The sequence below is a fragment of the Neocloeon triangulifer genome, unplaced genomic scaffold, assembly GCF_031216515.1.
Source record: "Neocloeon triangulifer isolate White Clay Creek 2 clone unplaced genomic scaffold, ASM3121651v1 ptg000012l, whole genome shotgun sequence".
In the NCBI taxonomy this organism is placed as follows: Eukaryota; Metazoa; Arthropoda; class Insecta; order Ephemeroptera; family Baetidae; genus Neocloeon; species Neocloeon triangulifer.
This window is the reverse complement of record NW_026775554.1, coordinates 16,750,710-16,818,531: the sequence shown is the minus strand read 5'-3', so window position 1 is coordinate 16,818,531 and position 67,822 is coordinate 16,750,710. Positions and strand designations below refer to the sequence as shown.

Here is a 67,822-nt window from a genome sequence, read left to right as displayed (position 1 = left end):
CACATGAGGGAATTACGAGAGAGTTAAATACGCCCTAAAAATAAAAAATAAAATAAAATTGTAGCATTTAACTTCTTCAAAACAAATTAATCACTGTTATTATTTTCCAATGAAATAATAGGTATCACATAATTAGTTTTGAGTCAACCTCCCTGTAGTAAGATATATGTAATAAATAAATTATTAACGAGAAAATGTTGCATTGCCAAATAAAAATATGGGTTTGACGAAATTTAGAGAAATAAGTCATATTATGAATTTTAAAATAAAATTTTTGTTACTTCATTATGACGAATTTCGTTTTCTTTTAGTGTCCATTGGCTAACTTCATAATTTTTATATAAAGTCATCTCCTCAGAGTAAGCTTCCCTTTTTTACTGTCTGCTTGTTTTTCAAATAAATATATGTATATTTTTATACTTTGGAAGACTAAACGACGCAAAATCTAGTGTAGAAAAGAAAAATCAATTTCAATTTTAAACTGTTTTATGATATTTATAAAAAAAAAGCTGAACAAAACTCAGTTGTTCTTAACAATATAAGTAGAATACTATAATAATATTTTTGCAAATATCAATTCATCCGTCTGAAAAGGAAATTTTCTGCTCTCTTCACAAGTAATCACTCATATCTTTTATTTTTTCAAAGTAATTACACAACGAGTTTTAGCACATCCATGTGGAAACGGCCCTGCACTTTGTAAAAACACATTTTCATTAAAATGCTTTCTGTTGGTAGCAGACAAGGCACGAAACCCGCATTTCATCTCTCTTCAGGTAACATCTTGGTTTCTCTTGACACAACATATGTTCCTCCGCCAAAAAGCAGCCTTTAATCATGGCGATGAGTACTTTTATATGTATGAACACAAATGTAACATGGAGAGAGAAGTTTTAAGGCTTACTCTACTGACAATTCCTTCTGATATTATACGCGTATACATCGTCAACCGAGTTTTGTTTCTGCCCAAATAAAGCACCAAGAATGATAATAATACAATGGCAAAGCAGACGAAAAAGCTTTTTCTGCAAATGAATTCTCAGTGAAATGAAAATGTTGTGCAGACCGGAGTGTGCGAGTCACGGTCTGGAAGTTTTGTAATCATTTTCGAGCTCTTACTTTCAATGTACATCTTGTTTGTTTGAGCAAAAAGCAGGTTGGAAGCTTGTTTAAGTATAAATGCGTTTATCCTTTGACATTTGAGAATAAAAACATCTTTTGCTACTACAAATTCATTTTTCTTCAGTCTCTATTTCAATGATTTGTTTACAAAATAAATAAATTCGATTCAAAACTGTTTATTTATACATTTTCTTTGCTTGTTTATAGGTAAAATTGATAAAAAAAATAGGGTTTTTTTTAATTTGAGATAGTAAAAAATTATCGATTCTCAACTTATTTGTTGATTTAATTAAAAAGAAAGATAAACAAGATTAGCAGATTAGTACGACAAAGAACAAAAAAAAATTTTTTTAATAATGTGAGCACTTAATACGATTCTCTGCAATGCGTACTTTTGAATATTATCACTATTAGTAAAATTACTAATATTCAGAAGAATTTTTCATGCAAAAAGGTATGAGTTTGCTGATAGTTTATTTATTTGCAGCTGATTTTAATTATCAGAAAAGTCTATAAAGAGCAAGAACATAATGTAAGTACAAAACTTCAAGCTCATTTTCACGTTCAGGTAAGGAAAGCGCTCTTTTTATAAATTCATAAATTTTATTTAATCACAGATTTAAAGTACATTATTGGTAAATTTAATTTTAATGAGCTGAGCATTACAAGTTTTGTTTTGATGTTAAAAGTCATATTAAATTGAATGCAATTTTTTTTTTTTGTAAATAATTATTTAGTTATAAAATTTCAAAGAAGTAAAATACAAATTATGTTGATCCACGTAGCTCGCTCTCTGCATAGTACATAATTCTCCAGGCCATATAATAAATTCGAACGCGAAAACCGGCGCTGCGAGGCCAACCAAAGGCGGCGCGAGGAACAAATACTGCCTGCAAGTGATCGGGCTTATAAATGCGAGAAATAGGAAAGCACCGCTTAGGGGGGCCAACAACAAACAAGGATCAAAGCGATTCGCATATTATATTGGAGACGAGGAAACTCGCCGAGAGAGCATAATGTCTCTCTCGCGTACGCTTTTCTTCATTCCTTCGGTCTTTGGCCGACGGATTTATCCGTATTTGTCCATGGAAGAGAAAGAGAGAGATGCAGACAGGCCTTTCATCTAGCAACGGCAAAGGGTTGGTCAATATCGCCACTGATTATCCTAAGTGCCCCGGGGAACGTGATTCCGATGCCAGCAGAGCCTCTCTCGCTCTTTCCGCTCTCTTATTTTCCTCCACGCGCGCTCAATATACATTAGGAGCGAAATCTGATTCCTCCCGCCTAATGCTTCTTTATTATTGGAGGACGCAGCCGCCTTTAGATCCCGGGCTTAAATAAATCTCTCGCACTCGCGGCTCTGCATCAAGAGAACCACTTTGATCTTATCGTGTTGAATCGCACTTTGCTTTTTCCATCGTTGCGGGGAAACGATGAAAGATTTTTATTTCATCTATTGTGAGTGATTTATAAAACCGATCTATAATCGAGAAGTTTTTATCACAGATTGTCATTTCCTTTGTGGTGCAGGTGAATCTGAGGTGAATATTTCAACCTTTGATAACTTAATGGGCTTATATTTTACTAAAAGTGCAATTATATTCGAAAAATAATGAGAAGCGAAATTTCTTATTTTTCCAACCCCTGAGGCATTAATCAGTTTTGTTTTCAATTTATTTATAGTCAGAATTTACAAATGAGTAACACGCTATTAATTCATTTTCATAAAATTCCAAATTATATAATTCCTCACTCGATGTAATGAAAATATTAAGAATAGAAGGTAAATTTTACATACCAAAAAATTGGTAGCAATTCCATGAAATAGTTTAAAATACCTATCTAATAATAGCAATAACTTTAAGAAATCATTTTCCAGTCTCTTATTTTTATATCAGAATAATGACAAAACAAAGCACACGGTAAAAACACCCATTTTTTCACCACTCAAAATAACATGAATCCTACTAAAAAATTAATTCTGCTAGATAAATTAGAATAACTCACTTCTTTACCACATTTGCGACATATTCAGGCAAATGCATAAAAGCAGACTGCAAATTGAATTCAGTCAGAGAGACGGACTAATTATCCACTTCCATTAGTAAATTGAAATTTTGCTCTCGCGCGCGCAGAACAATCTCTCGCGGCTTAGCTAACTAGGACGAAAGTTTTTGTCGCGCACACGGCGCTCTAAATTCTGAAAGTTCTCTCTGTCGCACCTAAAATATAGCTCAACTTTTTATGACGCAGCGAGTGTGAAGGAATAAAGGAACGTGCACGCCAGCTAATTTTCCGAGACGAGCAAGTTACGCGCATTTGCGTGGTGACGATTCCGTCGAGCGTGACGAAATGCAATTTTCCCTACTTTGCCACCACGCACCGGCATTAATCAATTTTTAACGAACCTCAACGCGCGCGTTGATGATGGAGAACTGAGAGGACAAAGGGTTATGTCAGCAGCGAGGACTTTGTTCATCAGCCTCCGCAAGAGTCTAATCGAATTATTCAACGAGTAAAATACAAAATTCCATTCAATCTAATTTTATATTCCAGTCACGCATACAGTTCACGGTTATATGCGGACTAATTATTCAGCTTGTTAGCTACTACAGCTAATTGATATGTTTGAAAAATAAAATCGATCAAAATTTTAAAATCTCTCTGATAATTTTTATGCACCAGCTGACTCTTTTTTTTAAGTTGTAACTTATAACCTAAAATTATTTTCAATTAATTTTCTGAGCTAAAATTGAATTTAAAAAGAAAAAATAAATAAATAAGAATGTGAAATAATTTTAAAGATATTTCCCATATTTTCCTACAATTCCAAAAAAGATTATACAATAATTCTAATCAAATTGTTTAATTGAAGATATTTATTTTGATGACTAAATTATTACAATTACTCACGGACAATTGAAAATTTAATTTTCCAGAATTCTTGATTTTTGCGATATGAAGAGTTCAATTATTTGCAATGTATAGCGAATACTTACCTCACTATTGTAAGGAAAATTACATGAGTTTTTTTATTGCAAAATTAATTCTTCTATCTTGGTTTTGATTTGAACCAAAACTTTCATACTTTTTAAAGATGCAACCAACACGTTTCCCCCCTTTTTTTGTTATAATCTAGAGAAAAATCTGGACGAAAAAGCGTCTGCATAACTTCTGCTCTTCCTGCGAAAGTGAATTTAACTAGCAATTTGAAACTTTTTGTGACCAAGATACTCGTAAAGATAAAAAGGCGACGCGTGTAATGAGAGCCGGCTGGAAATTAAAAAGAAACCTCACTACTTTCTTTCTCGCGCGGCACCGACTGATTATTTTTCAGCACGTTTGCGCCAAGAGCCCAAGCAAGTTTTATCATCTCGCGCTGATGTAATTAAGGTGTAAAAATTTTATTAGTCTTTAAAGACGAGGTCGTGCCTCGCTTCGAATGTTGGTGTAATCAAATTTGCAGCGTTCGCCTTCTAAACGTGTTCGTTTATGTTGTGGTGCGTGCGAAATTAGTTTTGCGGGCTGGAACGCTATTTATATGTTGCCCAAAGTTTTGGAGCTAACGGCGTGTGAGATCATAAAGGTTGACTTGAAGGAGCAGCTCATGATAAAAATCAAAGTGCCTTCGCATCTTTGCGTTTATTCCATTTAATTTCCTGTATATTGTTTTTTCTTTTCTTATTTTTTTATTTTTACTTCATTGAAAAAGATCGCAATCGCAAGGAATTAAAAAATGCTGATCATAGTTATATCATAATTCATGTAATATTTAAATCAGGATCATCAGAGATCAGTTCAAAATTAATTTTAAATAAACAAGACAAATAAAGCATCATTCGACAATCTAGAAAAATATAACTGTTCAATATATCTCTATATTAATCGGTTGAGCTTGAGAGGGTTGATCAAGCTTGTAAAATATGCATTTAATTGCCCAAGTAAAGTAAACAATTAAATTTTTCCACAAAACCTTCTTAAAATAGTTGATCGTATTATTTCTTCCTAATGTATTTAATTTAATATTTGATGAGACGCAACCGGCGTCCGTCGCAAGTCTTACAGGTTGCATACATCGCACGGCGTCTATCGCGTTTCTCTTCCCATCTGACGCCAGCAGGCCACGTGAACCAACTGCAGATAGCGACGCCTGATAAAACTATTGAAATGGCATATCCGTTTGGGCCACGCAAGGCGAACGTCTTATTGATTATATCCATCCCCTTTGCAATATCCCCGAGAAATATTAAAATGAGAACCCCTTTATCTCCGAGGGCGGAACACACGCGCCTCCCAGCACACAGAGAGAAATCAGTTTGGCTGCTTTTTGCAGCACCATGCCGGAATCATAACTGCAATATCCGGCGTGTATTAATGCCATAAATTTCAATAATATTTGAACCTTGCGGCTTTTAGGGGCTGCAGCCGGCAGAACATAATAGGCAATATTCACGGGCCAGCGTGCGCCAAATGGCCCCATACGGCACCTGATGCTGTTGTCGGATATGAAGCCGGGCCCTTAGTCTCAATCAACTCGACACCCAATGACCAATTTAAGGCTGGACCCGGAGCCGTTGTGCGGCTCTTTTACAACTTTTATGTGTCGTACGCTTTTTAATGTCCGCCGGGGACTGCTTTGATTAAACTCTCGCTTTTTCCGCTTTGTTTGCGAGAAAATAATGCACGCGTGTTGTCATGTGCAAATGTAAGCTGAGCCTTTATGGCCCTGAGCGATGATAAACAAAAATTAGAGGCAGCACACAACAGTATAATATTTCAGCAGAAATGTGCAACATGGTGAATATACCCAACCCTTTAACAAAAAAACTAACATTTATAATATAAAATGCAATAAAATATGCTGACAAAGAGAAAAATAGCCAGCCTGACTTGTAAACAGAAATGGTAGGTTTAATATTTGGAATTTTGTGTTTAACAAAAAAAAAATCAATTTACAAAACAGAAATTGTAGAAACTTAATGGGACAAGCGTATTGTAATTATTTATTTAAGTAAAATAAGTTACGAATATTTTTCATCTCGTTTTTAATTCACTTTCATTTTCTATTAATTTTGGATAGTGTAAACCAATGTCTTTATAAATTCTCTTATTTCCGTAACTTAAAAGGTTAAATAAAATAATAGAATTAAAGGGTTAAAATTTAAAATTTCAAGTCGCTTTTCTTCATTTTCTGACAATCATTGACTTTTCATGAAACAATTAAAAAGAACAAAAAACTTCGAAATTATGAGTGACATCATTTATATCCTTAATCAAAATAAATGCGTTAGTGGTAGTTCATTTTATAATATTTTTTCAAATCGTAAAAAATAATTCTATCACATTTAATTAAAGCAGCATTATATAAGTGAATTGAAAAATTTAATTAAATCGTTAAAAATTATAAAAAAAATATTTATATCTAATTAGCAGTTTTAAGATTTAAATTTTTTTATTGTAATAAAACTTCTAATAAATTTTAAATTAACGTAATATGACAAATAAAGATTGACTTGTTGTATATTATTCTCTTTGACAAATGAGAGTTTCGTAGCCGTCTTTAAGAAGAATAATATGTTTAAGAAAAGTAAAAGTATTGTTGGGAACTAGGTCTGCAATAGTTCTAAATTTGGAAAATTTTGATACAAAAAAAAATTAAAATCCTGAAAAAAATTGAAAATGTTTCAATAAAATTTATTTTAAAAGTTTCCCATTATTTTCAAAAACTTTGAAATTTTAATTACAAAACTTTTGGAAACTAAAATTTTTTTTTAAATATTTTTAATAAATTATTTATGCACCCCAGGACTTTGTTTTATTAGCCATTTTATTAATATTTTGATCAAAATTTTTATTTCAAAGAATTTGGCAAGTGCTCATTTACCAAGGTGAAAGACCTGTGCAAAGTTAAACAGGGACGAGTGTACAATTTGTTTTATATTGTGGAGACTGAGCTGTGATGGTCTCATTTTCAGCGCATGGAATCTGCAATTCCAAGTGCGGTTTCAACTACTTTTGCATGCATGCCTCGTTTGATGATGCAAAATGTTAAAAAGGAAGAAAAAATAAAGCACTTATTGAATTTGAGAATCTACAGGCGCTCTACCTATTTTTAATGAGCGTTGATTTGCAAAAGTTTTGTTTCTTGTTGGGCGAGAGAATCCCTCTTATTCAAGTATTTCTCTTTTTCTCTTAATTGTTTCAAATTAAAATGATTTTCATACCTGAATTAAAGTATACCAGAAATAAAGGAAAAAGCAATCCAATTATATCGTAATAAATATTACAAACAAATTTTTTCCAACTTGTGTATTTAGCATGCAGACGTGAGCAAACTAAAAGCACGCCCCGTGTATTTTATGGTTCACGATTTCACGCTTGCGAATGTGTGCATCTCACACTTTTTGCGCTATTACGTGCTGCCCCTCTCGGGAGTATGTCTTTTGCACGCAAACACAATATTCAGCTCACATCTGAGGTTTATCTCGGTAAATAAAAGCACTGCTCTTTCTCTCAGACATCCATCTCCGCCTTTGTGACAATGTGGGTCACGTGTCTGCATATATGATAAAGCGTGTGTTTAATTTCTCTCTGCATGATATGGCGCGACAGTGAAAAATGATGTGTGCGCCTTTCTGGTATTCAAACAAGGCGGAGAATTGCTTGCTAAAGAGAAATAGTCTCACGCGAGTAACTTTTTTAATTGCGGTGCAGTGAAAATTGCTAGTCCCAAGTAAATTAACGTAGCCATCATATTCAAATTAAAAGCAGCTCCGTCATTGAAATTGTAAAACATAATCCATGAAGTAGAAATGTAATATAGCATCAAAAATTATTTTCTTAATTTAAAATTGAGAAAACAGCTTATCTTATTAAAAACTACGGCAACAAATATCATTGGAAATTTTAAAGGATATCTTACTTAAAAAAAAATTCTTAATTGGGGAAGTTTTTCCATTTCACATTTTACTTCCACGAAAAAGACAGACGCATTCTACTTTCACACAAAATGAGATTTTTGTCACCACACGTTTTGAAGAGATAATCAATACCCCAAGGGCAAAATTCCACCCCTGAAAGTGCGAAGGCAAACAGAAACTTTTGTAATAACTGCCAGGCATAAATCATGATAGGATTCCAATATAATAGTTATTGCAGGGGTGGCCATATGTGTGTAGCACCTTAAGGGTTGTCTTATAATTTGTTAACAAGTGTGAAACTTTCCAAAAAGAGGGGATTTCTATCAATTTTTCTTCCTAATCCAGCTGCATTTCTACGATAAAATAATCCCCGAAAGCCCTTGACGCAGTTTTCTTTTGGTTAGTTTTATTTATCAGGATGAGAGAAAAAAGTTGCATCTCTTGGTCTAAGAAATTGATACTTTTTTGCAACCCATTTTAATTAAAGCACACTTTCAAGAGTGCCTCATTTTGCAAACTTAAGCTCTCCCAAAAGTTTGAGTTATGAGAAACAATTTTTCTCTTGTTTTATATCTCATTACAAAAACCAACCAAAGAAGCAAACAAACAAAGAGACTTTTCCATTCAAACACTCAATGGGGCTCTATCAAATTTTACCTAAAAATACATAATTTTTCCCAAGAACATTACAAAGCCCAAAATTAGCTTTTAGACATAATTATAAATTTTTAAGTAAAAAAAAAAAAAAAATCAGAACATCAGAAACCAGCTCTTTGGACAAGGAAATTCTATGTTAATTAATATTCCTATTTCATTCATTAATATTTAAATATTCAGATATTTAACAAGGAATGCATGGACACGAATATTTATTTACGATTTTATAAAAAGTTACTTTAATGAATAAAAAGGAACCAAAATACTATTAGGTAGATAACCTGTATAGAGGAACTTCAAGTAAGTCTTGAGCCAAAACAACAGAGCACTTGGAATGCTTCAACTCTGCCAACTTTTCTTCAGCTTCCCTCTGTAAGATTTCGAGTCTAGGACCATCCTGGGAAAATAAATAAATTTTGTATAATGCATGTGGAAATTTAAACTATTTAAATTAATTACCTCTTCATTCGATTGTCGATAGCGTTGGCTAAAGTGAGTCAGTAATAAAAGTTTGGCATTTATAGCAAATGCATAACTAGCTGCCATCCCAGGTGTGGAATGGCCTTTCTCCAGAGCGTTTTCAACCATACTATTTTCCAAGGTGGCTTCGTGAACCAAAGCATCACTGTCCCTGCAGAAAAAAATTAAATATTTTAAATTGAACATTTATTTGTAATTATTATACAATAATTACATTGCAATTTGGATCATCTTGTCAGAATTGCAAGTGTCTCCCATAATAGTTATTTTTCTTCCCTTTTTTGGCGGTCCGAGGACTTCATTTGATTTTACCTACAAGACAGTTGAATATTGAACAATGAACAACAATAATTATTAATTAAATACCACTTTTCCATCAGGAGTAACTATGTCCTTGCCATGCTTTAATTGAGAATAGAGAGGGCCAGGTTCAACCCCTAAAGACTTTAGTTTTTCAACATCCAACTTTCCGTTGGCATCCGGCTCTTGAACGACAAAACCATAGCTCGGAATCCGCAAGTGTTCGTTGTGGCCGGCAAGCACACTGGTCTTGGTGTTCTTTTGTTCTATCCTGAGAAATTATAAACATTATAAATATTATGATATTAAAATAGGTGGATTGAATTACATACACAGTCCAAACGTCATTTCTTGCAGAGATTTGTGTCCCCTGCAACTCTTGCGGATGAAGCCGCTCCTCCGAGAGATCAAACCTCCAATTTTCCCAGTCTTCTGGAAGCTGGTAACTTTCTGGCATCAATTCGTGCACCTATAAACAACATATTATAATTTAAGGTCAAAGCTTTAATTAATTTTCAATTTCACAAATTAAAAAAGGTATTCTTGAATTTTATGTAATTTAAATAATTTAAGCTTTCGAACCTGATACTTGAAAGGTAGCTCAGTTCTTGACAAGACCAGGCTCTGTCTTAAAAACTGCCTGAGTCCCTGAGGTCCATAAATTTCCAAAATAAAATCAGGCTTTACTGCACATTGAGTTGAGATTGTTGCTACCAATCCCGGAAGTCCGAAGAGCTAAAATTTCAAATTTTATTTTTGTTACATTTCAGTAAAATACTAACATGATCTCCATGGAGATGAGTAATGAAGATTTTAGTAATTTTTCCTGGCCTAATGCAGCTCTTTTGCAACTGGATCTGCGAGCCTTCGCCACAATCAAAAAGCCAAACAAAGCCATCTGCGGGAAAAAGAAAATTACAATATGTAATGATTTAAATTTGACGACAGAAAAAAATATAATTTTGTGATAAAATTTTTAAACGCTGGAAAATTTTTATTGAAAGACAAATAATACACCAAGAAAATAATAATATAATAAAGATTATTTACGAACCTTCGTGTCTGAGAGCAATGCAAGAAACGCCTCTGTTTGCGGTGGGGAAACACGAAGCGGTGCCCAAAAAGACAACCTGCATAATTAAAAGCGACTTATCTAGTCTTGTGGGTCAGAAAAACGCTTACTTAGGACGAATTGCGTTCTTTTATGGTTATACGGACATGCAAAACTTCAACGAAGGCGAAAGTAAACAATCCCACCTGGCCTCACATCAGCCTCACATGCAGCGAAGCGATTGGCCAATGGGAGCGCAGCTCTGTGTGCTCGACCAATCACAGCGCTCCAGCGAATGTTGACAGCCCGAAATCAGCTGCTGATAATAACTTTGTCAACTTCAGTGGCTTTTCCTGCACCGTGGCACGTCAGGTTCGGTGGGTTAAATGACCATAACATTTTTGGCAACCCAAGCTGCAGTTTGAGCGAAAAATTCTGTCCGAATGGCGTCGCCTTCAAACGGGACAAGCGACCAAAAGGTGGCCCTCATCACGGGCATTACGGGACAGGTTTGCATTCTAAATCATTTTAGCTCATTCCTTACCTTTTTGGCTTTTACTTTCCTCTTTTGAATGGATGGTGCGACTTGAATAATTAATTTGTGTTTGAAATTTTCAGGACGGTTCGTATTTGGCCGAATTTCTGATCGAAAAGGGCTACGAGGTGCACGGAATTATCCGTCGGGCGAGCACCTTCAACACCGGCCGAATCGAGCACCTCTACGCCGACCCCAAGACACACAAAGAAGGCAAAATGATTCTTCATTATGGTGACATGACGGACAGCAGTTGTTTAGGGAAAATTATCAGCATGGTGCGCCCGATGGAAATTTACAATTTGGCAGCGCAGAGCCATGTCAAGGTTTATATTATTTCCTGTTATGTAATTTTGAAGACATTTAATTTTTCAATTCTGTCTCAGGTTTCCTTCGATTTGAGTGAATATACAGCTGAGGTTGATGCTCTTGGTACACTGAGGCTTTTGGATGCCATTCGTACTTGCGGACTCGAACGGAATGTGAAATTTTATCAAGCGTCGACATCCGAGCTTTACGGAAAGGTGCAAGAAACGCCTCAGAAAGAAACAACGCCATTTTATCCAAGATCACCATACGGTTAGGATCATAATAAGCTAAATAAGCTGTAGTTAAACTATTAACAATTTTTATTTTGAAAAAAAAAATGCATAAATTGAAATTCATACAATTAAATAGTTTCAAAGTCACCGTTTATTTGTAAAATAATATTAAAGAAAAAAAATTAGTATATTTTACTTTTTAAAGTAATCTGTGTAAGGAAAATTTATTCTTTAGTTAATTTTAACAATGATGTTCGTTAATATTTTTAATTTTTGAAATGTTTTTAGCCTGCGCAAAACTTTATGCCTACTGGATTGTGGTAAACTACAGAGAGGCGTATAACATGTTTGCCTGCAATGGTATCTTGTTCAACCACGAAAGTCCGAGAAGAGGTGAAAACTTTGTCACAAGAAAAATAACCAGGGGTGTTGCGAAAATATCCCTCGGACAGCTCGAGTGCCTTGAACTTGGTAACTTGGATTCAAAAAGAGACTGGGGACATGCGAAAGACTATGTTGAGGTAAATTTGACACTTATTATGTCACATTAATATCTAAAAATAAAAAATTACAGGCCATGTGGTTAATGCTGCAACAATCTTCCCCGGAGGACTTTGTCGTTGCTACTGGTGAAACTCACAGCGTTCGGGAGTTTGTCGAAGCCTCATTTAAACACATTGGAATTGAAATAGTCTGGGAAGGTGAAGGCGTGAATGAAGTTGGAAAAGAGAAAGTTTCTGGAATAGTGAGAGTTCGAGTCAATCCAAAATACTTCCGTCCGACTGAAGTGGTAAGACTTCGTAGATTTAAAACTTGCAATCTTCTAATTACACTCATGCTGTAGGATCTTCTGCTCGGAGATTCAACCAAGGCAAAAGAAAAGCTAGGATGGATACCGAAAGTTGAATTCCAGGTTAAATCTTCAGATTAAATTATTATTGTCAGAATTTAATTTATTATTATCTGCCAATTTTAGGAACTTGTCACAGATATGATGACTGCTGATATCCTTTTGATGAAGAAAAATTCCTACGCCTGATCAATTTTTAAAATGGGAACGGTGCAATTTTTATGAGAATGAGATGCATTTTTTTTTATCAAATTAAGAGTGCTCACATTTTTTTAATGATTTTGCAACTCTTACAGTTATTCCGTTGGCCTTGCCAATTTTATTGTCTATCAAACGTATTATTTTGAATAAGCAAATCCATCTGTTATTTTACTTCAATATTTGTTCATTTATTTTGCATTCCACATTTCTAAATTTACATGTGCAACCTATTTTTAACTGAATGATTGTTTTTTGTGCACAAATGTGAAACTGTACAGCTAGTCAAATTGGTCATTTCGATTGGAATAAAAGAAACATTCTTCTCGTTTGAAAACATTTTTGCGTTTTCCTGCAGCGCATTTGTGCTTGTGTACATTTGTGTGTTTTGAATTTTGGCAAAGGCTGTTTATTTTCCCGACGCAGCTCTGTTTGAAGTTTTACCAACTTCTGATATTGGAAGGCCGTAAAATCCCGTCGGCAGATGCACATGGCCTTTTTTTATTTCTCTTCTTAAACGATTTCTTTATTTGAGTCTGTTTTTATGCCCTTTGAAGACATGCTTGTTTAACTTGCAGCTTTAAAAGTGCAGCGCAGACTTTGTTTATTTGGGTTAGGTATGACTCTGTGCGCTGCGGCTGGGCCGCTCCTTTGTTTAGCATTGGCTCGTTACCATGTAATTTGTCATTTTATGGTTACTTGGAAACTCCATCCCCTTCTTGAGAAAACGTTAAACAAAAATCCTCCAATCTAGATTTTCATCTGTGCAGGCGGCATGTTCTTTCAAAATAAATTCAAATACAATTCTAAGAATTTTTTATGTCTATAGATCAGAAACATTCTTTAAAAATTGAGTTAATGAAAATGGGAAAAGTTTTATTATTTATTTAAACATTTTATTAATTGGTTTTAAAGTTGATTAGTAGAAAAAATAAATTTTCTTGTAAATTTTTTCAATTAATAACTTCCTTTTTTAAAGGATTGATACAAAAGAAGCTACTTTTCTGGTATATGTGCGACCAAGAGAGCGTGTTTTACGAGAGTTGATTGAGCATATTTTGGGTAAATAAACACGGCGGTCGCAGTGTTAAAATGACACCCCGCTGAGAGAGCGCAGCGTGTCTGTCTTTGGTGTTTCAAAACTCCTTTTTAATAGTCCTGATCTGGCGCTGCGACCATAAAACCCTTTGACCCGCTGTGCGGTTTTGCGGCCGCCATTAACATGTTTTTACGTTTCCTCTATCAGAAGAACACATTAAACTTTTACTGTTTGATTATTTTGAGAGAAAAAGATGTGTGTAACAAGAAGGACCGAGAGTCTCTGAAAAGCTCAGCGCCGCGCGGCATCTGCGTAATTCTGTAAACAGTGGTCCAAACTGAAATCGCGCCGCGTCACGCAAATATTCCCTGATCGCATCACGAGTCTCGCGCTGCGTTGAAAGTTGCCTTTTGACTGAATCCGGGAACCATACAACATCAAAGCTAGACAGGCTAAAATATAATATCTGGTTTGAGTGTCTGGGAACTAAATTTGGGATAGAATAGTAATTAATTAATAATTTTAGGAACGCAATTTTTATTGTTTTGATATTTATTTTACATACAAAACTACTTAATTTGTCGTTTGATATGGATAAAAAAAATAATAATTTTGAATTTTCAATATTTTCATTTCTACATTATTTACTAATTAAATTTAGTGTAACTTTTAGTTAAGTTTACAAGGTAGGCAACTGGTGAAACAGAGGAGACAAGCCAAATGCCTACTTCGAATTTACTAGGGGCACCCTACAAAGCATCATATTTCTATCAGTTTCTTATACGGAAACAAAGATTTGACGAGAGAAATACATGTGAAATATTAATTATTTGATCGTCACCTTTTTACCACTCAGTAGTTTCATTTTTTTCCATCTGATTCCTTGTTTGCTTTGAATAAGTAAATTTAATGTTAGTTCTTTCAAGAACAAAAATTATCAATGGAATCATATGTTGAGACAAACGATAGCGAAATAAACTCATTGCATGGCAAAATTGGGCAAAATCTTAAAAATTTAAATTGCTATCGTAGTCTTCATTACTAAATTTTAAGATTTTCTTTTTAAATTCTACATTTTTAATATTTTTGTCTGCTGTAAATTTAATAAACAAAAAAAAATTTAATTATGGAGATATTGGATATCTATTTTTCTATGTCCAGTGTGCATGCAAAATTAATTTATCGAAGTCTCAGTTCTGTTCATACTGTGGTGTCTGTTATTTTTGACCCTTCATTCATCTGAGCACAAACGCAGCAAGTTCTGGCCGCGTGCCACATTGTTGTAATAATTTATTTCATATAAAACACACACCATCGCTGCAGATGTCATCAGCGCGTATTATTTTCTTCTGCAAGTATCGCGGGTTCTTTTTTGTCGTTGACAGCTTCGGCAAAAGCAACTCCTTCGACCGCCCGGGTGGTCCTTTTTCTCGCGCTCTCTCGCCCTTTCATGTGTTGAATTTCTTCGATATGTTGAATATCCAAACACACATCAGCCGTGGCGCGCGCTTTTCGCCAGACTTTTTGTGCGCCGACTATTTAAACTAGCGTTCCAAGTGATTGGTACAGTGAGAGTTTTATTATCTGGACGTCAGCGGGTCAGCCCTTTCGTCATTGGTGGTCCACTCGCCTCGCCGAATTTCTTATGCATGACGCAATTTTGCACGGCGGGGAAGTTTTTAACAAAGTGCTTTCAACTTATCAACTACGTAAAATTCGATATTCAATTTTATCAATAAGTTTGTAAAATTTTATCCAATTTAATTTATTTTGTATAAATTTCACATAAAATTAGCAATTGGAAAAAACTTTTTTGCTAAAATTTATGAATGTTAGGTTCATATTTAAAAGTAAAGCAACAAATTCCATTGTTAGAGATTTAAAAATTAAATTTTTGAAATTAAATATTAATAAATCTCTGCGTTAATTGCAAAAATAAAGAACATTGAAAGGAGAGCTGGAATTTGCATGAGCAAACAAATCTTGAATTTTTAGCTGCTTTGAAGAAATATATAATATATTTTAGCTTTTAAAAAAATCTATAAATTTAAAAATATTAATAATTAAAAATTAATTTCTAAAAAGATTTCAATAAATAAACTTGGTAAATAAAACAAAATTATTTGAATAAATGGTATGTTAGTATCTAATTTCTATAAAGACCATTTTTAAATAAGTATTTTTTTTAATAATGTAAAAATTTGTTTCTATAAAACTTGTCATAATAATTTGTCTAATAAATAAAATCAGAAAAAAAATTGTGGCAAAGCAACTTTCAATTTTCCGAAGAGCTTTTCCCTGCACGCGATGATCGGAACGCCGACCCCAATTTATGGCGGCTGCGGCCGTCTCTCGCTGCTTCGATGGTTTATGTAGTAAAACTTTTTCACACTTGTCCGAGAAGCTAAACAACAACATTTGAGGGCCGCCACTGAGAGCCGGGGGAGGAACATAAAATATTCAAAGGAGCGTTTGCGCCGCGGCTGCAGTGCCGAAGATGCTGCCGTTGTCGCCGTACCTGTCCTATGGACCCGCGGCAGGGTTCGCCCTGCAACGGGAGCTGCTCTCGTCGCGCCTGCTCTTCCACCACCCGCAGCACCACCAAAAGCCGCCCTACTCGTACATCGCCCTCATCGCCATGGCCATCAACTCGACGCACGACCGCAAAATCACCCTGAACGGAATCTACAACTTCATCATGGACCGCTTTCCCTACTACAGGGACAACCGCCAGGGCTGGCAGAACTCGATTCGCCACAACCTGAGTTTGAACGAGTGCTTTGTCAAAGTGCCCAGGGAGAAGGGTGCGCCTGGAAAAGGGTCGTTCTGGTCGCTTGATCCAAATTGCACGGATATGTTTGAACACGGAAATTACAGGTACAAAAATTAAATTGATTTTTTTTTTCTATTTTGAATTTCCTCTGCATTTGAAAAACTTGTTTGAAAAAATTTCATTTTTCGGAAGTATTATTTTTTAAAGTTTATTAATCGTTTTTGCATCCATTTGCGTCCATGATTGAATCATTTTTATGAAATGAAATTTACCGTTTTAAAATTATCAAAGCACATCTAGCCACGAGAATTTTCAATAAAAGTAATCATCTGTGTATTAAATACAAAAAGTCTCAAATTCGACATCAATTTATTTTATGATAAAAATTCTGTTAATTAGAATTTCTTACAAAGGAAATAAAAATAGACGGTAAACAAAATTTGTAGTTTAAATCATTAAAAATTAAAAGAATAAATAATTATTAAATATTTAAATCAACGTAATAACATTTTTGTGTTGAAATCTATTCAAATATAATATTTATTTAATATAAAATTATTATTATTAAGTGTTATTAAAACACTAATTAATTAATATTGTTTGCTTAAGACGCAGAAAACGGAAGCCTGCTGCCGTTCAGCCGAGAGCCCAGAAATCCGCACCTGCAAACGCCGACAAGGGTAATCTGGCAGGAACTTCAACGAGTGATAAAAGTGAAAGGGTTGCCAACAACGGTGGCGATTCCGAGCCAGAAGCAAAGGAAATTTCCAGCAAAGCCTCGCTATTCACAATCGAGAATCTCATCAAGAAATCACCCTCAGAAATTAAAAACGAAAACCTGGCGCTCCGAAGGTGGAGTTTGGACGACCCTGAAACTTTGAGATTTTATCAGCAACAAATCGCGAGGCAGTGGTGGCCGGTTGTCTGCAGTTCCTCATAAATTTATTGGTAGGAAAATCTAATAATTATTATGATTTAACTTTATTGCCTTTCTCTGTCTGAAGAATTATTATATTACTTATTATTTTTTTTGTATTAAGTAAAATAGTTCCACATTTTCTCATGATTCGGAAAGAAGAAGATTAAAATATTTTCAATATTATTCCTATCCTGCACTTTTATTAAATTATCACAATGAGAAAAAATCTAGAAACAAATAATAAGTTCTTTGACAGACAAAGAGAGATTAAAGTAAGATTGCGAATTTTCCTTCTTGGCGTCTAACATTTACAAAACTAGATCAAACATTTTTATTCTCGTTGCTTCTAAATTGTTCAAAGAACCTTCTTGGGAAATGCAAATATTTAAAAACATCTTCCTGTTTGTTGCAGGTGGTGCACGTGTGTGCCAGCAGAATGCAAATAAAACAATTGCTTTTCGCAGCGTTATTACTTATGCAACGAAGAGCCTGTGTAACTTCCAGTGCTAGAATGGAAATGAGTTTTGCGAGAGAGTGCACGTTATACCGACCGGATGCGATTTACACAAGGCGACAGCGAAGAACACAAACACACGGCGGCAGCTTTTACATAGATTAGATTCTCTCTTCCTTCAACGTGTACGTACTTTTAGGTGTCTCTCCTTATTTTGTTTATTGAAAAGTTTGTGCTTAAAGCTGATTTGTGATGCTCTTTCCCAAAAGAGATCTAGTTACAAAACCAAAGTTTCCTATTCTACATGTTAAGACGACGTGTGAAGTTGTGTTTCCAAAACACAAATGCGTTGACATTTAAATAAAGTACCGAAAGGCGAACAAAAGTTTGAGATGTTTGTTTTTTATGATATTGTCCAATGGAAATTTATAAATTAGGAATTGGTTAAGCTATGAAAATGTTGATTATTGAAGTGCGTTAAATCGAGATATAAGTGGAAAGGAGGCAACTAGATGGCAAATAATTGATTGCATTGGTCATATTTTGGGAATTTTCTAGATTTTTTTGGTTCAAAAATAATGTTATTTTATTCTGTAAATATTTTTTTTATAAATTGATTTTCATAATCCACCATGCCATGAAAACAATTGAGCTTACATTAGTAGAAGTAAATATTCTATGAATATATTTATATAAAAGTTTCAAGAAATCAAACAAAAGAATACCTTATTTGCAGATAAACAAGAAAATCACGAAATTATAGCTTTAAAAATAAAAATTGACACTTAATCAATGAATGAAAACTTTTTGTCTTAAAATTTAAAATATCTAAAAATGCTGAGACCGTTTTATCAGTATTATCATTTACAAATATGCACATATTATTTCGACGTGCTATTTTATAATTCAAGGGTAGAATTATTGAATAGAACAAAAATAAATTCCTTCGTTCATCGGTCCAATTTTTGCTACCATTTATAGATAAATATAATATCACAGCCACGACATGTTTGATCACGTAAATTAAATAAAATGATAGCTTAATTTGTTATTTTTTTATTATTTTCAATGTTTCAAGTAGTCATAAACAATAAACACTAAATCGCAACTGGCACGAATCGGCACATTTTATAATAATTTATATCAAAATAGCTCAACCACAATTTAATGCTCTATTTTGTCTATGTCTATCGAAGTGGTTTACCGCGCGGAGAGTGTAAACTTGGCAAATAATAGATGAGCTGCAGGTACAGGGAGAAAGTTAATTTTGATCAGGAGGCAATAAAACGGCAGGACCAATAAGGCGTGTTGGGCGGCGAAGTGCGTGGGCCAGGGAATTAAGTGCATAAAATATGGCGCTGGCCAGTTTCATTGGCTGGCAGTTAATCAGTGGCGCCTTTGATGGGTTCGCTCGAGCTCTCCGTACGCTCGTATTTCGTACCCTTATTAAAGTTAAAGACAGTTTTACTGTTTCATCCGAGAGTGAAAGAGAGAGTTTGGTGTTCGTCTTGCTTCTTATCAACTACTCTCTCTTAAACGGGCCACACCCTCGGCTTATCGGTCGGCCGCGTTTAGAGACTTGCCTGGCGCGATCCATCACGATAAATCGCGTCTTCCTATTCACATTGCTACAAATTACTCACTTCACTTGCCGGCAAAATGGAAAGACAGAGAGAGACTCCGGTTCGATCCTATCTTGCGTCAAAAAGAGGTTTAGCACCAATCGTGACGGCCCTTGACCTCAATCAGAAAATGAGATAATGCAAGAGGGAATGGATTTTGGCAGTGAAAATTATTGCTTTTGAAATTTTCTTAGAAAATTAAATCTATTTTTGAAACACTTTATTTAAAAAGTCTGCTTAAATTGATTGATATTTGATATTAAAAATTATATTGATTAAATTGAACAAATATTTTTTTCAATGCAGCCAAATACGTCAAACAGATATGAAACGTTTTATCTAGGTTATTATCACTCTACTGTTTTATTTTAATAATTTATCAAACAAAAAATTAGCTTAATATATAATTTTATAATGTAGGTTTGATCCCATTCATTGAAATTATATTTTGCAAACATAAAAATTATCAAAATTCACAAGCAACAAGAGATGAATTTTTTTTAAATTTGTTAATCGATGAATTTTTGTAGAATAACCTTCAAAAGATCAGCCACGTGCGCTTTTCCACCTGGGGTCTAATTCTGTAAGATAGAATCGTCCCATTTCCATTTCTATTTCATTTTCCATTTGCTTACCCATTCCATTTCGTCGCCTTTTTCGATAACGACTTCTATTTCGCTGCCATTCCATTTCCATTTCTATTTCGTCGTCAATTTTAATAATTGAGCCATATTTATATTTATATATATTTATTTATATTTAATTTAATTATTGCATATATTATGCGCTTACAGTAATTTTCAAATGATTTTTAATATACTCAAGTCAATAAAATGTATAAAAAATTATTTCAATAAGGCGTTGAGTCAAAAGTACCTCAGTGTGGGAGCAAATTGTGGTACCACATTGTGGGAGCAAATTGTGGTACCACAGTGTGGAAGCAAATTGTGGTACCACCGTGTGGGCGAAAATTGTGGTACCACAGTGTGGGCGGGAATTGTGGTACCGCAGTGTGGGCGCAAATTGTGGTACCACAGTGTGGGCGGAAATTGTGGTACCACAGTGTGGGCGGAAATTGTGGTACCACAGTGTGGGCGCAAATTGTGGTACCACAGTGTGGGCGGAAATTGTGGTACCACAGTGTGGGCGCAAATTGTGGTACCACAGTGTGGGAGCAAATTGTGGTACCACAGTGTGGGTGGAAATTGTGGTACCACAGTGTGGGCGGAAATTGTGGTACCACAGTGTGGGCGGAAATTGTGGTACCACAGTGTGGGTGCAAATTGTGGTACCACAGTGTGGGCGGAAATTGTGGTACCACAGTGTGGGCGCAAATTGTGGTACCACAGTGTGGGCGCATATTGTGGTACCACAGTGTGGGAGGAAATTGTGGTACCACAGGGTGGGCGCATATTGTGGTACCACAGTGTGGGAGGAAATTGTGGTACCACAGGGTGGGCGCAAATTGTGGTACCACAGTGTGGGCGGAAATTTTGGTACCACAGTGTGGGCGGAAATTGTGGTACCACAGTGTGGGAGGAAATTGTGGTACCACAGTGTGGGAGCAAATTGTGGTACCACAGTGTGGGAGCAAATTGTGGTACCACAGTGTGGGCGGAAATTGTGGTACCACAGTGTGGGAGGGAATTGTGGTACCACAGTGTGGGAGCAAATTGTGGTACCACAGGGTGGGCGCAAATTGTGGTACCACAGTGTGGGCGGAAATTGTGGTACCACAGTGTGGGAGCAAATTGTGGTACCAAAGTGTGGGCGGGAATTGTGGTACCAGTGTTTGCGGGAATTGTGGTACCACAGTGTGGGCGGGAATTGTGGTACCACAGTGTGGGCGGGAATTGTGGTACCACAGTGTGGGCGCAAATTGTGGTACCACAGTGTGGGCGCAAATTGTGGTACCACAGTGTGGGCGGAAATTGTGGTACCACAGTGTGGGCGGAAATTGTGGTACCACAGTGTTTGCGGGAATTGTGGTACCACAGTGTGGGCGGGAATTGTGGTACCACAGTGTGGGCGCAAATTGTGGTACCACAGTGTGGGCGCAAATTGTGGTACCACAGTGTGGGCGGAAATTGTGGTACCACAGTGTGGGCGGAAATTGTGGTACCACAGTGTGGGCGCAAATTGTGGTACCACAGTGTGGGCGCAAATTGTGGTACCACAGTGTGGGCGCAAATTGTGGTACCACAGTGTGGGCGCAAATTGTGGTACCACAGTGTGGGAGCAAATTGTGGTACCACAGTGTGGGCTGAAATTGTGGTACCACAGTGTGGGAGCAAATTGTGGTACCACAGTGTGGGAGCAAATTGTGGTACCACAGTGTGGGAGCAAATTGTGGTACCACAGTGTGGGCGGGAATTGTGGTAGCACAGTGTGGGCGCAAATTGTGGTACCACAGTGTGGGAGCAAATTGTGGTACCACAGTGTGCGAGCAAATTGTGGTACTACAGTGTGGGCGGAAATTGTGGTACCAAACAGTGCACGCGATGAATTAAATAATATAAAATACATGGTTGCTAATTTGCTAAAAAAAAATATTAATTATTATTTGATACATTAATAAATATTTTGAAAAACTAAACAAATAAATTTAATTGAAGAAATTGAAAATTTACACTCAAGGAGATGATCGGGAAATGAAGAATTCCGGCGTGTCCTCGTTGTAAAAAATTATTTTTTTTTCTAAAAGAAATGGCTCTACCAGTTTCGGTCATGGTCTGCGACCCTATTTCATGAGCAAACGCGCTGCTCGCAGAGTAATAAATTTAATTCACCGATCAAAAGACTCACGAGTCAACATCATGTCCTGGGAAACACATGTGATTAATTTAAAACAAATTAATAAATTCGTCTTATGAAAGACTTTTTTGAAAGAAAATTTATAAAATGAAAATTCAAAAAAGCAAATTAATTTGAGTGAAAAAAATTCCACCCATTTGTACACACAGACATTTAATTTTTTTAGTTGTTCTGTATTAAATAAATCATAATGGGTTTACCGCGGCGGCCATGTCTCTTTTGATGTCGGGCGTTTTTGCAGACATCTGCTAGTTGTAAACCCTGTCTTCTCTTTATTTCTCCAATTTAAAAATTTTTGTACAGGCCGAGAAGAATAAATAATAATAAAAATAATAATAATAATCATGTTTATTGCATTCATATTTTAAAACTTTTATGTTAAAATTATCTACTTTTGAAAATTTTTTTATTACGCAAAACAAAATTTTGCAATAAAAAATTATAAAGAATGTATGTATGTGAGATGGGCGCAGAGCGCGGGTGTACAATTACTTAAGCGCACCAAATAAACGATGCAGAAAAAATCTTTCTATGAAAGGGGTACGCTTTTGTTAGTAGACCAATAAATCTATATGTAATTAGAATTAAGATTTTATTAAAAAAAGTGAGATTAGTTGTTCTGCATGAATTGAAAAACTCGAAATCAATGGAAAATATTTTGAGCAATTAGGTATAACATTATATTATAAACAGTCCAATCGATCTGCCAAACAGCGCACGCGATTAATTAAATAATATAAAATACATTGTTGCTCATTTGCTAAATAAAACATTAAAATCGCATTTAAATTCTACCTATTTTTAAGAAATTGATTTAAACAGGATTTCAATTGATTTCATTAAAGAAAAAAATCCCCTTGATCCCCTCTAATTATGAGCCGTAAAAAGATTCGCGCTTAAGGGGGCGCGTCTTTATTTTTTAAGAATAACGCAAACTCTAAATGTTATGTTATACATTTTCTTTCAAAATAAAATAATTCATATAATTTTATAAATTTTATGGACTTGAATATATTGAAAATCACTGTAAGCAGTAAGCATAGGCAATAATTAAATTAAATAATAAATAAATAAATGGCACAACTAAAAAAATTGACAACGAAATAGAAATGGAAATGGAATGGCAGCGAAATAGAAGTCGTTATCAAAAAAGGCGACGAAATAGAATGGGTAAGCAAATGGAAAATGAAATAGAAATGGAAATGGAACGATTCTATCTTACAGAATTAGACCCCTGCTTTTATTTTGCAGTGCAGATCAGGGCAAAAGGCCCTCTTCAGTCGCGAGACGTGAGGAAAGTGACTTTTATTTATCTGCAATCACGATTTTCCGAGACACGTACGGCGCGCTTTGAACCCTTTTTCACTTTTGAAATGATGCTGCGAGAGATTAAAGCAAAAACGTGACGAATGTTCGCAAGCAGGTAAGAAGTCTAGTGCACACGACGAGCACTTAACGAAATAGGCAGTCAGCGCTTCGCGAATTTCACCTGTAACAAGTGAGTAGTACATCGACAAGAGAGAGCGACGGCCGCGTGAGAGGAGCGCATTGGGCTGTTGCGGTGGGATACTTGAGTGCCTCTTTTGAATCTCAACAACTCATTGACATTTGGCTTTTTTTCACATTCAATTCATTTTTTTTTTAAATTTTGTCTTTTAAAAAAGCCTTGGTTTTATTATTCATTGTGTAATTTTTTTTATTAAAATTTCTCTGAAAATGCATTGCGGGTTGCCTACCACTTAGTTCACGCCTCCGTTTAGAGATGGCATCAGATTTCACGCTCGCAGCTTCCGAGCTCCAGAGCTGCAATAGAGGTTGAATCTGTAGCCTGTTTCCCTCTCTCACGCTGGGATTTTCACCGTGTGCCGCCGTTTCGGCGTCGCTTCGTCTCTTAATCCGGGGATCATTGATGGCGATTAATAAAACAGTGTTTGCTGAATGTGAGAGCGAATAATATATACGCTACACCGGGGAGAGAGAAAAAGAGAGGATCGCTCTGTGCTGGCTCTCTCTAATGCAACCGTAATGGTCTCTCGTTGTGGTTAATTAGATTTGCATCGCGTGTGCTGCAATTGGATTATCTTTCTGCGTGTGTGTGTGAGAGAGAGGAGAGAGCGGCAACGTGTGTTTAGTAGCGAGAGAGCACAGGCATTGTCCTTGCTGAGAGCGGAAAGCCAGCGATGTGGAGCCTGCAACTGAAAGCATCGGCAAGCTTTTTTAATGGAATTGCTCTCAATGTGCATCAATGGATGAAAGGGGGAGCTTTTGTGTCTGAGCTGGAAAATTTTGGATGAGTTTTCAAAAAATATACTTTTATTGCAGAAAATTTCAAAAATTACTCCAGCGTGGTCTTGTTTTCATTTTAATCAGTTGGTGTTTTTCTCACATTACAAATTAAAAGTTTTATAGGCAGTTAATGGGATTTAATATATCTTGTAAAAAATTAACCAATACTTTGGAATTATAAGGTAATAAAAATTGTTTGTTACTTAATTCATTCTGGGTTTAATGCTAGTTTAATTTCCTTGTATAAGTTTAATTTTCACTTATTTATTTGAGAAATGAGAGCGTATATTTATTTACTTTTAAGCCCTGTAGTAAATTATTGATATATGAAAATTTTATTTTTGAGAATCTGGTTAACCCTGTTACATTAGAGAACACGATAAACTAAATTAAATTAAATTAATTTTAGAATAATTGATTTTATAGCTAACAATTTGTTTAAAAATATGTTAGTAAAATTTTTCAATAAAATTGTAGTTGATTAATTATAATTTAGCTCAACAATTTGGTAATTATATTATGCAAAAACAAATTCTATGAAACAAAAAATTTATATATATTCATGCAAAAAAATCAGTTTAAATTTGTTATATTTTTTATATAACATTATTTTTAATAATTTATTTTTTTCTTAAATAAATAAATGAAATTTGTATTTCAGTACTTTTATTAATTTAAAAAATTAGGTTCATCAGTAGATTAAATTTAAACCAGGTATGTATTACACGATAATGAATTAATTCGATCGGAGGTGTGCTGTGATAATTTTAATATATGAATTAAAATTACTTAAAATGAGGGCAATCAAAACTTCAAACTTAAATTAGAATTAATTATTATAAAGCTTGGCATGCACGTTGAATTGAATGACAGGTTAAATAATATGTCTACACAAGGTTAGACTTTTGGATCACCCAAAATAACAGTCAATAAGAAATTGATAAAGTATGGGAAAAAATATTTAAAGAGTTTTTGCGAGTTACCTCAAATTTAAGCTAATTAATCTTATTAACAATAAGCTAGTATGAATAAAATAATGAATTAATTCATCTATGAATTAAGGAAGAGAAAACTCTTTTTATTGATTTAATTTGCCTAAATATTTGACTTAAAATTGAATGAGTTCATAGACCTCAGCTCCACTGATTTGACCTCGGCGTGACTCAAAAGGCCGCGCTCGGATCTCGCGATCAGGCACCTTCAGTGCCAGCGGAGACTCAACTTCCGTTCCCAGGTCGAGTGGGTGTTGTGCAAGAATGTCGGCGCGCGTATGAGCGTGAGTGGCGGTTTGTGTGTGGATATGTGTGCACATACGCGTGTGCAAGACAAAAAGAGGTTCTCTCGCTCGCACTTGCAGCAGCCGCACATTTGCGAGCCATAATGGCCGAAGCGGTGGCGGCGGGTTTCACAATTGCATGGCTTTTTGTCCTGCCAGCCGCTCTCGCTCGCTCGCTTGTTTGGTGAATTATTAAAGTCCCGCACAAACACACACACACTACTAGCATGTTTGAGCACGCCGTGTAGTGCAGAGCGGGCCCGAAATAAATTATTTTAATTGAAAGCAGTCATCATAATTGTCGCTCTACACATACACGCTTTCAGCAAACTGCCGTATTCATCTGAGTACAAACACCGAATACGTTCACAAAGCGCTGGCTAAATATTTGTGAATGCAATCAATTTGTCGTCTGGACGTGCCTGCCTGAATGTGGAATTAGCAGGCAGAGTGGGGTTCAGTCTGTTCCGTGATTTTACTGCATGTTTGTGCAATTTGTCCAGCAATTAACATTCTTCTGTTTTAATTGTGAGCAGGTATTTGTAAAGCTATTTAAATTAAACAAAAATGTAAAAAAAGTAACAGGTTTGAACTTAATGGGAATAAATGTTATCCAATAAAACATTTAAACATAAAAATAGTGCTTTTTGGCATAGATAAATTTAAGCTATTATTGCCTTTCTAGATTTTTTTTCTTCATTAAATGAAAGATTTTTTGTCTCTATATATAAAATGCTTTGAAACAAGTGGAAAAATAAACAGCAGTAACAAGAAGAAAATTGTTATACGTTTTCGTAACTGCGAGTTTCCTTCAAAATAAATAGATAGGCCTGGATTTTCTGCCAACACACACTCGCAGTTAGTTATGAAAGCGTCCATAAACAAGTGGGACGGACGATTTAGCCCTTTCTCATGCGTAAAGGCAAACTTTGCGATCGAGTGGCGCTCACTCACTCTGTCTATAAACAGCATAATTAGCTGATTTGCGTCGGACGCGTGATTTATCGTCGTCAGGGTGTGTGCATGTCGACGCAATTTGTCAAACAGCGCGCGGCATCCGCCCCGCTAGCTCGCGATGATAAATATGTGGCGAAATTGACTGGCTGACTCAATCTCTCTGCGTGCGGTGACGTGCAATCATTGAAAAATGATTATCAGCGGCGGCACCTGCCTGCCTGCACGCGGCACAATTTGCCAAGGTGCGATTTATGGAGCAGAACCGAAACCGCCCTTGCTGCCGACGACGACAAAAGCGCGCGTGCTTTCAGCCAAATTGATTGGGGATTATGAAATTATGAGATCGGCCCTCGAGCCCACCTACCTCCGTAGCCATGGTTTTTCGCTCTTATTCGGAGGTAATTGAATTCCGGAAACTCGTTACCAGGGTTATCCACGGCATTAATTAATGGTGACCTGTTGCTAAAGTTGCTTCGACGAGCCGTGTTTGCGCATCACCAAGTGCGTGTCCGAAAATTTTAGACGAAGCTTGGGGATCCACAAACAAATCAATGTTTATAAATGTTAATGTATTCAAAGTTATAGAATAATAAACACGTTATTAAAATCTATATGAAAGGCAAATTTATATTTTCATTGTTATAATTAGGCTTTGATATAAATATTGTTTTAGAGGTAAAATTTTCACTTAAATAATGCTTATTCAAGAGGGACCAACTCATAGTCATGATTAGTGATAGTGCAGTAAAAAAACATACAAATAGCTTTTAGAAGCATTCTTTTTATTAATATCTCCAGAAACGGGCATTTTATTTTGAAAGAGAAATGTGAATTTTAAGATTCAAATTTTAGATGAAATAGTTCTGATTAGAGGTGTTTTAAATCAGCAGTTAGAATAATTCTTTTTAAAACACTTTTTATGCGTTTATATAGCCGTTAAAAATTGAAGTTAAACCAAACAACACGTTATATTATTATTATTATTAAAAGTATTTCAAATTTTTTTTTCTTTTTTATAGCAAAAATGGGGGAGGCACTTAAAAACTTGAAAATAGTTGAGATATTTTGAAGGAAGAAGTTACTGTGATGTTTAATTGCCAGTGCCAAACAGCAATAATAAAAGATTGAACTATTTGCAAGGAATATGTACAAATTTCTATAACATTAAATAATTAAAAAAAAATATTATATAAATTATTTACTATTTGTCCAGAATTTTTGGAAATTTTTATTTTTGTACAATGTCAACAATGTGACGAAAAAATGAGTTTTTAGCCACGCTTTGGGAAAACCAGAATATCAAGCAATCTTCATAAATCCAAGATGCTCAAAATAATTAACTTTGGAGCGAATAAAAAATATATTGGAACTTAATTCAATCGGTATATTATTTCTCATTATTCCTACACATTAAAAATGTCAAAAGCACATTATACTGGTTGAATGAAGTGTGTCAATCAATGAAAATCCAATTTCCAGACTAATACTTCTGCAATTTATCATTGCACCAAGTCAACGGAAGCGGATCGGTAAATAACACACAGGCAAACTGCAACCGGCACGGTAGAAAAGTAGAGCAGGTTGCATAACTGCAAAACTGTCAGGCGCTTGGTTGAACGAGTCGCGCTTGACAGCGTCCAATAACTCAATTGAATAGTGCGTCGGTCTCGTTTCGCTCGAATTATCACGGGCTGCAGCAATTTTTAATTAAAACGGAGTAAGAAGTAAAAAAATATATGAAATAATTAATGAAAGGGGCGTGTCTTCGAGCGATTTCTTGGCGCAGAGCTCTCAAGTTTCAGGCGCTGTGCATACACTTCACGCGTCAAGTGGTTTTGCGACATGTTTATTTTGTCGATTTGCATAATGCGAGGCGAAGAGGTGCAGCCAGAGCAGCAAAACGCAAACCACTCGACCGCCGCACCACCTTCTTGCCAGCGCAGACTTGGTGGTGGTAACGCTGGAGATGGAAGACTTACTTGAACTTAATCAGCAAGACTCTCCCCGCAGTGGCTTTTGTGGTCTCGAATTGATTTTAATGAGAGCGCGTCACCTTTTTGTCACTCCTTCCAAACTGAGATTGGAAGGAACGGTTGATTCGAATGGCATTCAAAGACAATTTCCTTGTAAAATAGTGTCTACTCTAATGCAAAAAGTATGTTAAATATATTTAAAGGTAATATTAGCAGATAGTAGAAGAAATGATGCTTTGTTTAGAATACTGGTTTTCTGAACCAATGTTAAAATAGCTGACTGAATTTATCTTAGGGCTTGGGTCGATTGATTTATTTAAACCACAATTAGAGCTTTTTCCTGAACAATGACCTGACAACTTTTATCAAAAAACATTTTTGGAAATGGAATCCTCAATTTATTGCAAGTAATAAGCAATTCAACTCTATCAAATATAAACAAATTTATAATATTTTCTTCGCAAATTTAGTAGCTGGATAATTTCTTCAAATTGTTTGAATTTATATTCCTTCAGTGTCGTAAATTTGGAAGCTTGGAGAGCAGATTATCGCATATTTTAACACTTAAACCTGGCGCTACAAGAGCTCAAAAGCGGCACCCGAGGCCGTACTTTACAAAAATATCGATCATTTAATTTCGAAGAGTTGCTCATTTGCATAATGAGATTAAGTTGGCGAGCACCGCGTGTATATTAAGAAATTTCCCAACACCTCCGGCGTTGATTTAATTTCAAAATTCCTCCTCCGACGAATGCACTTGGCGCGAAATTAAACTCTTGAAGCTCGACGGCTGCACCTTCTTCGTCTTCTTCTTTGCCAAGAGAGTTTCTCTCGCGCCCCAAATGAACAACAAAAGAAGAAGAGGAGGAGGAGAAGAGAGAACTCCGACAGAAACACACAGGTGAAATCGTCAAACTTTGGCGAATTAAATCATGAGTCGGGCCGGGAAGGAAGCAAAAGTTTCTCTCCTTTATCCAAAAACCATCATTCTGCAGCTGCTGTAATTCGTCTTGCCAACTCCGGGGCGCGCGCATAAACTTTTTTAAACTTGTTCATTTCCAGACGTAGTGTGCCGCCGACTTTTTACACGGGATTGGAACTGTCATGTGAATCCTCCGGTGGGCTTAATCTTTGATTGCCGGAATACGTTTTTGCCGGTGTGCGGCGACGGAGGAAAAAATACGTGTGCGAAACTCGGGGCTTATCAGGGGATGTGTAAAAATTGCGCCCGCCGACGAGTTCTCCCTCGGCTTTTTTCTTCTCTCGCCTGTGCTGGAGCCCGGGGAGTGCTGATGGTGCTCTGTGAGCGGCGAAATTAGATCATTACAGCAGCATCAGCACAAAAACTACAACCTAACACTCGGTGGATGGTGAACGGAAAAATGTATAATTGCATTAATGCCCTTGGAGAGAGACAGAGAGGGAGCGGGCGAGGCGAACCAAGTCGGGGGACGGAACTTGAGGGCAGGCAAGCATGAATTTAAATTAATTAGTGCGTGACGCGCCGGATATTGCTAGATAATGGTCGATAGCAGATTCCATGACCTCAAATGATTTAATTACAATTCTATATTGGATTGATTTGATGCATGAAGCTCCCAATGCAAGATCAAAACCTCAATTACATAATCATATGAAAATATGTTATTAGCTCATAGAGCAAGATGATTTTTCTTTAAATGTCAATCATTTAATCCATTAACTACTTTCTGTTTAAATCTTGAAGAAGAAAAACGCTCTAACTTTTTATACCGATTTCTATTGTATTGAAAAATCTCCTGATTTTATTTTCCAATTTATATTTTTCCATCACTTATAACGCCAAAATTTGGCATTAAAAATTTTGCAAATCCATGGCTTTTTTAAATTAAAAAAAGTTACTAATAAATTAAATTAAACTACCAGTAATTAATTGGATTTTAAAATTTGCTTTCTACTAAAATATTAGAAAACTGTTTTGTTAGTTGGTAATTTGTAATTTTGGCAATTTTTGCTAACTTATGTCTCAAATCAAGTCAGTAAAAAAAAATTATTTAAAAAATAATCACTTCATAATTAAATATTTTATTCAAATTCATGTAACAGTGCAGCGTTTATATGGATTGAATATTTATCTTACCGAACAAAGGAAATTCACAATTAGTTAAAATGGAAAAGTTTGCTAAATGGCCGTCATTCAACAAATTGTAAGGCTATATATATATATGGTTTGCAGAATTTTCTGTAAATAAATATTTAGAGAGTCCTTCAACTAAATGTTTTAGGAATATATTACATCGGTCTTTGTTTTCGTAAGCGCTTTTAAAAGTACAAAAAAAAAAAATTAATAGAGCGTGAAAGAAATTTTGTTCCGCATTCAAAACTGCACAAACTACCTCTCTCAGGTTAGCGCAGTTGGGTGCGGTATAGAAGGGCAGTCGGGTGTTGCTAATAAACGCAGCGGCCGCTTTAGTTCTCTCGGCGCACGCAGCACACAATCAAATCGCCGGCCCACTTGTTATTTCGCGCGCCTTGTGCTCAATTAAAATATTCACGCCGCAGTGAGAGAGCAGAGGGGTGGAAAAAAAATACCGGCAGTGAATTCGGAAACGTGTTATTTTGCGTGCGGCCGAGGCGAGCGAGCGAGAGTGAATATGTAATTATTTCACAAGGCTGATTTCCGTATGCAAAGGCGCTGGTTTCGGCACTGCCGCAAAAAGCCCACACTTTTTGCGCTGAAAAGCAACCGACGGGCTAATTTATTCGCGTGAAATTTCCAGACGACTTTATTCCGGTTTCTAATCTTGTTGCGTTTAAAACGATTGGTCTGTTGTAGGACGGAAGAGGGACGGAGAAAAGAGCGAAAACTTTTAATTTGTGCTGCCGAGTGGAGAGAAACAAAAGGCTCAACATTAAGTGCAACTAAAGTTTGGCCGGCCAGAAGACTGCAAATAAATAAAAGACCCTCGCAAAGTCTCCGAAGCGATCTGTTGCGACTTTAAACGCCGCTCGCTTTCTCTTTCCCGGACAAGTTGGGGTGGGCTTCTCGAAACTATTTTGATTTCGGTCTCCTTCTCTCTCTTTCTCCGTCCCCTCAACCGAGAGATCGAAATCTATTTCTTGCAGTCCTGCTACAGTCTTAGGTCGACCCTTTAAGGCTATAGGACGAGGGGAAGATAAAAGAAAAACGTGCTGGCTATTGGATTTTTAAAGAGTTACGTCCTCGGGACAATTGATTGCTGATAATTTCGTTGCGCTTCAGAACGACCCAAGCAGATAAAGCGGAGCGGCCTAGATCTGAGTGAGCTCTTTATCTGCCCCAATGGCATAGGGTTATTCGAAACATAAAATCTGGAGAGAAAGCAAAATCATAATATGGAACAGAAAGCTGTGGCTGAGAGTTTATCATAAAAAAATAAGAGACTGAATTTGATCCAATGTGCAACAAAAAATATTCAAATTTTTATATTTCTTTCAATAATATATGCAGAAAATAACTATCTTCGTACCAACAAGATACAGCTTAATTGATTTAAATTCTGATACACTCACATAAGAGGGTTAAAAAATTTATACATAATGATACATTGTGTTCAATTATGTAAAAGATGTCACCATAACGTTTTAAGGAAGGTTTTATCAAATAGAAATTCAAAAACGTGTATTTAAAGTTAAAAATAATAAAATAATAATATAAATTACTTGTAACATAATTATTTTTTATATGAAATTTATATTTTAAAAGAGATTGAATAAAAACTCCTATACATTTTTTGCAGCTTTTTTTAATAGGAACAGTTTATAAAACCAGTTGCGAGCGCGCCTCATCAGACGAATCGTCATAATGTAGTTTATTTATCTGCATTAAGAGCAACACACATAAACATTAGTTCAACGCTTCCGCCGCTTGAGTGGCTAAATTATGCATTTTAAAATCCCAGCCTGAAACGCACGCCAGCGACTGCAAAGCACAGCCTTTTAATCCTTTCGAGTCGAGACAAAGCTATTTTCTTGCTTTAAGTACCTGCCCGGCTTGTTTTCTCGCCTCGTGGGACACACCTTTTCGCTTTCTTGTTTCACTCGACGTGTTTTGCAAGTCGAGGAATATACATGAGCAGTTCAACGTGCATCGTAGAACGTTACTTACTCTCATGTGCCTTCATAATTGCAAGTTTCATTATGAACATGTTGATAAATTTGTTCTAATGGTTTTTGACACCCAAATAAATTTTACAAAATCTAATTGTAGGGTAAGAAAATGGGAAATTTTATTAAAAAAAGTTGAATTTATAATTTTACAATGTTGTAAAATTGAGATCACTTTGCTATAACTTCTTTATTTCCCAGATTCTATAATTTTTTTCTTTTGTTCCCACACATGAAAAATTTATCCAATAAAAACGAAAAGAGTCAAAATAGAAAAATGGGAAAGCGTACAAAATCTGAAAATAGTTATTATTGGGCTGAATAAAGAATATTTTTTATTATTGGTGCTCTAATTTGATGCCTTTTTTTAAATTGAAAAAAAAATTTGCTCCATTTCTGCGTCCATGAACTTTATTTCATCATAAAAAAAACTCATCTCTAGGAATTAGAACAGTTAAAAAGAAAGTCGTGCTGAATGAGGTGATCTGGAAGCTGAATAATGAGCATGCAAAAATTCCAGTCGATTTTTTCCAGCACTGAGTAAATTTGTCGAGCGATGCGGAATTTCACACAGAGCGATTTCCCGGCCGCGAATGTATCTTTTCTCCGACGAGCACGCGCCTTTGCTCGACGCGGCTCTCTCCGCGCTCACAATATCCGCGCGGCTCTTTGAGAAAAAGCCCGGGAAAAATTGCCCGTGCTTATTTGCAGAAAATAAGTATCCCTTTATGATGCTTTAGAAATTTATTTTCGCATGAAAGGCTTATATGATGGGAATCTAACAGGTGCTGCTCTGTATAATGCAAGATCTATACTCGGATGTGTGCAGGAACGTCGGGGCTTCGCTCGCTCCTCTTCTCCTGCGCGTGTAACGCGTTTTGCCCCAGTATAAAATATATGCGACGGAGATTATTTGATGCAGCGATCTGAGATGATCCTTCTCGCACTATTCATGTCTCTCCTGACAGAGATAATGACGCCTTCAAGAACCGGCGGCAACTTCATTTCAGACACGAGCTCGCTCTCTTCTCGCGCACTTCAAACGAAAATCGGTTGAGAGTTGCTGATGAAAGGGGCCGATAGTTCGTGCTTATTCAGGCGCGAAAACCTCACATATGAGTATAACTGATCGCAAATCCAAAGCATTGCAATTCAAGGAATAGAATTTTGCGATGTTTTAACAAAGTTGAAATAATTAAAAAGACAAAAAAATAAATATTATAACAGATTTATTAGTGCATGGAAAATTAATGTTCAATTATCGTTGGATATGTGGGCAAGTGATTTCTGCATTTTGATCTTGATTTTGATTATTTTAAATTCCTTTAAAACATTTTATTAAAATTTTAATTTTCAGGGTATTCACTTTTTAATGTTGTTTATTTGTCCAAATCACATTGTTTACATTAAATTGTCGAAAACAATTGTGTGTACACGCCAAAAATTTGGATGCCAAATAGGTTTCTAACAATTTTATGTATTATATTATAGCCGTTTTTAATGGAGCCAAAATGAAAGGGGTCCGCTGAAAGTTTCGCGGAAGGTAATTGTTACAGAAAATGGCATAATACGGCTTTACATATTTTCATAAGTACACCCTTGTGTTAAATAAATTTTATTTAACTTATAGGTTATTTTTATTTTTTCATTATTGATTTGGTCCCTTAAAAGAAATTTTAGTACTATTTGACTAAGAATAAAATTTATAATTGACAACCAATGAACATCTACTCATAAAATTTTAATTCAATAATATACATAATAACGCCTACATGATTTATGAATCTAAAATTAATTAATTTTTAAAAACAAAGTCAGTTACATGTACCAAACAAATTTACAAAAATTTATATGATGTTATAAACAAAATTTATTTTTAATTCATTTAAAAACATTTAACTTTAAAAACTAAAATAGCTGTAAATTGTATTTTATATTATTTTATATTATATTATTTATTTGTTTATTTTAATGAAATTAATATTTTTATAATATGTTAATCACAATGATCAATTTGTTTTTATAAAAGGACCCTAGATGACAGCCAAGCGTATAATATATGTAACATATAAATAAAATATAAATTGATAATAATAAAAAAAAATAAAGATTATATACTAAATTAAATTCCAAAGTGCTAACAATAAAGTAAGCAAGTGGTAAGACGGTGAGTTGTGCAAGAAATTTTTTTATGATTATCAAATTAACCGTCTATCTAAATAGGCCAAAGTCTGGTGATTACAGTGAAAGTAGGACCTTTTTAACCAGAATCAAATTAACCCAAAATGAAAGTGCCGCGTGCGAGAATGAATGAATTCGATGCAAATTTTATTTATGTTTGCGTAACAGGATTGGAGCAGCAATCCGCGCGCGTTCTCTACTGCCAGGAGCACGACGCGCCGGGTTTAAAACAAAAGTTCCGCAGGCGCAAAATTTATAAAGCCCGGAATTAAATTTAGCCCGGCATGCTTTGCAAACTTCACTTCCACGCCCGGCAAATAGCTGCGTGACAAACATAAAAATTATTCGCAGGGCGCTGCTTTCCATTACATTAACGCGGCCGCCTCGAATGAACGGCTTTCCATTAGAAAATTGGAACTCTCGCTCGCTAAAAATGACTGGCGTGATTTACACTTTTCGCATCCTGTGATTGTCAGCATAATTTCCTGGCTTTTCCGCCTGGCTGATTACTCTCGTCAATAATTGCTCGCTCACTTGGTGGTGCCCCTGAATTCCCACCCAGCCAAAGCGGAGCTGCCCTTTTTTATATATATATTTGAGCTTATCCAAAAACCATCAGCAAATTAAATCAATAGCAACCGCGTGCGCCGTGGGAGTGATTTTTCCGCTCACGAAAGGACACCAACTGACAGCTTCAATCAGACTGCCGTTTATCCATCCTACGGCTCTTTCTTTTTTTCCATATCAATCGCAATCAATAGTCAGAACAAAAATGGAACCGACGTCCCTGAATTTCCATCCAATCGGTATTATTTCTTTGATGTGCTGCTACAGGAGATTTCATGCATCGTGGATCAAACAGATCAAATTGCAAGACGAAGATGATCCAATCTTGCAACTGAAGTTCTTTGATTGTACATTTTATTTTTATTTAAACATGTTCTCAAATTATTTACATTGTATTCTTAGAAAGTATTGCTTCCTACAGCATTTTAAATGATTAGTAAAAAATAAAATTTTAATTAAATGCAATTAATGAGAGGCGAGTGTGTTTAATTTAATTCATTTCGAACAACATTCTAGCAATGAGCAAATTAATTTCGTCTCTGTCATCCTGATGCAGCTTGTAAGTGACGCGGCGCTTTTAAATTGTATAATATTTAACTGGTATTTTTTTATGTAATTATTTATTTATTCAACAATGGCTATCTTAATTACTTTTAAACATTATGCTTAAAGTTTTTTCAATAATTTTTTTAACACAATTTAATTATTTTTCTTTGCTTGTTAAACTTTTATAATTAATCAAGGAATTTTTGGCAGAAAAGAAATGATAGAAAATTTATGCGTTTAAAAGAATTATTTTCAAGCATATAGTAAGGTATGCTAAAAATAAAATTAATCTCGATTGGGACAGAATACGTTTGAATTGAAATGGAAGCAGTGGAAAAGTATTTATCAGCGCGAAACCTACTATCTTTGTCTACTTTTCTTAATTTAATACAATTAAAATAAGCGTTTTTGTGTTCATGGATATTATACCTGTTTGAATGCCTCGCCAATGGGAATTCTCAGCGGCGTGTGATTTCGCTGTAAAAACATAATGCATAGGCGCTGAGAGCTTTTCCATTTGCATTTCTAGTTACTGAGTTCGATGCATTTGCGACTAATGCACGCCATTAACGGCACTCCAGCGTCGAGCACTTCAGACGCTGGAGAGGTGCGCTTCCGAAAAAATAGGATTTTTCGCCGATAATGTCTGTCGAGAGCTGAAAAGTTTGCAAGTTTTAATTCTCTCTCGCTCGTCATTACCCGATGCCAATCTACAACAACAAAGACGAATAGCAAAGTCTACCAAGAACTTTGATGAAAATTTCATGAGCGTCACGCTGACGGTTTGAAGAGCAGAAGAAGTGTTTGTGCATGATTATTGCAGATAATGAAGGCGAGGCCTGCAGACCCGCATTACACAGCTCATCTTAAACTAATTAGCAGTCTGGCAAACTCGGCAGCCAGAGCTAGCGGGCTTTAGGCAGAGGTGCAGAGAGTTACACATTATCATCGTGTGCTGGCGGCTTAGCGCCGAGAGAGATCTCGAAGCAAACTCGCAAAGACAATGAGCAATGAGCCTTTCATGGACATCTGACCAAACGCACCGCGATATGTATTTATGCATAATTACTACCAGAGGATATATGGATAATATTGAGTTCGTCTCATTGTCTCTCAGGTCCAGTGATCACTGATTTGAATGCATTTCAACAACAGCAACAATAGTGGTATATTATGCAAATCATCAATCACAGCATTGCATGTCAGAATTCGATGAATATTAAAGGTTGAGCCTCTGTAAGATTTTAAAAAAAAAATTAGACAAAAATTAATGTCGATCTGGAAAACGAATTATATTTTAGTCTCATAAGTTTAATTGCTCCAAAAGAGATTTAATTCTATATTTTTTACTGTATTTAAGATGTGAATGAGGATTTTAATTTTTTTTTTTAAATTTTTAAATGTACATATTTAATGGTTTGTTCCTTTTTTTTCACTAAAAGGAAAAATTCACTTGAGGGAGACGACGAATGGTCGTGTCACGCAAATCGGGCTTGACAGCTCAAACTGTCATGTTTTTAATCTTTTCATTTGGGGAAAAGGGCAAAACAGTCTCGCGCAGAGGCTGCCTCTCTTTAAATTCATTTAACACAGAGGGGCCGGGAAAGTGCTGCTTCAAAGACAAATTGCCATTTTACTTCATTGAGCGGCCGACTAAAACTCTTTTATTATTTCAGCGGCAAATGAAAAGCCGCTCGACGCAAGTTAATTGAAAAAAATCTGCAGCTGTGTGCGAGTATTGAATTGAATGGGAACGAAATTCAATTAAAAGGCGGCACCAAAGAGCGCTCCGTTAAAAATGGCGCGTTTAATTCAATGACTGGAAAATTCCTTTTAAACACACAAAAAAGTTAATTAATCAATGCAGCCGCCGGCGAAAAAGGGAGAAGGCGTCGGCGGTTCCCTTTTGGACCTCAATAATTTCATTTGGTGCGCGGGTTGGAAAAGTTGACAGTTGACGTTGAAAGAAACGCTCGGAGGAAGAGAAAAGCCAATAGAAAAGGCTGCAATAGAGGCAGAAAAGAACATTCTCTTCTTTTCAGCACTTAACGCGCGCGTGTTATGTGTGAGTGTGTTTGAAATAGAGAAATAAGATAGTGGCTGCTACTGTGTGTTGCTTTCCTCCACTTTTGTGTTGTGCACAGCGCCGAAAGGGTTTGAAGTTTTCACTTTTATCTCACACAAAGTGCGGCGGCTTACTCGACGAGAAGCAAGACAGCAGCAAGTGGGGCAAATTTTTTGAAGGTTTTAACGCATTTGATTAAGCAGTCTGAACACCACATAAGCTGGGTGATCAAAATTTCAGCGCTCTTATCGGCTCAATCGGCAATTATTGAAAAAAATCGGTGTTCTGCTTTCTCTGCTCTCAATTTTGAGCTGGAGAAACGCAGTCTTGAACTTGGAATAACAACAACGAAGCCTCGACAGGCTCAACAAACGCGAGAGGGGCTACATGAGCCAGCGGGCCGATGCGACACGGCAAACCAAATAAATGAGCCCGTCGCGCGTTTAAAAAAATTATATTCGCGGTTTTATCCTACCTTGAGGGCATGGTGATGGTCCTTGGTCCTTTTGAGATCATCAGCAGGTCGGTGAAGTCCTCCGTCGGCTCAAATTCAGCAAGATTCAGACCGCAGAGGCACGAGGCACTAACAATCAGAGGCGACTTTTGTTACTGCTGCACACAAAATACTCTTCATACGTGCGCTTTTGGTGCTTGAAGACGAGAGTGAACAAGTCAGGACAGGAATGAGAGATGTACGTGTCGAGAGAGGCAGGCAGAACGATTAAAATGAGAACACGCGGATTAAAAATATCATAATAACGCGTTTAAAAATAATCTTCATATTTTCAGCATTGATAGGTGAAATGGCGAACCTTTAATTTTAATTATTCTGAAACAAAACAAATCATATTAAAAAAATATTATTATTATTTTATGTATATATCTCAACTAAATCAAAATTTCACTTTAAGAAGTTATGCAAAGGAAAATGAAGACCGGACAATTCTGACACCACTGACTAAAAAAAAGCGAGATAATTTAAATGGAAACATTTTTATATTTTCTATTTGCAAACATTTTCTTTGATATGAAATTATTCATTTGAAAAAAATTCCACAAAATGCATTTTCATCACCTATCAATGCTGCAAGCTAAGTATTTTGTATAAAGATTATTTTAAACGCGTTATAATGATATTATTTTAAATCAGCGCTATGTGATTTTTATTTTTCTGCCTGCCTCTACATACGTCCCTCATTCCTGTCGTGACTTGTTCGCTCCTGTCTTCAAGCAGCAGCCACCGCCAGCAGGATGGAGGGAGAGTGTGTGGGGCTGTGCAAATGTGCAATGATAACAGAAACAAAGTCCGCCTCTCCTTGCTTCTGAGGCCCGTGTCTCGCCGAATTTGAGCCGACGAAGAATTTCGCCGACCTGCCGATGACCCCCTCACGAACCAGGGACTATCGCCGTGCCCACAAGGTAGGGTAAAACATAATTATTACTTTCTTTGAATTGATATATTTTAAACGCGCGCCGGACTCATTTACTTGTTTCGCCGCGTCTCATCGGCCCGCGCTCGCACATGTGGCCCCTCTCGCGATTTTCTACCTGCCGAGGCTTCCTTGTTGTTGATGTTCGGAGACTGCGTTTCTCTGGTTCAAAATTGCCAGAGGGTCAACTTGGCAAAGAAGGTCCTACACCGATTTTTACAATCGCCAAGTGCGAGCTGATACGAGCGCCAAAGATTAAAAATAATTAAAACAAAAAGAAACCCTACTTATAATATTTTTTTTTTATTAAATGTATTTTATCTTTACTTTGGGGAACAATAAAACCACAATTATTCCAATATAGAGATGAATGAAAAGGAATTAACAGTTTTGGGGAATTTGGCGTTTATTGTTTAAGGAAGGGAAAAGATAAATCTGGAAGAAGGAACCTATTTTTTCGCAAGTTGAATTTCCAGGGAGTGCCGGAATAGGGCCGAAAAGAACAAGGCCGAAAATGGCTGAGCGGAACAGGGCCGAAAAGGAACAAGGCCGAAATACCGGTGCAAACAAACTAGGAAGAACCGATTTTTTTTGGGAAATCACCGCGATTACCGTGTTATGTCAACCCGCCATCCCAATAAGAAATGGAACGCCTCGGGTCTCAGGACACAAATTTTTTTATCATTGTCCTTATAAATCAAAGTAAGAAATATCTAAATTATTTAATATGTGGTAGGGAGGAAATTTTCAGTTTCCTGGTTTTATTTATGCTGGAAACACGTGAACCAAAAACTGACCAGCAGACTTGAAAACTCAATATTAAGGAGAGCTTTTGCAAAAAATTGACCCAATTAATTTTGCTCTACATTTTAGCATTGGATTTTTTATGTCAGTTCCAAGGAGACATAGTTAAGACAAAAATGAATTTGTTAGGAGAACCAAATTTTTGAAATTTAAATTTAGCATTGTTATGAGAATTTCCTAGATTTTTTTTTTTTTTTTCAAAATAAGCTTTTTTTCAAATCAATAGGTCAGTGGACATAAAAAATTTACAATGATCTTATAGGAAAAGGTTGAGAAGTTTATACACATAAGTGATAAGTTTCCTGGACAAATAATTTCTTGAAAGATCTTTTCCGAGTTCCGATGCAGTATGGTTTTTTAAGCTGTGCAAGAGATCAACTTATCTTCATCTTGTTGTCCCCCAAATTTATGTGATTTTGTGATTATGTGTCTCGCCCAAAATGAAGATTTTTTGCGAAATCTTGTGTAAAATCAATTTTCATCTATTTTGCAATGCGAAACGGCCGCATGACGGATTTTGATATTGACGCGCAAAGGATTGAATGTTCGCTGAGCTGAACGCGCTCGCGGTTATCGGTTATTTTTCAGCTTTCGGCCTTGTTCCTTTTCGGCCCTATTCCTTTTCGGCCTTGTTCCGCTCAGCCGTTTTCGGCCTTGTTCTTTTCGGCCCTATTGCGGGACTCCAATTTCCAGCAGTGGCGAGAGAAATTGTCAGTGGTAATTTGCCAGCCGCTCGAGTCTGGCTGTCAAAAGAGCTCGTTGGCGGCGATATTCCTGCTCGGCTCTTTTTTCCGAGAGTGGCAGACTTTCCTGCAGGAGAGATTGTTGTTCTTTTTGCAGCCCGTACGGAAAGACGCGTGAGAGCAAACTTGTATATTTTTCCTTTCCTGCCAGCAGCATTCGCAGACGTGGGAAATTTCTTGCGAAAATAAACACTGCCAAGAGAGAGAGAGAAGCTCCGGAGCTTCTCTCTCTCTCTCTCTCTCTCTTTCTCCCTTGAATACTAGGCCGGTGAAGCAAGCGTCTGTGCGCGCGGAGGCGGAATTATTATTATTATTTTCCATCTGTGGCGCGCCAGTGTGTACTGGTTATTGGCAGTGTTTTGATACGCGGCTCGGGCGTAATGGAATTTGGAGGCTGGCATATTGGAAGTCAATATTATCTCGCCTACTCTCCTGCAGCTCCGAGTCCCTCAACACTCCTTGGAATTAAATTTCGGTTATTGAATATTGATGGTCCTCTGGTCTCGCAGCAGTTTCCCTTTCACTTCTTGTAATGCGCAATTGATGGTACGCACACGCTTTGCCAGTCTCGTGACGCCGCCGCCACCGATTTGTGCTGCCCTTGCTTGTTTGCCTCAAATGGATCGAGAGGAATTTATTGCTTCTGTAGCACGATAACGCCTATAAAGGAAAGATTGATAGCAGTTGAACGTGGCCCCTTTTTTAGATCTTAAATTTCAAGAAGCGAAAAAAATGATAATTTATTGAAGGGTTGGGATTTTTAATGGAATTATATATTTGTGAAAACAAAATATTATAGAAATTTTATTTATGACTTATTTTTCATTTGGTTAATTATTTTTCCAATCACAGGTTGGTCGGTACTCTTGAATTTGCCATTTTTTAATTTTTTGTTGGTATTTGTTTTTAATTTTACTGATTTTTGTGTTTTTCTCGCTCTCATGAGAGTCGCAGACCCTCATTTTTTCAATAAAAACCATTTTACAACGAGGAAAGGCCAATCTCTTCACTTTCCACATTTAAATATAAATTTTCATTAGCAGCGATACTTAAAATTGTTTTAATTTTTCAGTGCTTATAAATAATCAGAAACATATCTATTGAGAGACTAGATTATTAATAAAATTTAATATAATTTTTCTGTTTGCATGGGACAAGATTAAATCTCCCAAATTCTAACGAATTTTATAAATAATGAACGCAAGATATCAGCAAAATCGCAATAAAATCTAAAATTTTAGATCTATTTAGATTCACCCACAGAAAATAAGAAACACAATTTTTGTTTTCTACTTGAGAGTAAAACAATCTCTGCTGCGCCGTTGTTTTTCCGAAGGGAACGAACAAAATCAATTGCTCTTCAAGACCGCATATTTAGCGCCTTGCGAGAGGGCAGCGGCTGGTGCGCCGACGGAATAAATCATTACGGATTAACCGAGATAGAGCGCAGCAATAAAAGCGGGAAAATTCCCAATAGCCGCAAGCAGCGCAGCACATCAGCAGGTAAATTTATAATGCAGAGAATTCGTTCCTTTTTCTCGCCCGATGGCAATTTTCATTCCGGCGCCGATCGTGATTTATTCTGCTTTTCTTTTCGCTCTCGAGCACGAGACGAGTGTTAATGGCTGCATCCCGTCTTTTCCTCTTTTTCTTTTCTCGCGAGCAATTCCGCCACGCAAATGGCATCAATAAGAAAAAGAGCACACGACACGTCGATATCGCAGCATTTTATTAGAGCGCGATCATTCAGTTCTCTCATGCATAAATACCAACACACAGCAGCTCACCCTGCGCCTCGATTTGTAGCCCTTATGCATGCATCACATATATACAGAAATAAGCTCAATCGCTTGTGAATGTTTTACTGCCGCCCAAAGCACATTTTATACGCGGCACTAGAGATGTCCCCTGACAATGGAAATCGATAATGAGTTATGCAAAGACGCAACAATTTCTTGCCTCGCTTCACACACGGAATTGACCATAGAGCGAAAGCTTTATAAATAAATACATAACAAAAGTGCTTTATATTTGTTGTGAATTTTTCTTACATTTTGAAAACAAAATACAATTTAATACAAAATCTCTAGTATTTCTGAAAGTTAAAAATTTTCTAGCTTTACTGATATTATGAGTTACATTAGTCAATTAAAATAGAGAGGTTGTATTAATAATTTAAAAAAAAATTCTTCTGGGTTCCCCAAAATTCAGTAGGCAGTTAAGCCCATTTTCTAAATCATTAATCATTCTAAATAAAAACTTCTTAACCTATTTGTTTCATACATGAAAATCATTACTTCATGATACATTAATCAATTATTATATTTATTAATTCTTCTTGGTTCAATCATTAAAAAAAAAATACACTTCTCTACGTCAAGGCAAGTTTTTCAGTTATTTGGTTCAAATTTATTTGCAACATCAACATGAAATTTTAAGTGTGAACAAATAAGTGAAAATACGGTTTATTTTATTATATCATTACTCTCTCTTTGCGTGACATGAACAGGTGAGAAAATCGTGCCACCGGTGATCATTAATTACAAGAAGAGCGCACTTGAAATTAATTAATAAATTTCGCGGGCAAAGCACGGAGGTGCATCAGACAGCCGGTAGCACAGCTACAAATGCGTGCACTTTAATATCCGCCCCGTGTTATGAGGCTAGCAGGTGTTACCAGATTTATATTCGACTCATCCTTTAGCAAGCGAGAGAGCAGAGCAGTTTGAAGCCCCGCACAAACTGCAGGCGAGATCTTTTAAGATTATTACCAGCACCGAGCCGGGGTGAAATAATATTTCAGGCCGAGATTTTCAAGTCGTCGTAACGTATGAATTTTATTAAGACAATCTTTGCGTCTCCAAGTGCGGGATCTTTTTTGCCGCTCCGATGGAAAATCGAGAGAGAGGAAAAAAAATGCTGCGAATGGAAAATCGTTTAGCACCCAGGGCTTTGGCTGAAAATGGGTTCCGTGTTATTGGGAAATCCTCGGCAGCTCCTGGATGACTATGCGATTTTGCAAAATGAGCCTTTCAAAATTGAGTATTGACTGACGGGAAAAGTGGGAAAATCCGCAGCAGAGTTTATTTCTGCATCATGAAATTTTGTTCATATGAAGGGGCCACTTTCCATCAAATTTAACAAAAACAATTCAGTATAACAAAAGAATGTTAATGTGAATTTAATTCATTTTATTAATCATGCTTTTATACTAAGCAAGGTTAATTACATTTAACTTATACTTATATTTGTTCACCTCCTCAAGGTGTCTCAGCAGGTCATTCAGCTCCTTAATTTTGTTTATCAGTTGCACATTCTCTCTGGCCATGGCACTCCAAAGCTCACCTTTTCTTTTGAGAATGTTGTTCCTGATGGTCAGAGCTTTGATTTGTTTATCCCTGAGGAGGAGCAATTTGATAAGTTCAGCGCGAGTTAACTGTTCATAGTTGTCTGATTGTGCCTTCTTCTCATCTGAAGAATTTATGCCTTTGTGGGATTGTTCTTCCGAGTTCACTTGTAACCTTTTTTTCCTTGGCGTAGGAGAATCTTGGCTGTTCATTCTCTTAAAAGTCCTAATTAAAGATAAATCCGTCAGTAAAATAATGTTAATTAAAGTCACAAAATAAAATAAAAAATTTGAAAAATAGGACAAAACAGAAAAGAGTGTTATTGTGAGAAAAAAAATATTTCTATTTTCGCAATTTAGCTACTTAAATTAAACTGCGTTTGTTAAAAATTTGGTTTAATTTAATTATTTTCTTCACAGAGCAAAATAGAGCTGCTTTTATGAATTTTTAAATTTTAATTTATTAATCTTTTTTTATTTTATAAAAATTGCTACACAATATTTTTGAAAGTTAAGGAGCCTAAAAATTTAAATATTAAAAAATTTTAAATTTTTACCACCTTGACAAGTTCTCATCTTTTCTTTCAAAGTTCTCCTCATTCTGATCTATATCAGGCTCATCACGTCTCAAATGTTGGTCAGCTACTTTTAGGTCACAGTCAATGTTGACGCTGTTGTCAAGAAGCTCTAAGTGTTTAACATTATAATTACTGTGAGAATATTGTGTTGCTCTTTTAATCAAACAAAATTTACCTGAAGATTCCATTTTGATGTCTGTTGACATTGCTTTCTCAGCATTCTTCGAATAAGAATGATCATGATTGACTACGGCAACTAGAAAATTTTGAAAATAAAAATTTGGAAATTAATGTGACAAAAAAACAATTACTTTTCCCACCAGCATCTAATTTTGGTCCACGTGAGCTTTTAGATTTGACCCTATATTTAAATTTTAAAATTAAATAATAATCATTTCATTAAATTTTTAGCACTAACCTGCCGAGTGTCTCCATTTCTGATTTAATTAGTCGATTGAATCTCGGGTGATGTAGCCTCCGGTGGCAGATTTTCTGTTGGAAAGCGACCCTTAGAGTTTCCAGTGGGTATTGCTTTTGCAGTCACATCCCTTAGCACTGCACACGTTCACAATTTTTATAATACATACCGCTGCCTTGACGCTTGACGACTACTGACAATGATGAGAGCAGGATTGAGGAGGGAGGTTAGTACATACAGGAGTTGGACAAAATAAAACTGACTCCTCCTCCTAGAATTTATTTTTGGCAGTATTTTACATGCTTTGACAGCAACCAACACGTAAAAATAGAGCAATCTCTTGGTATTTCTCATTAGGGAGCCGGCTTGCGCATACTACACATTCTTCCAATGCCTTCCTTTAGAAGTGAAATTTTTCTATACAAATAAGGACCAGTGAAATTAGTGAATATTTTCTAATTATAAAGGAGGAAGAAATAGCCAAGCGTTGGAGGAAAAACACTGATGACTGTCTGATAATAATTTTAATTTATTAATTTTCGCTTCAATTTAATTTATAAAATACTATAAAATAATATTGGTAGACCAAAATCATAAAAATATTCAATAAATAATATAAAGGAAAGTGAGAGCATAATACAAATTATCTGCACCCAAAACCAATGCATTGAAGGGAAATTTCACCCTTTCGTGGCGAATAATGAATGAATCGTTGCGCGAATAATTCAGTGCTCGATAACGACGACTGGTGCTTCAAACAGTGGGCGGCGAAGGGCTGCTTTCAAAGCAGAGCAGGACAATAAAACGAGCAAAACAACACACAACAATGAAACGGCGGCGGGACCCAGTGCCGATTCAAATTAGTTGTCGCCAGGCTCTCATAACTCTCTGGTCCGTGCGGACAGAATGAGAGAAAAGCATCGCTCTCTGTGCGTGGAAAGAGAGACGGATCCATTTAGTTAGCAACGGGGTTTAAGTGTAGCATGATATCTGTGTTTGCCGCTCCCCCGAGCTGGATATTTATTGAACCAGGATAACCCCCGTTACCCACCCACCACTTGTGTGCAGCATGGAAAAGCGGCCTGGGCCATCATTCAGCACACTCGCTGCTTCTCGGCGCCCATAAATCTCGCGTCTTCGCCGCTGCATAAAGGCCATGCATCACTGTCTGCGAGCGCGAAACCTAAAAGGGAAAACTATTTGCAACGCTCCCGAATATATAAAAAGCAGAGCATCTTCACCTAGGATTTAAATTGCTTATTTATGGCCGGCGAGGGCGGAAAAAGAGATTTTTCGCCACACTCACCCAAACGCCCTGAGTGCATAATTTTATGGGCCGTCGACGTCGACCGCGCTATTCGCAACACAATTCGCAGGATCAGCATGAGGGCCGGAGCTTATTTAAGGCTCACTCAGATTTTGTTCTTTTACGGTAATTTGCTGCTGAAGATGGACGCCTTTTTTGTGAATGGATTAAAGGTAAAAGCCAATTTTTTTAAATTTATTTTACAAGTGATAGAAAATTATCATTAAATTTTTATCATGTAATAAACATAAGCCATAAATATTTATGAATCGGACAGGAAATTAGTATCAAATATTATCAACAGATAAATTGAGCTTCAGTTATTATAGCAAACAGGAATAAAAATGAGGAAATTAAATTTTTAATTATAGAGCTACACATCCATCCTGATTTTCAACAAAAATATTTGTTCAAATATTTCAAATATTTGTTCAAATGAGAGGCAATTTTGTCTCATAATTTTTGTTTTTAAATAATCAAGTAGAAAACCTTCAAAATCATTTAACTACAAGTCTCTTTTAGAATTGAATTTAAAAACATTGTACTAATATTGATTTTGATCCTGAAAGATTTTTATATTTTTAGATATACAAAAAGTTATGTCAACCAAAAATTTTAAATTGTTATATCGACCAAATTATAAAATGGATATAAGAACTTTATATAAAAGATTTAACAGACTTCTCATCGGCACAATCTAGAAACATTGAATGTGATGAATTTCATATAAAAAAAAAAATTAATTAATGAAACTCTTGTTTCAAAAATATTTTAGCATATTCATATTTTTTTTTATTTGAATGAAATTTCTTGACACAAAATTGCCTGCCTACCAAAAACATTATTTTTTGCAATAATTCTTCTCTCCAAAACGACCTCCATTTGGTTGATAAGTATGCCTCACAGGTAGCGTGAAACCCCAGCGCACAAAACAAAGGGAGAAAGAATGCAATTTGCCATAAACGCACGTGAAGACGAAAGAAGTTTTCTCCTAGAATTCCCGCAGCTCTCTGTTAGGCCAAAAATTCAAGCTCCGGGCTCAGAGAGAAAAATTGCGAACAAAGACCTTTGCCTCTGAACAGCAGGTGAGCCAGCAGGGAAATTTACATTTATAAAACGGCTCATTTTCAGCCGCAATTTTTCTTGGCCAAAAATAAAGGCGAGAACGTCTGACTGTGTGCAAACGCAAAATTGAAAGTCGCAGCCAGCGAGTGAGAGAGCGCGAGGGCGTGATTAAAAAATCCGGCCGAGGCGCGCGGTAATTTATAAAGCTGTCGGCTTAGGAAGTTTTAAGTGTTCCGCCGAATTATCTCTGCGCCGCTCTCGACGAGCGCCCTTTAAAAATAATTTACGCCCATTTTTCCATGGCCGCGTCGCGCCAGAGAGATGAAAGAGGATAAAGTTCTCAGCACTCTAATTGATTTATTTTGCAGATAATCTCGTAAAAAGTCGGGACCTCGCGCTACCGCCCCGTTTTGCTCTTAAGTAAATATAATCAAATTCATTCCGGCGCGCACACACGCACCGCGACTGTTTGTTTTTCTCTCGAAAATTTCCAAAGGAGAAAAAAACACACGGCGCGGAATATAATGCATAAAAAGCAGCAGCTACGAGAGAATCAATAATAATATAGCAACACAACAACAGCGGCGGGACCGTTTGTTTGTTGAATAAATCGGCGCGAATATCTTTGTTGCGAAAAGAAAGAGGTTTGCTTCTGCTGCGGGGAATTGTGCCGAAGTGGCTCATCAATAATTTTTTTGTCAACCGAGGAACGTCGGCACTTTTGTATGCATGGCTGAGTTGTATTGTGAGAAATAGAGAAACAACTTTTATTGTACACACACGACACACAATCGCGCTGAGTTGTGTGCTTTGTCGTTCTTGATTGTTGTTCACTTCCAAAAGAAATTGGCCCAGGTGACACAACCAATATATCGGTGATTGATGTAGAAAAGCGAGAAGATGATAAAAATTTCCAAACTCCGGATTTATGCATAGATCGAATAACGTTTCAAACTACTTTTTTAACACCATCAAGCACATTTTTTAATATGTACATGGATTTTACTTGAAGATTTTTCTAATCAACTTTGGATTCTTTAAAAAAATCGCATGATTTAATTTCTTTTAAAAAATAATCTCAATGATTATTTCTCATTATCGCTTTTTAGTTTCATTTCAAGAATCTAGATTTATATTCACATTCAAGCTAATTAAATTGTGTAAAAATTTTAAAAGTGACAATTTTTGGTTAAAAATTTAAAAAAAGTCAAAATTTGTTACATTTTATTGAAAAAAAAAAAAAAATTCCTGATGCCACGAGATGAAAGGAACAGTTAAATTGAACACCTTACACAAATGCTTGTACCAGATTAAAAACAAGATAATTTTCTCTTCCCCTACAATCGTATATTTCAAATAAAATAAATTTTTTACGTGATGAATGAGATAATGATAAGGTTTCCGAAAATGATAAACTCTTAAATCAGTTTAAATACATGTTGATTAATAAAACAGCAAGTCATTTCTGGACGTATATTTAAATGTTTTATTTAAAATTTGATGTTATAATAAATAGGGATCAAAATTTCTTCTGTTTTTCACGTACTTTTGCTATAAAAATTAATGAAAAAAATTTTAACCTCACAATCAGACATATTTTCAGTTTTTTTTTTACCACAATATAAATTTGAAAATAAAGACATCATGATGTTATTTTTACTGTTTCCTCGTCTGCTCCAAACATATCAAATTATCGTTTGTATAATGGAATAGGGGAGTTTTTTTTTAAATATCACGAAATTCAATCGCCATCAATTATTCATGTTTTTATCAAAATTAAATCTGCCTCCCTCTCTCAGTTACGTTCTGGTGTCATAATATATTCAATTCCCCCTTTCTCAGTTTCCCGTTATTCCCTCTCGTGAAAATCAATCGTCGGTTCGGTGGAACAACACCCTGCTTTTGCTTGCTCTCTTGCAGCTGCGCTGATTAAAATTCAATTTGCATACATTGCCATAGGCGCGCGCGGTCCGCTCGTCTAATATGATTTTATTTGGATAGCGCGGCGTCGAGGCAAAAATTATCACCGGATTCGGGATCTGATATTTATTTGGTCCCTGCTGGTAGGGGCAGCGCCCTTACGAGCAGACGTGTCTGGAATACCTTTCAGTGTGAACCCCCTGCATGCCCACACACGACCACCATCAAGTGCAGCCGAATCTGCTGACGGCCATTGTGTATAAATTAGGCATTAAATCCCCCTTTCATATTGCTCTAGCTGGCCTAGTGGAATTTCGGCCTATATAATTTGCACTTTGCAGCAAAGGCTTTCATTTGACGATTTGCCATGCAGAAAAGCGAGCTTAGAAGAGAGTGACCACTTTTGAAGTTTAAAACTATTTGTCCTCTCCTCGAGAAACTGCCATAGTGTTTCAACACAACAAACGTTTGCACATGTTGAGTTGCTTGTGAATTTCATTATTGCCTTTTGCGCACGGTTGAAATGTATACAGCACCATTTAAACTGTTCAACAAATTAAAAATAATAATAATAATAATTTTGTATCATTGACAATGTTGCTCTGCATCGTTGGGGTCAAGAACAGCGGATATCCTAAAAAAAAAAAAAAATGAAAATTATTGGCAATTTGCGAGAACAGTACAATAAATATATTTATTCATTTTACGTTTAAATATAAAAAACGCAAATTGTTAAAATGTCAAATTAGATTATTATTAAGTGAAATGATTCAGTTTACTGGTGGCTTCAAATTACTGCCGCGAAGTCTTTCTTTAATTGTGTATTCACTGAATAATATTCTTGTAATTCAAATACATATTTTGGTTATTAAAAAAAATTCGATTTGATCATTATATTTACATTGATATTGTTTTAAAGATATAATTTGAAAAGGCATAGCCTCTAAATTTTATTTGTGTTTGGTGCGCGCACGAATATCTAATATTAAGTGAATCAAAATCCGCAGGCTCGGCACTCACACGAGCGGCAAATTAATGCGAGAGCGCGCGCGCTTTCTATTTATGAGCATTAGCCGGTTTGCAGATTCAATGCCACATTGTCGCGCGCAAACACGTCCTGCGGAATAATGCCGCCGGCTGCAATATGGCCGCCGCCACCACACGATGCGCGCGTACAGAGCAGCGTTTTGATTCAATTGGGATTTGAAATAATTAGAAGTGAAAGCCAGCAGGCGTAGATGAAGGCAACACACAATATGCAAACAACTGTCCAGAGACAATAGGCCCGTGTCGCGCTAATTGCCTACCATATCGACACGCCACCAGCCTTTCCGACAACGCGCTCATAATTGAACTGAAAATAATCCATTTCGATTGCTGCAAATCATGTAGTATAGTGGAAGCATTATGACTTTGTCCGGCTTTGATATGAGGGTGAAAGTGCAAACATTGTTACTTCAATTGTTGAATTGAGAGAGCGTGACTTTGAAAATCGGTTAATAGGATATAGGAAAGGCCAAAGGGTTAAACAATAAAAGGCACAGTTTTGTTAAAGTTGGATGATAATATTCTGCCAATTAATTTGTGCTTCTATATTTTATTGCTATGTTAAAAACTTCATTAACTTATAAAATGTACGTTGGTAATTTTAATTTTCAAAAAAAGTGCAAAGAAGAATGAAGATTTTAAAAATTTATTTTCTACCCATTTGATGCAGAAATAATTAACTTAAACAATAGAAACCAAATAAAAATTCCAAATTCCATTTAAAAATAAGTGAAAAGATTTTGACACTGTCGAGCAAATTGATAAATAATTTGTGAATTTTAATTTCAGCTCTTAAGATGTGAGTTGAAATTTTTACTCAATCGAGTTTCAAATAAAATCCAAACCATATATAACAATTTCATTAAAATCTACAAAATATTTCCCTAAAAATAGAAACACTAGAGTTGAAAGAATTTTTAATAACTTAATAATATCTGAAAATAATTACCGGCGGCGCCGAGTCACAGGTGCTGCAAAACCAAAATTGTCCAGTTGTATAGCTTGTAGCTTTTGAATTGATTCTCCTTTTTATAGAGTAATCCTTTGGTTGCCGCAATGGGAAGCGGGACAATAAATTTCCCCTGTCGACGGCGGCTTCCTTTCGGGTGCTCAATTTTTCAGGCCCGAATACTGATTCCCAATTTAATATTCGCAGAGAGAGCTCAATTTGCGTTGGAAAAAATAACAACGCAACACCTCCGCACAGGCACCATTATTTACCGAGGAAAAAGTGTGCAGGGTGGATGAACTTTCCATTTACCCTATGCTGTTGTGCTGTCAATATTTTTGTTCAAGATTAAACTGAATGGAATAAATGATTCGCCAGCCTGCGGAGCATTATAATTGATAGACGCGGTGAAATTCTCTCTTAACAGGAAATCAATAGATAGGATAAAAAGCGGCGCGGTGCATTGTGGGTTGCTTTTCGTTCTCCCTAGCTAACGCGCCAGACTGCTTTTTATGATGCAAATTTCAATATTTTTAATTTAAAAATACACGACGGCGTCATTGGAACGGAAAAAGAGGGAAAATGGATATTGTGTTCTCTCTGTATATGCACGGTGTAATAATGAAAACACGCGCTCGACTCACTTTAAATTAAATTCTCGTGATCAGCACAGAGTCTCTCTTGCTGATAACAAAACGCGCGAAACTTCTGCAATCAACTTTTTGCGCTTGACTGCGTAATCTACGCCTGCATCTTTTTTGCAGATTAATGAATGGCGAGATCTTTGCAAAGCTTATAATAAGTGCAACGAGCACGTCGCGCAATGGAAATAATTATGGCTAAAGTTTATTCGATATTCAAGGAGACTACTTAATTAATTATGAACTTTTTTTGTATATTTACATACATGAATTTTAAACACATTTGTACAATTCAGGCCAAGACTCTATTTATTTTTCATTCTTTGTTAGATTTTGTTTGGTTTAATCCATCATCAATACCTGCGACATAATTATTTTATTAAGAATTAAAAAAAGTTATTATTTGCGCTGTAGTAATTAATGCAATTATAATAATTATTTTTATGTGATATACAGCTATAGATGTTGGAATTATTGTCATTGCAGAATTATATGCTATTTTGAAGGCGCGTACACAATTTATAATTTGTACATTAAAAGATATTAAAATAAAAAAAATTAATGCACTAACGTTCGAGATGAATATCATGAAATATTGAAATCTATTGAAAAAACACTTAAAAATAAATATGTATGTAAAATTAAAATTAGCAATGAAATATTTGAAAAAATTACAAAAAATATATTTATTTATTTTTGTTTATATTTTATTCTTATGTATATTAGTAAACTTTCTATACAATATTTAGGTAAAGACAAATTCTAGTTGCAATAGCCACAGATAATTAATTCCAGCGGAGCTGAAGATGGAATCACTTAACAAACATGGGTTGTTGATCCAATCGTCAAACCGCAAATTGCAGTGGATACGCATTTGCTGGTGCGAAGACGGACGAAATAAATGGAAATGATACAGGCATCTCTCCCGTTCTCGCCTTCTCTCGCCAATAATATTTTCAACGCGCAGCCACAAACCCGTCCCCAGGCGGTTGTCACGCGCGGAAAACCTCAGCCGGAGGAGCGAAATTGCGTTTCGCCGCCACACCGCCCCTGACCTTTGACCTTTTCACGGGTGGGCAAACAACGTGCGCGGTTGCTCGCGGAATTAGGCACCGTTTTATTAGTTTCATCCAATCCCGGGCAGAATTTTTTTACCCCAAAAAAGGGGACTTTTGCAGCTGCGCTGCGTGATACATGTTTTAGCGCCGGCGACAGACACACGTCACTGATTCTAACAAATCGCGCACCCTCAATCTTCCCTTTCATGTAATGCCCGATCGCGTCGTTCCTTTTTTTGCCGGTCTTTGGAACAATGTTCCCGATTCTCTGGCAGGGCTCTGAACGCACGTGATTCATCATCAATTTTCATTGCACAAAAAAGGCCTGTCAAAACTAAATTTATTTGGTGAACTGGAACGGAAACTAACTGACCGTGAGCGTCGGCAAAAAGCAACCCAGTGGGTCCCCTGTCGCACGAGCAGTGCGTGTTTGTGTGGTTATGCAACCGGCAGTGCGCCACCGAAGAGATGATTGCATAAGCGTCAAAGTCCCGTGACGTTTTAACAGGCAGATTCTCGTTATTCGCTCTATTCAAGTGAACTCGGCACAGACTCACTCGCAGTTGGTTCTCGTCAAAGTTAACAGGCTTCCATTCTAATTACTCATCAGAATGAATAATGCACAGAGAGGAGAAATGCAATCTGCTGTTCTTGAGTGCAGTTTGAATGGAAATATGACGGGATTTAAGTATTAGTGCGGAACACAGATGAATAGAATAGTGACTGCTGAGTTCCTCATCTATTAAGAATTAAAAGTTTGCAAAAATCAGCAAAAATAAAATATTATTTAGACTTCAACAGATTTATTATAGAGTTTAAGAAAGTCGGAAATCTGGCATAAAAATTAAATATGCGCGGTTTCACTTTTTTTGTACTGTAAAATAAAGTCTTTTTTAAAAACATTTCATAAATTTGCATCGTAAAGTGTTCACTCCATATTTTGAGTGTTTATTTTTATTAAATTAGCCAAAACTTTGGAAAGATAAATAAATAAATAGCTCAAACGATACTAAAATAAAATTACATAAACGTTAAAATCAAGGAGGAAGATCCTCGACCGACATAATATTTCACCGCTTTTGAAATTTTAAATTATTTTAAGGTTAAAGCACCCAAAAAGATTTCTGGTGGTTTTTAGGAAATTCTTCTCAGACAAACGATTCTAACATTCTGGAGCCAAAGGTTTACCTAGTGGAAGTAAAACGATCAACTAAGTAAAACCTTATAAAATATTTAAATATGTTGCATTATCGTTTTTAAAAAATTTACAATAATCTCAAAATTGTGGTTTAGTTTTGTATTCTATGGATTGAATAAAACTAATAGTAGTAAATAATGATGTCCTTTAAAATTAAAAAAAAAAAATAATAAATAAATAAATAAGAAATTTTTCAATTTATCGTCCTCACATTTTGCCAAGCTTTTAAACAACGGGACCTCTAAATCAATACGTACCTTTTTACATTTCAATTTATTTCAATCCGACAACTTAAATAGTAATTTTAAAAATTTCCATTTTATATGTGGATGATAAAAAATATTCTGATTGTTTATTCTCCTCTCGTTTCCAACATCAAAAAGTGGAAAATTCAGGCAGTGAAAATAATCCACAATATCCACATCTCGGTTTCCATTTCCCGGAAAATACTTTAATCAATTCGTCGGCAGCTCAGTTAACACAATTGATAAATCCGTGCGGCTTGGAGTGTTCGTTGGTGCGAAAACAAATTTGGAATTATTGATAAGCTTTAGAGAAACGACGTGAATTTTTTTTGTTACGTTTTTTCCTTGCGTAAATAAATCTCACGTGCGTCCACGCACAAACACACAAAAAAACATTGAAACGAGCGAGAGGCGATATATACAAAAAGTAAAAACAACAAATCGCGGCTGTGGGAATTCTCCAGCCGCTACTCGCACTGTTCAATAATTCAGCATTTAAACGTTTTTGTTTATCTTGTTACTTTTGCCGTTTTTATTTGGGCAAATATAAAAAGATCGGGAGGATAAAAGTTGATGAGATTGCCTTCAGTCAAAGGCCGTCAATGCCCGCGGATACATTTCAGGGCCCGCTTTTATTGCGCATTACGTTCCTCTAAATTGGCATCGTTCGGCCCCATAAAAAGTGCAACACTTTTGATCCGCACGGATTGCTGCCTTTTTCTGGTCAACCACGTGGCTCTCTGCGTTCACCATGACCTTTTGTTGTCATAAATCTAACACACAGCCTCTCCGCGCAATAAAACCTGCAAGTAAGGGGAATGTGAAGCATGAAGTAATGAAAAATACTTGCACATTCCCCTAGGTAGACAAAAAGGCTGTACGTCATTGAAAGTTTGTTTTAGTTTAACAACGTAGTATACTCTAGTGAAAAATGTTTTGCGTGCCAATAATTTTCAACCTCTCCTTTTTACCTAACAATCATTACATAATAAATATATTTGTTAGTAAATTATTATTATTATTTATTCTTCTCAGTCAATACAATAATTATTAATTTGGGAAAAAAGAAAATAAATAATTTTCTTACTGTAAATAAATAAATATTTTTATTTTATTTGTTTGCTTTTTACTAAATAAACATCTTTAAAATAATTTCTAATAATTTTTAATGATTATCATAAGTCAAATTTAAGTTTTTTCTGAGGTCTTGATAATATTATTATAAAAATTAATAATTAAGTATACAATGTTCATCGTTTCTATAAATTTCATAAAAATATCGCTAGATATTTGTGATCCGTCTCCATTTATACACATATTTATAATAATTCAATATTTTTCCATCTGTATAAAAATAACTTCTTGAGCGCACATTGATGAATATTTTTTTCAAATTTTATAATGTTAATATTTACAGATAAAGTTTTATTCCCAGATTTTTGATTAAAAATTAAAAAGAAAATAATAAATCAACAATGTAAATGGAAAAATTAGTAAATTTGTTTGTATGTTCGCATTGTCAATTTGTTACAATTACTTTTTTTACATTAGATTTTATTTTTTGGCAGTGGCATTTACTTAGATTTAAATATATAAATTAAATAAAATATTTTTACCCACACAAATTTGATTAAATTTTCTATTATGTTTCTCCTATGAAGCCATATTTCCACTAACATAATTCCTTTTGTTTACAATTTTTTATTATTTTTTTATTCAGTGTTTGCAACATAATTGCTATTTGGGAAATCTTTATTCCGTCTGATTTGATCCACTCGATTTGGTCTCAATCAGGAACTGAAGTGCCGCACCGTAATGGAAATATCCGAAATACACCAATAAAAAAGCAGGAGCGCGCACGAAAGTGTTTTCTTTGTGGAGCACTAACGCAGTCCCCAATTCAATATTGAGCGAAAGAGAAAGGAAAAGAGAGAAGCAGAGAAAAAAAGGTCGGATGAGAAAATTGATCTCTCGCTTCATCATTCATCTCTCGCAAAGGGAAAAGATAGGTGGCCGGGCTCGGTTGCATGAAACCCGAGGCTGCACGCGGCCGTGCATCTCCGCCCTCGACGCCCCAAAAGGGCAGCACACCGCCTTGTACCAAGGGTCTATCTCGATCTAACTCGCACAAACACGTGCACCGTGTTCGTCGACGGAGAACACGCGGAGAGAAAGAGCCGCACACACGCACAGCGGCGCCCTTTGGGAGATCGATTGCCCGGAAATGGACACTGCGCTGCTGGACTGGCAACATCAATGAAATGGATGGCACCGTAACACGTGACACGCTTTGCATGATCATCCTGCCGTAAATCACGGTGTGTGCGCGGCCAAGGGAAGTTGTATTTCATGCTCGCATGACACTCCTCTCTCCGACCTCCTGAATTTTAAGCGAATCATCAATTGTTTTTCGCCGCTGCAGACGGAAACTGCGGACTGTGCCCGCTGCACGATGTGGAAATTAGGCAAACAGGAAAAACCCACAGTTTTCCTGGTGGAATAATCATCTCACTTTTTTATATTGCAAAGCCAGGGAAGTGCTAAAAGAATTTGTAAAATTGGTTTATATAAATATTATTTTTTAAAAAATTATTGAAAAAATTTTGTTTTTTATGTTTTATTCAAAAATTTAAGACGAAAAGAGAAACTTTCTAATGGTTTATCAAATTTATATGTATTTATATCAAAACTATTCTCTTATTTAAAAAAAAAAATTTATACAAAAACTTAGCTACAGGTACATTTGTTATGAAAGCCTGATCTATGTAACTATATAATAATAATTTGAAGAACTTGTTCCTGAAATAAGCAAAAAACAAGATTGAAAATTAATAAAAAGGAAGATCGTCAAAACGATGAGATGACCGACGGACGGCATTCGCTCAAGCCAATTTTCAACTTTGAAAATGATACTTCTCATCCGAGAGCAGAAAGCGTCGGGGTGTGTTTTGCAGGTTGCGGACCTGTGGCACTCACTTTTCATCAAAACGCCTTGAAACCAAACACACACAGCACCCGCTGCGTACCTGTTGATTTGAGCGACAAGCCTCTTTTTACACAAACAGGTGTGTCAACGTCGCCATTAGCCCAAGACACCCAAATATCCATCCGCGGTCGGCAGAGCGAGAGAGCAGCACCCTCACAATCTGCTCCGCCCCCGCAGCAGCCATGCGGGCGCATTCTTAATGAAAACAGGCTGTGCGCGATGAAATTGGATCCGCTCTCTCCATGGAGGGAAAAGGGACGGGTGTGCGACGGAATATTTTATTTTCGCCGAGCGATGATGATGAGTCGGCTCCAAAAAAACAAGGGAGAGAGAAAGAAAAGTGTAATAATGAAAATAACATGCGCGCTGTGAATGATTTTTTTTTCATCTTTTTGCTCGTGAAAAACTTAACTGCAAGGGCCGAGTGAAACTTTTTTGCACATATGCGGGTCTTCAATAAAAATAAATCACTTTCGCAGCTTTCGTATCATCGCTCATGCGGGGCCATATTTCCAAACTGTTACCAACAGCCTTCTTGAATAAAGACGAAAAGTGACTTTTACTTGGGCGGCCACCGCCGAGCTATTTTCCATACCATAAAGTTCACCTCTCGCGAAATGAGATTACTATAAATCTTGGGCGCGTGGTAATTTAGCCAGATTAAAAGAAGTGGCTTTCTCTCGCCAAAGCCGTAAAAGCGGCGGTGCGAGCGATATGGCTTATCATTGGCGGTGCAGATCATTAAAGCCGCTGCCGCCGCCGGCTGCTGCCTCCGCCGCCACCGCGAGTCCAAAAAGCTTTATTGCGCACCGGCCACCCCCGCAAGATGAAATTAAGACGAGAAACGAGAGGAAATGACTTTTGGGTTGCTCACGAGCCAGCGTTGGAAAACAATTAAGCGCTCGCCAATGGAAATAATAACTTTTTCACACCAAGTTTATTATCATGAGCTTATAGAGGCTGAAAGATCTTCCGACAAACTAATTTTGTTCTTTTTAGAATAAAATGTTTAAATAAAAATAATTTTATATATCAAATTAAATTTTGTGAATCATAATATTACATAGTCATGCTGTAGGATAAATTACCATGGTAGTTATTTATAATATTTCCATTAAAGATTTTATTGATGGTCCTTTAAAACTGTAAACTTGTAACATAAAATTTTAATTTTGTGAAATGTGAGCACAAGGGAAATTTTGCTCCGGTGCTCCATATCACTTCCTGCTGCTCTCTGCAGCTCCGTTTCAAAGCAAAACCAGACGATAAATCCTTCCGGGAGCGGATTTTTGGTCTGCGTTTAGCGTGTTTTCAGCGGCGCCATTAAAATTGCTGGTCGGACGTGAGCGCGTAAACCACCGTAGGCTGCACACAGGTGAGTGTGCAAATAGCCTATGTAAATGTGTAGTACATGTGATGGTGTTGCAGTAGACTGTGCCTAAATTAATTATAAAACACAGAGTGTGGCATCATCGTGCGCCGCTGTGTAGCACAAACTTAATTATGTATGCCCGAATCAGATTAGCCGCGCGGCCCCTCCCAATAGAATGCACGGCGGCGCGCATTTAAACAGGACGCTTTATTAATTATACACATTATTGATGCGCGCACATCCAGTCATAATATTGCTCCGCGCTGTCAATTGAGAGCCCGAAATCAAAGTTTGTGCGTCACAGGGCTGAAATTACACACTCCCACATCGACACTCCATTTCCGCGGCGGCTTCGGATTAACTAATCAAAAGTTTGCGCATCCGAACACACGTTCATTTGCAGCTAAAGGGTATGTGCTTTCAACTCTTTCGCTCTTGTTGATGCAAATTACCGCTAATTGGATTGCTTGCGGCTCTAAATTAAATTTCTGATAGATCTTGTGCAATCCTTTTATGCCAGTCTAGTGATAAAAGATAAAAGGCTTTGATGATTTCAGCGAAAATCTGAAATTAACATTATTTTATGCATAAAGTGATAGAAAATTAACATGCACATGCCACCTGGCCAAATGCAAAAAAAGCAAGTATTAATAAATAAAGAGTAAAAGAATTTAAAAACTATAGTTATGTATATTAAATTAAATAATTTACAAAATAAAGAGTTAAAATTAAATTATGGTTGAAAATAATATCATTTATTACAGAAAACCATAGCATTTTAAAATCTATAAAAGTGGGATCAATAATTCGGCAATTTTAATTAATTAATGGTATGAAAAGCTTCTTCAGATTTGAACATGTAAAAAGGTAGTGTTTGAATTTTTCTCTCTGATTTTAAATTAATTCTTTCTGTTGTCTTTCATTACCAAAATGCGGTCATTTCTCAACTTAGAAAAAATCCCTCCGCATAAACTTTTGATTATAATGGTCAAAGGCTACTGCTGACGTCTGAAATGGATGATAGAATGTTGGAATTATTAATAAAAAAAGATAGAACTTTATGTTATGGGCAATCTTTATCATTGACAAAAAAAAACAGTTTATTTTGATTTCTCAAAACATAACAAAAAATGGTTTCTAACTTCTCGTATTTGACAGTGTGCAAATTAAATAAAAGAGATGAAACATTTTTACGTGGAAGTGTGGTATGGAGGTGTGTGCGAGAGGCGTTTGTTATTTTTCTGGCGTTTTTCCTTTGCATCACACTTTTCATTCTCATTTTCACTTGTTCCCAAAAAACCACCCTCTCTCTCCAAGGAGGGATTTCTTTGTAAATTTAGACAATGGAAAATATGAGCGAGAGTAGCGCGCGCGTGAGAGAGCTTTGTCTTTTCAACCAGCAGTATATTTCCACACGAAACAAAACAACTCTTTGCCCAGAGAGAGAGGAACACTTGAAATAACCCACGAAAAATCTCTAATTTTGTAATTGTTTCCGCAAATTTCCAAGAGGGGTCCAAAGTGGCGAAAATTTTGAATGCACTGTTCCTTTAATTGTTTGTTATTTTTCCGCTTGAGAGAAGCACTTTTTAAATGAGTGGTTAAAAAAAAGAAGAGACATTTTTCAGAAAAAAAGGAAAAGTTTTTTGAGTTGACAATATTGAATTATTAAAGTAATTTAATACAAAATATCCGTAGGAAAATATTTCCTGGGATGAGCTTTTGTTAACGTTCTAAAATCTTTTACAATTATAGCTCAATTAAAGCATTTTAAAAATAGGAAAAGTTTTGTTGAAATTTTATTTAATTGTTTGCGTTCCGTTTACGTGAGGACAGAAATGTTTAGAAATTATTTTCGGAAAAAAATGACAGTGATGAGCTTGGAAATGCTGTTATAAGAAAACAAATTAATACATTTAAATTTTTGTCCCAAACCAACATAATTATATAAAATTATTTTGTTATAAACCATTGCATTCTTATCAGGACCTAGCAAAAGCATTGCTCATCAATCAACTCCATTTTATTTATTACTTCGTCAATAACTTTTGCCAACAATTGTTGCACAAAATGCTTTTGTCTTTTACAAAATTTGATTTGGTTGGTGGTGAGGCGGGAACTAATGAGGACGACCCTAAATTTCACTCTTCACCACAAGCAGAATGTTCTTGGCCCCCCGGCAGCAAGTCTCGGGCTCGACGGGTCACTCACCATATTTTGATCCGAGTTAGCGCGGTTAGACCAACCTCTTATTCCCTCATCCTGCACACTGACGCAGTACATATTGAGTTACACTATGGAGTTGCGCATAATTGAATAGCCGCGCGTAATTGAGGCTGCACCCGCTGGATAATTCATGATTGCGGGGCCGCCTCTGATAGGGACCTGTATGATTAGCGGCAGAGATAGTCCGGAGGTCCGACTTTGAGCAAAACACGAGTCTGGCTGCCCCGCCTGCAGGTAGCATTATGCAAATTGTTTCTTCTTCCAAAGGGGTCCGCCCGCCGCCGGATTCGCTTTCTTTTCGCCAACTTGGGCCTGCCGGATTAACAATGCAAACTCCGCTCTGTGTGCCTCCCGTGAGACCAGCCAGAGGAAGCGGGCTCGCTCTTTCTGCTCTTGCAATGTTGATGCGGAATTTATTTTTTGCACGACAACTCTGCCTTTTGCCTGTGTGCAAAACGGAATAGCAGCGCGGCCCTGCGAATTACTTTTTTCATTTGAAATTCATCTCAGCAAGCTCGGCGAATATTTTGCTGTAAACAAAAGAAACGGGAGACGAATTTCTCAATATTTGGTGGTAGCGATATTGAATTTTTTGCAATAATCCAGAGATGATCAAAAACGGCAATTACAAATTTTAGCTGACGCTTAATGAATATTTTCAAGGGGATTATGTCCCAAACTTTATTAATGTTTTGTTTCATAAAAACCAGCTTTTTTATTCAGTTTTTAAATTATATACATATTATTCGAAATACTACTACTATTTGTATGCTAAAACTTATTAATTTAAATTTCACTTCCAAAAATCACCCGATTCATCAGTTTTTCCATTTTTTCACCCCTTAGAATAAAAAGCAACTTTTTGCACCTTTTTTTGTTTCTCACTTGTTACATTTATATGGAATTATTAAATTCCACCAAAAATAAAACTTTCAGATTATTTGCCCCTTATAAAAATCTCTATATTTTCTTTCTTGACCTGAATTCACATGTTTTTAGATATTTCTGGTGAAAAAAATAATCTAAAGAGCTGCTTTCTCTAAAAAAAAAAAAAAATTGTCTACTTATTGAGCTATTAATCCTACACCAACTCAAAAGTTAGTTTTTCTTTCTAAAAGTCAATCTTTTTTTAGAATTTCTCAAGAATTGATAACCTCCAATCTTGGGGAAATTGTCAGAGGGGAGAATTAACTCGGTGCGGTGTGGCACAGAAATTCGGTATCTAACTTTGATACCTGAACAAAGCATCTCAAGAATCTAGATAGGGTATATACGCGTATTTCCCGGTTGGCTCTTATCGAATACAAACTTTAATCATGAGCTAATTTCGAGCCATTTTATTGGCGCACGCTGGCTGATCCCAAAACTAATTATTTGATCAAGCGAGCGAGAGTCGGGCGCCTCTGTTGCGAAAAGGGTGCCGAGTGAGATGTAATTGTGCCTTGTCGGTGGAACACGGCCCGACTTAAATTAGACGAGAGCACATTCGAAGTCATTAAGTCGTAATTGCAAGTACACCAACCAAACAAAATCGACTCTTCGTCGTATACACATGTGTGCCTTACTGTTCGGGCGGGTGGCCGTGTATCTATTAGGGCGCCGGCTTTATCGCAATAGCATTTGCTGCGGAGTTTGTTCGTTGAAGAAACTGTTGAAGCAGAGAGGCGCAGAAATAAGATTGTTACTGAAACATCTTCAATTTAAAAAAAGTTTCAATGCATTTTTCAATAATGAAACTTGAAAATTAAAAGAGGCATAATTAATTAATTATTCAGTAATTTTTTCCATTTTTTTATAAGCTTGATGTAACGAGATTTTTTTCTTATTATTTAAATGTTAATTAATGGTATAATTGGAGTGTGGGAATATTTTAATTTTTAATAAATTGACGTATACCGCATTTGATTAAATTTTAAAAGAACGTTCACCTAAATGATTTGAAAAGGAACGATGGAAATTATAAGTATTAATAAAAAGATTTCTTACCAAAAAAAATTTAAAAAAAATCAAATTATTTCTGATTTCAGCTAACAATAATTTTCCCTCTCTCCGCTTCGGATTTTCTCCAAATAGAGACTGCAAATTATTACTTTTTACTTGTTCTGCAAAAATCAGAGACAGAGTGCTTTGTGTGGAGCTCTCTTCGTGGGAGTAAACAGTACAGTGCAAATGGAAATGCAGGAAGAGCAGCTTCGGCTAATGTGACCATCAACAGAGAGCAGGACTATCTCTTTCCAGTTGTGCTCGGCTCGCTGTTTACGTCACTAGGGTGCAATTGCGTGTAATAGAGTTAAGGCCAATGAGATCAAACCAGCAAACGAGATGCACCCGGAATAATGCTGCTGGGCCGCCGACGGCTGGTCGGACAGATGCATTCGCTGCTTTTTTCCCTGCTGATTGATGCCCTCTGATCAGCTCTGCGCGCTCGCTCATCCCGGCTTAATGAGCTCGGCTGGACTTGGAAAACTCGTTTAAATCCGGCATTGCGCTGCACTCTGATGAGAATTGTTTGTGTAATTTGTAATTCGACTCGGCGGTGATTTATGTATGTTGTTAAAATTTGCATTACATTTTACTCATTTTTCAGAGAGTTAGAAGATTTAAATACATTTATAAAGTACAAATTTAATTATTAAAGTAATAAATGGTTTTAAAATTAAATTTCGCATAAGAAATTTAAATTTTGTTAAATTATCAAACTGGAACCAGGGTGTGAATTTCGTCAGTGCTTTGGCAAAAAAACAATAATTTAAGGTTGGCCCATCTGACTTAAAAGAAAAAATAGGGTAATAAATCCAATTATAATATTAAATTATTATTTTTTTTTTAAAAAATGCATACATAATTTGATTTTTTATGCTGCACTATAACAATATGGATAAATTTGTGATCGTATATTTTTTCATAGCCTTTGCACATCATGAGGACTGCTGATGTCAGCGCAATGACACACTTTTCCACCCAGCGTCCGGGCATAAATTTAAATCAATTTGTCAGCGCAGCGTTAAATTACAAGCGTCCTTCGGCGGTGGACGACGCAACGGGACGCGCGCAAATACATCACCACCATTTAAATATATTCCCACATTGCATGTGCACATATTTATTATTAATGTATGGAATTCCAGCCGTGTCGTGCCACCGCTGTGCACTGTACGTGAATTCAAATGTGTAGGTTGCTTTGCTAGGCTGGGTGTTATTATTGTTATTATCATTATTATAGGTAGATAGCTCGGCGGCGGCGGCGCCGAGTATTTGCATAATATTTCAGAGTTGAAAATGAGTTTAGCGTATGGTAATAAGTTTAGACAGGAGAGCGCGGGCTCGCCACCGCACAGTTCGTCGGATGAACATCAAGTCGCGCAGGCTTATGCTTTTTGAGCGTTGCCACTCAAACTTCTCTAATTGACTCATAATCATATGATTTCTGCCGAGCGCATCAGCATGCAAATTAATTCAGACGAGAGAAGAGAAGTTTCGTGCAGAAAGAAAAACAAGTTTTGTTTGCAAAACTTCCCAAAATTATTTTAGATTCTGGCGTATCAAAACTAAAAGCTGAAGTTGATTGACGGCAGTGGGGCGTGTTTTTGACAGCTATAGGCATTGCTTGTGATTAGGAATTATACATTTCTCTTTGCAACTTCAACAACAGAACATTTCAATTTCAAATTTGTAAATGGAGATTTGGCAAATCAAAAGGCAAAAGGTTAAAAAAGTTTCATGCTTGTTTCTTTAAAAAATTTTTAAAATTTATTTCAGGTTTTTTTCGCTAAAATTCAAAACTATGTAAACGTAAATGGTGCTTATTTAAAAAAAAAGGCAAAATTAATCATTTTCGTGTAAAAATGATTAATTCTGTGAAATATATTTTCACAAAATTTCGAGTTAATTGAATTGTATGTTACTTTTTTAGTATTTTTATTTTTTACTGCATTATGGTTGTGCTTCCTTTGTGGGGACAGTCTCCCTATTGTGAACACAATTTACAACTATTTTGTATAAAGAAGTTGCGGATTTATAGCTTTTTAAAATGAGAAAAATAAAGGATCCTTCTTACGCAAATCCTAAAACAAAAACTTGTGTAAATAAATTTGACGAGAGAAATGTGAATTGATATTAAATTTTTCATATCCTGTTCATTTCACTTTCTTTATCATGTGCTTGAATTTATATTTACTGACGGTAAAATTTTATTCCCTTATATCCCTCCATAATTTAATTGAATATTCTAGTGAGAGAACTGAGTTGATAGAGAAGCTTTGTTTGCAACATTCAGCTATCCCGAGTTAGAGAAAAAAAATGGATCTTTCCAGGAATGAATTTTGCAGCTGGAGTGCACTATTGTTTCGTTACTGCTGCGCAAATTTCCCAAGTTTGCCGTGAAAATATTTACTCAGTGCAAACTATAGGGAGCATAAAGCTGCTCTCTACCGACTAATATTTTACCAAAAGTATTATTACTCTAACGGTCAATTTGGAGGCTGCGGCCAGCGCTCTCGTTCGACGAGCACAAAGGCCGACGTGCAAGTCATTAATGGACGTTCTCTGCCGAGGAGGAGTGCAAAGCAGGCAGGGGAGAGTCCCATAAAAACTCGGCTAATATAATAATCAGCCCCGTGTGCAGTCAGATTACGATACATGGCGGCGGCGAGATAAAAGCACGCCTATCCCCGCATGTATTTGCTCAGCAATGCTAATTTTTTGTGCTGACCCTCGCGGCTAATGCACGTTCATACGTATATTATGTGCCCCTCGTTTTTGCTGTTTAGCGTATGCGAGCGGCCATGTACACGCTGGGCCAGAGATCAATCACCAGCGTCAGCGGATTTGCCCTCTGCTCTTCTCTCTCAGAAATTCGCGTCCGAACGAAAGCGCCTCTCTTTGCCTGTCTGCCCAAGATAAAACCGCCCTTGCGCTTTTTGGCTTGTGTACGCCGAGCGCCAATTCATTTAAACAAAAAGCTGGCCGGATCACTGTGAGTGAAATCGTGTACGGACGCTCTAGAGAGGAGAAGAAATTTGATATTGATTTCTCTGCGCGCTGTTCTAGATGCTGCAAAACTATTGCTGTGGTCGGTTATATAATTCAGCATTTATAAAAGGTTCATCTATGCATATTTATTAAATTATTTTTATTTATTACCATAGTCAAATTGATTGTATAAACTATGCAAAGACAAATTAACAACGATAATAATCATCGCTAAATTATATAGGAGATACTATTTTGTTTTGGAATCTTGTATTTTCTTTTGAGTGAATCAGAGTGAATGAGAGAATTTAATTGAACACACATCATAATTGCATACTGACGACTATCCACTTTCCGAAATGTGTGAGGGAAATTTGTTCATTCATATTACTCATTGGATTGGGAAGTTGTGGAAATTTATAAAAAAAGTATGCTATAAAAATATATTAGCCAGAATTAAACATTTGCAAAAGAAATATAAAGTTTCAATTATTTAAAAATAATAATAATAAATCATTCTAATAATAATATAATTAAAATTACAATAATTAAAAAAAAATAAGAGCAAAAGTTTGATTAATTAATAAAATTTTACATAGTTGTTAAAAGTTGTTTTAAACTTAAAAACTTTTTTTACTTGACCTAGTTGTCTAAATTCAATTTGAACTATACATAATCACTTTTTTTTCTTGACAAAAGCATTTTTTTTATAAACCATCTCTAAACTGGCGTTTTTAAGAAATAACATAATTACAGTCTTCAAAAAATTCTTCGGACTAATTTTTACATACACGAGTTAAATAAAATATTTACAATACATTTATTCAAACAATCGTTTTGAAGCAAACCCCGCAAAATATATGTTTCAGTTAGCTTTGGGAGATTTATTGGGCCATAAGTTATCTAAAAAGCAGCAGAAGAAGAAAAGTGGTGCCACATGCAGAAGACCCACTCTCACATCCCGGGACAAAAATTGGCCTCATTAAAAACCACCGCGGGCAGTTTGCAGATGATATTAAACACGCCTTCTACTTCCATGGCAGGCAAAGTTAAGTGGTGCGCCATTTCACGGCCGTGCAAGATTTAGATTGGCCGCCTGCACCCGCGGCCCCATAATTTATTTTTCTCGGGCGTTAACAAAAAGTTGGAATAATTCGCAGCAAGAGAGAATGAGAACTAGGCAGTGTCACATGTGACCTCTCTTTATGGCACACACACACACTGCTGTCGGTAATTCGGAGGCCCTTTTTTGGAGCGGCTCCAAGTT

General features: G+C 36.2%; 4 protein-coding genes across 4 annotated transcripts; 2 read left to right on the top strand and 2 right to left on the bottom strand.

Moving 5' to 3' along the window:
• Window positions 1–8,069: 8,069 nt before the first annotated feature.
• LOC132197831 (zinc phosphodiesterase ELAC protein 1-like) lies at window positions 8,070–10,756 on the bottom strand. Its single transcript, XM_059621406.1, has 8 exons — window positions 10,534–10,756; window positions 10,262–10,377; window positions 10,062–10,214; window positions 9,812–9,948; window positions 9,546–9,750; window positions 9,394–9,491; window positions 9,159–9,330; window positions 8,070–9,096 (listed from the first exon to the last, which is right to left on the bottom strand). The coding sequence occupies exons 1-8, from the start codon at window positions 10,613–10,615 to the stop codon at window positions 8,968–8,970; spliced, it is 1,092 nt and encodes a 363-aa protein (XP_059477389.1). The 5' UTR covers window positions 10,616–10,756; the 3' UTR covers window positions 8,070–8,967.
• A 63-nt stretch (window positions 10,757–10,819) lies between these two features.
• Window positions 10,820–12,994, top strand: LOC132197832 (GDP-mannose 4,6 dehydratase). The gene is made up of 7 exons (XM_059621408.1): window positions 10,820–11,039; window positions 11,149–11,391; window positions 11,452–11,644; window positions 11,896–12,128; window positions 12,182–12,397; window positions 12,452–12,520; window positions 12,584–12,994. The coding sequence occupies exons 1-7, from the start codon at window positions 10,974–10,976 to the stop codon at window positions 12,644–12,646; spliced, it is 1,083 nt and encodes a 360-aa protein (XP_059477391.1). The 5' UTR covers window positions 10,820–10,973; the 3' UTR covers window positions 12,647–12,994.
• A 3,197-nt stretch (window positions 12,995–16,191) lies between these two features.
• LOC132196351 (forkhead box protein L1-like) lies at window positions 16,192–18,130 on the top strand. The gene is made up of 3 exons (XM_059618918.1): window positions 16,192–16,571; window positions 17,077–17,415; window positions 17,799–18,130. Exons 1-2 carry the CDS (start codon window positions 16,192–16,194, stop codon window positions 17,405–17,407), a joined length of 711 nt encoding a protein of 236 aa, XP_059474901.1. The 3' UTR covers window positions 17,408–17,415; window positions 17,799–18,130.
• A 25,458-nt stretch (window positions 18,131–43,588) lies between these two features.
• LOC132197111 (uncharacterized) lies at window positions 43,589–45,751 on the bottom strand. The gene is made up of 5 exons (XM_059620187.1): window positions 45,572–45,751; window positions 45,465–45,514; window positions 45,329–45,409; window positions 45,136–45,262; window positions 43,589–44,801 (listed from the first exon to the last, which is right to left on the bottom strand). The coding sequence occupies exons 1-5, from the start codon at window positions 45,586–45,588 to the stop codon at window positions 44,441–44,443; spliced, it is 636 nt and encodes a 211-aa protein (XP_059476170.1). The 5' UTR covers window positions 45,589–45,751; the 3' UTR covers window positions 43,589–44,440.
• Window positions 45,752–67,822: the final 22,071 nt, after the last annotated feature.

Excerpts from the sequence above, each read along its gene's own strand:
- LOC132197831 (XM_059621406.1), bottom strand. The coding sequence starts at position 10,615 with ATGCAGGTTGTCTTTTTGGGCACCGCTTCGTGTTTCCCCACCGCAAAC. Across the intron at positions 10,215-10,261 it reads CTCATCTCCATGGAGATCAT|CTCTTCGGACTTCCGGGATT; the intron begins GTTAGTATTTTA and ends TTGAAATTTTAG. Across the intron at positions 9,751-9,811 it reads AGAAATGACGTTTGGACTGT|GATAGAACAAAAGAACACCA; the intron begins GTATGTAATTCA and ends ATAATTTCTCAG.
- LOC132197832 (XM_059621408.1), top strand. The coding sequence starts at position 10,974 with ATGGCGTCGCCTTCAAACGGGACAAGCGACCAAAAGGTGGCCCTCATC. Across the intron at positions 12,129-12,181 it reads ATGCGAAAGACTATGTTGAG|GCCATGTGGTTAATGCTGCA; the intron begins GTAAATTTGACA and ends AAAAAATTACAG. Across the intron at positions 12,398-12,451 it reads ACTTCCGTCCGACTGAAGTG|GATCTTCTGCTCGGAGATTC; the intron begins GTAAGACTTCGT and ends CTCATGCTGTAG.
- LOC132196351 (XM_059618918.1), top strand. The coding sequence starts at position 16,192 with ATGCTGCCGTTGTCGCCGTACCTGTCCTATGGACCCGCGGCAGGGTTC. Across the intron at positions 16,572-17,076 it reads TTTGAACACGGAAATTACAG|ACGCAGAAAACGGAAGCCTG; the intron begins GTACAAAAATTA and ends TGTTTGCTTAAG.
- LOC132197111 (XM_059620187.1), bottom strand. Across the intron at positions 45,263-45,328 it reads CATCAAAATGGAATCTTCAG|AGCTTCTTGACAACAGCGTC; the intron begins GTAAATTTTGTT and ends TTAAACACTTAG. Across the intron at positions 44,802-45,135 it reads AAAGATGAGAACTTGTCAAG|GACTTTTAAGAGAATGAACA; the intron begins GTGGTAAAAATT and ends ATCTTTAATTAG.